Genomic DNA, 72,089 nt, shown 5'->3' on the forward strand with positions numbered 1-72,089 from the left:
TGTGTGTGTGTGTGTGTGTGTGTGTGTGTGTGTGTGTGTGTGTGTGTGTGCTCCCTGAACTCAGTGTGATTCACAGAAATATCCACTTTGTGGCACTGTGGCTTTTATATCAATAACCAGAGGCCTGGTGCAAGAAAATTTGTGCACTGGCAGGGGGGGTCCCTCAGCCTGGCCTGTCACCTCTCACAGTCTGGGAGCCCTCAGGGGATGTCCTACTGATGGCTTAGGTGTGCTCCCCAGGGGGGGGAGCGCACCTAAGCTGCAGTCTGGCCTCCCTCTGTGTGAGGATACCTGGCCAATCAGGGGAAGGTGCCGCCTCCATCACTCACCACTGCTGCCACCGCTGGCTGCCACAGCTACCTGCCCTCGGCCCTCACAGCTGCTGCAGCTTTGTCCGGAAGGACGTCTGGGAGGATGTTCGGCTGCCCGATCTAATTATATATTATGCTTTTATTATTATAGATTGAGAACCAAGGGCTACAGATGATGCTGTCTGCCAGGAAAGCCGGGGCTTTTGGAAGACCTGAACAAAAGAAAGTGGTAATTACATTTTGTTTTTAGGAGAAAGTTGGTGAAGTACTCTTTCCTTCCAAAGACATCAAATTCAAATTTCAGACAGTTAAGGATTTCAAAATTATCAAAAACCTTTACCTTGCAAAAACAACATTTTAAAATTTTGTGATAATATTTATAAAGCGTGGGATGTTGCATTATGTTGAACAAATACTTATTTCTTGCCATGGAAGTGAACTTGCTTTCAGTTCTGTCTCTGTCTTTAATATCCTCTTGTCTAATAAGGGATTGAGGACAATAAAGGTCAATATCACCAACAAAATTAACTTCTCTATGAAGAGGAAGAGTTAGGTATTATCAACCCAGAGACATATAGTATCTATTATCAAAGGTTCAGAATTTACTTATAAATCAATACTAAAATTATATATATATATATATATATATATATATATATATATATATACTTTTACATTTACAAATACTATACATACACACATTTATAAATATCTCACTGTACCCACTAGCCTCAGAAAAGCAGGGATCTTTGGCCTCTCCCTCTATGAAAATCTCTTCACAGATACTTCTTTCATATGAAAGCAATATTTAGTTAGTGCTTATATGCCAGACCTTGTGGTTGGGGGAATCACAGAAAATATGTTAGTTTAGAAGTACACCTTTGTATTTTTGCATATCTCAAAGCCATAAGTTAAAGCAACAAGACCAGATGGAACAATTAGCATGAAGGTTGGAAAGGAATCTTTGGGTTGCAACACAAGTTTTTCTAGTGAATTTGAAAGCTTGTCTCTAAGCATTTGGTAACTCCATGCACATTCACTTAGGGAGAAGAAAAATACATCATACTTTAATGAGGCCCATTCTATGAAGGCATTCTCCTCATTGGAAGGGAAAGTGACACAAACCTTCATGCAGAAGCCCACCAGCTAATATTTCCAATGGGTGTATAATTTAATGGTTAAACAATTTTTGAAGTCTGGTTGGCTTAATTTTAATCTCTGACCTGATATATTAGTTATGTAAGCTTGAGCAATTTATTCAATCTCTTTACATTTAGTTGTCTGCTTCATTTGAATAAATGAGAACAATAATAATTACTTCATGGACCTATTTGGAACATTTAAGGAGTTAATACATGGGAAGTACAGTGCCTGGCACATTGGGCATACAATGAATGTCAATGTAAAAATAGATGCTTTGAGAAAAGTCTGATTCTTTCAGTTTTCTGCCTGCAGAGGGCATCTTATATGTTTGTTAAGAGCTTGTTGCTCTGATTTTACAAGGGAAACTTAGCTTGAATAAGATTGAGACTCGGGAACGTGTACAGAAAGGAGTAGGTGTTATTTTAAAATTGGAAATGAGTATTGGACTATCCAACCAAGAGCCCCAAAGAGACACAAGAGATAAAGCTCAGAAAGGAAACTGGGTGTTAATCTAAACACCCATCTGGGCATGGCAAAGATCAAGAAGCAAGAGAATGTCAGGGGCAAAGGATGTAAGAGGCATTTCTAAAAAAGTTGTACAAATTCCTAAAGGCAGACTCTGCTGTGGGGGCATTGAAAAGTACACAGAGATTTTTTTTTTTAAGACAGAGCCCTAAAAAGAGCAATAATATGAATAATACATTTATATAGGTCACTATTTTTTTTTAACTACACACCTGAATTACCTACTTTATTTCAGATATAAATTTCTTTACTGGAACTAGTTAGTCTTATTAGAAAACCTTAGGCTAGAAGAAGGAAGACATTAATTAAAATAGTTTCACCTCTGCAGAATTATCATATTAAGTGACATTTCCCCCCCGGTAGGCTCCCCCTCTAGATTTGGAAAAAAGTAAGAAACAGCTTCTCCATGGTTCAGCGGGCAGATCTTCCCGTCAAGCCATCACGCTTTTCCAGCTAGAAAATTACAAGGTTATGGAGCACAGCTGAGTTTCTAGATATATAGTAATATTTGGGGGAAATGAATTTTCCTGCACATTCATTGTGTTTAAAAGAGCTTTCAGGCCGTGGCACAGAAAAGTCAGGTGGGTGAGTCTTACTGATCATTCCATGGGCCTCTAGGTGCTATGATTCAAGAGACAGAAAGACCCTTTAACTCTTTTACTTAATGATACATAAACCCCCTTCCTAAGTCTAGTATGGCCTCTAATCTCTACCCCGACATCAACAGATAGGTCCATCCCTTGAGTCACTCTTCGATATTTGCAGTGCTCGACATAGTGGAAATAACATGGAACTTGGATCTCTAAGGGCCTCACTGGAACTCTGGCATGAGTCAGTTATGTGAATTTAAGCCATTAGCCTCTGGGAGACTTATTTTCTTCATCTCTCAAATATGAATAATACTTATCCTGTGGATTTGTTGAGAGTATCAAATAACATTATTTTAAAGTGGTACCTAATATCTATAGCTGCTATTTGTAGCATAGGGTTTTTTTGTTTTGTTTTTTCAGCTTTTATTTCCTAGGTACAGATTGGCTGTAGCTAACCAGAGAAATGGGGGCAGGCATGTTTCTTTGCGGTGAAGGAAAGAGAAATGAGAAAGTTCACACTAGTGAATGGTGCAATCAGGCAGATCCCTTTTCCCAACACACACACTAACAACATTAATTCAACAAATATTTATTAAACATGCAACTTGTAGCAGACAAGTGAGGCACTTTGAAACAGTGGTACCATCAATTGATTGGAGATCCTGGTGAAATGAAAGGGTTTAGGAAGTCAGGATTTTAGTGGGGGTAAACTGGAAGTATTGGAAGTGGAGACCAAAGGCTTGTTTGAAATTGACACTGTAGAGGGACTGCAGATAATAATATGTAGAATAGGGTTAGCAACTTTGCTTAAAGGGTCACTGAGTAAATACTTTAAGCTTTGTAAGCCAGGATGCAAATTTAAAGATATAATGTTTCTACTTATATTACCATTTTAAACATAACCTTTTAAAACAGTAAACTCGATCCTTGGCTCATGGGTTATATAAACTAGATGGGGTGCCAGATTTGGTCCATTGGTTGTGTTCGCCAACCCTTGGTATAAAACACGATTGCGAGAGTGTATGTCTGTGATAGGATGAGGATCAGATGGATGAAACAGGGAGGGTCAAGAATCTCAGGGGCCAGGGTTTGCGGTAGTATAAAATCATTCTTTCCTAACAGGGCTTTGGGGGAGAACGGTGACATCAGTGAGATCTTGCCAGGGACATATTGTTGGCAAGAATGCCCGTTACCCCAGCCTGGTGTAATAAAATGGATTCTTACCAGCAGCCTTTTGTAAAAGAACCGCCCCCCGCCCTCCCCCATCTTATTTTGATGAAAGGGCTCATCATAGGTATTTAAAACAACATAGGAAAAAGAGGAGGCCAATGGTTTAACCACAGACTCAGCTCCTCACTAGTCAATTTAACCAGAAAACCCAAACCTGGTGTCTCCAGAAATATACATTTTGAAACATTTAAGACATGTCCTTCATGTATAGCATATATTTATCTTCTGTGTATGCTACTTTTTAGAGTGCCCAGCCAGTTTGACAGCTCCAAAGGGTCAAAGAGGCACCAAAATCTCTGTCATTGAAAGTCGGGATTTTATGTCAGAGGACAGCTGTCATTAACTTACCCAACACTGCTTTATAATTTGTTAAAAATGGGGGAAAATATTGCACTGTAGGTTTTTTTTACTTGTTCATACTACAATAAAAATACTGGTGTTTGACTAAAGGGAGACTAATGGTACAGAAATCAATGTCATTTTTATAATATTGAAAATCAACTTTAGATTCCCACCTACGAATTACCTTATATGTTAAGACTTTATTGAGCCAGACTCTGTCTAGCCTCCCAGTTCCTCAGCCGCAGTGCGAGAGGGGAGTGCATTGGCTCTCTCAGGTCCCAGGGGAATCATCACATGATTGTCTGTCAATGGCTGTGCTCACAAACCTCAAAGGGAGGATCTTCTTGGCAATTACAGGCAGGTCCCAACTAACAAACAGATTCTATTCCAAAACCTATTTATTTATTTATTTATTTATTTATTCATTCATTCATTCATTCATTCATTCATTCATTTATTTAGAGTCAGTTATTTGGAATTCAAATACATTATTCTACATGAACAATGTAATAAACGGTAGTTGGGCTTTCCCAGGGAAGCCCATGCAATTCAATGATCATACAATTCAGTAAAAGCATTGAACTTCTCAGCAGGTACCAGGACCCTTTTACCATTCCTGGGCACTTGCTGAAGATGGGCAGCTTGGTTACGTCATTCTGATTGAATGGCAGTCTGTCTAACTTGAGGTTGCTTCCCGCACTCTAAGACATTTGGAATGGCCTATTTTCTCCTCTAGAAGTTTAGATTTATATGTACACAAGATGACTATTTCTAATTTGGGAAATATCTGTATCTAGTTAATTACATCAATGTAGTAAGCATATTTGCATAATTCTGAGCACAAAGTAAGTTTATTTGGCTTGAAAAGCTCTAACTTGGCTTATTGCATAGCCAAGTTCTTAACTGCTTGTTATGCTTATAATTGGTAGATTTAAAATTGCAATAGACAATTCCACCTAAAGTGTTGTTCAGCAGCTTATGTGTCTTTATATCAGTGATGGCGAAAGTTTTGAGCTTGGCGTGTCAGCATTTTGAAAAACCCTAACTTAACTCTGGTGCGTGTCACATATAGAAATGTTATGATATTTGCAACCATAGTAAAAAAAAAAGATTTATATTTTTGATATTTATTTTATATATTTAAATGCCATTTAACAAAGAAAAATCAACCAAAAAAATGAGTTCCCGTGTCACCTATGACACGCTTGTCATAGGTTCGCCATCACTGCTTTATATCAACCATAATATGAGTAGTCACCTAATAGTATGAAAAACATAATTTTTATTCTTATCTATCATGAAGTATTATTTAGGTACTGCAGAAAGCTGAACTCGTTTATGTTTGACTCTTTTATTTTCCCATTGAAAAACAAATCAAGTTAATTCTGACACTATGTGAATTTGCACATATTTAGTTATAAGAGACAGTCCAGAAATCTTTCTTAGTTCTTATTTATAGTATCCATTCTGCAAGCTGTTCTCATTCCCATATTCCTTGCTGGCCATTAAATGCTCTGTTTCTGAATGCTCTTTCCAAAACATGTCCATTTCTCACTAAATTATTAAACAATTCCCACGGAAACTTCTTTCCTTAAGATAGAAAAAAATTAGAATTAGGCATAGTAAAGCACAGAACTCTTTGTTCCTCTTTTCCAAATGGATTATTAATATGTTCCACTTAGTATAATATTGAAATTCATCCAAAATTGTAGTTTTAGAAGGATCTTTTCCTGGAACAAAATTGTAGGATAGGCCATTTTCTATTGTTTGAAAGCTTTCTTTATTTACCAAAAATTTAAAAATCCACTGAATAAGCATTTATGTGTATGGTTTTAAGCCATTTAAATGCTACATTTCCATTACTATTTTTAAAATATATTTTTATTGATTTCAGAAAGGAAGGGAGAGGGAGAGACTGAAATATCAATGATAAGAATTATTGCTCTGCTTGCCTCCTGCACGCCCCCTACTGGATAGAGCCTGCAATCCAAGCATGTGGCCTTACTGGGAATCCAACTGTGACCTCCTGGTTCATAGATGGACACTCAACTACTGAGCAACACTAGTCACACTCCATTACTATTGATTGTTAGATAATTTATGATCTAGAGATAACAAATCAATTGTTACACTTAATATTAGCTATGTACTTAAGAATATTTTATATTAGTAAGGAGCACATACTTTGATATGAAATGACTATAATATATTTCTAAATTATTACTCAAATAATCTATAACTGCTTCAATAACATTTCAAATCTTTTTTTTGTTAACATTTTATATTCCTGCATTCTTTTTTTTTTAAATTGTTTTATTGCTTAAAGTATTACAAAGAGTATTACATATGTCTCCTTTCCCCCCCCCCCACCCCGCCCTTGACAATCCCCTGGCCTCCCCTACCCCCCAGTGTCTTATGTCCATTGGTTATGCTTATATGCCTGCACACAAGTCCTTCGGTTGATCTCTTACTCTCCCTTCCTGCCCCCCAACCCTCCCCAGTGTTCTCGCTGTAGTTTGACAGTCTGTTCAAGGCTGCTCTGCCTCTGGATCTATTTTTGTTCATAAGTTTATAATGGTCTTTATTATCCATAAATGAGTGAGATCATGTGGTATTTTTTCTTCATTGACTGGCTTATTACACTTAGCATAATGCTCTCCAGTTCCATCCATGCTGTTGCAAATGGTAACAATTCCTTCTTTTTTACTGCAGAATAGTATTCTATTGTGTAGATGTACCACGGTTTTCTAATCCATTCATCTACTGATGGGCACTTAAGCTGTTTCCAGATCTTAGCTATGGTGAATTGTGCTGCTATGAACATATGGGTGCACATATCCGTTCTGATTGGTGTTTCTAGTTTCTTGGGATATATTCCTAGAAGTGGGATCACAGGGTCAAATGGGAGTTCCATTTTTAGTTTTTTGAGGAAACTCCATACTGTCTTCCATAGTGGCTGCACCAGTCTGTGTTCCCACCAGCAGTGCACAAGTGTTCCTTTTTCTCCACATCCTCTCCAGCACTTGTCATTTGTGGATTTGTTGATGATAGCCATTCTGACAGGTGTGAGATGGTACCTCATTGTTGTTTGATTTGCATCTCTCAGATGATTAGTGACTTTGAGCATGTTTTCATATGTCTCTTGGCTTTCTGAATGTCCTCTTTTGAAAAGTGTCTATTTAGGCCCTTTGCCTAATATTTGACAAAGGAGGCAAGAACATACAATGGAGTCAAGATAGTTTTTTTATTGGATTGTTTATCTTCATTTTGTTAAGTTGTATTAGTTCCCTATAAATGTTGGAGATTAAACACTTATCGGTGATAACATTGGCAAATATGTTCTCCCATGCAGTGGGCTTTCTTGTTGTTTTGTTGATGGTTTCTTTTGCTGTGCAGAAGCTTTTTATTTTGATGTAGTCCCATTTGTTCATTTTCTCTTTAGTTTCAAGTGCCCTAGGAGCTGTATCGGTGAAGAAATTGGTTCAGCATATGTCTGAGATTTTGTTGCCTTTGGATTCTTCTAGAATTTTTATGGTTTCCCATCGTACATTTAGGTCCTTTATCCATTTTGAGTTTATTTTTGTGTATGGTGTAAGTTGGTGGTCTAGTTTCATTTTTTTTGCATGTATCTGTCCAATTTTCCCAACACCATTCATTGAAGAGACTATCTTGACTCCATTGTATGTTCTTGCCTCCTTTGTCAAATATTAATTGTGCATATTGGTTCGGGTCGATTTCTGGGCTCTCTATTCTATTCCATTGATCTATATGTCTGTTCTTGTGCCAGTACCAGGCAGTTTTGAGAACAGTGGCTTTGTAATACAGCTTGATATCTGGTATTGAGATTCCCACCTACTTTGTTCTTTCTCAGGATCGCTGCAGCTATTCGGGGTCTTTTTTTATTCCAGATGAATTTTTGGAGAGTTCGTTCTAGGTCTGTGAAATATGCCATTGGTATTTTAATGGGAAGTGTGTCAAATCTTATCTATTTCATTTTTACGTTTTACTTTCTCCCTTTTTACAATTAACATACACGTAGATCAATTTCAAAACCTTTTTTAGATTACAACATTCCTTTGGAAGACTTGAAAACTAGGTTTAGTCCCAAAATAACTTAAATATAGGTACTGGGATAATATATAGACAAAGATTAGTGAGCAAACAAAAGAGATAATTTTTTTGCTTCTAATAATGTAATTGGAGGTACTTATTATAATTAAATGTTCTGCCTCTCTGAAGCTAATATGGGAAGAAACTAATTCTCAAAGAGTTTAACAAATGTGAAATATATACTTGTATAATAGACTCTCTAGAAAATTCCTGTTTCTCAATAGTTTCTTATAAGACACACAAATACACATAATTTATAAAAGGTAAAATTGAAAAGCTTTTTTTAAAGCTTGGTTTTAATTATTAAGTTTTATAAATCTCTATTACTAGAAAGGATTATATTAGTTATCTACTGCTGTGTAAAAAATTACCTCAAAATTTAGTGGTTTAAAACAACAATATTTATTATCTCACCAGGTCTGTAGTTCAACAATCCAAGCATGGCTTAGAAAAGAAAGTCTTTTACAAGGCCATGGTCAAGGTATCAGCTCGTCTGGGGACATCTCACAGCTTTAATGGGAAGGGTCCATTTCCAAGGTCACTCATGTGGTTGTTGGCAAGATTCAGTTCCTCGCAGGCTTCTGAACAGAGATGCTCAGTTCCTCAGAGATGCCCCTCACCTTCATGTCAAGTGGACTTCTCCTTAGGACAGCTCACCATCTGAATACTGGCTTCGTAAAAGTGAGCAAATCAGAGGGCATGAGAGTACAAGAAAGACAGTAGTCACAGACTTGTATAACCTAATCTCAGAATCAACATCACTTTTTTTTGCCCTGTTCTACTACCTATCAGTGTGGGATTACACAAACAGTCGAACAGGCAGCAGGGATCATTGGGAGTGGTTGCAGAAGCTGCCTACTACAGGGGCTCTAGACATACACTAATACAAGTCTTTCTTTATACAAAGAAATGGAGACACAGGAAAATAAATTTATATGGCATCTACATTTACCATGGGCCATCAATAATAATAATAGTTAAACCTTATTGATTTCTTCATATGCTTGCATTTAGTGCTAAGTGCTTTGTACACTTCATATACTTTAATCTTCTCAGGCACTTTTTAAAAAATGTATTTTGACCCCATTTTATATTAGGAAACAAATTCTGAGAGATTCAATAATTTGTTCAAAAAATACAGTCTACTGGTGGCCAAACTAGGACTTGATTCCTGGCATCCTGACTCCAGACTCTATACTTCTATGAATAGTATTAAACTGAAAAGGTTACATGAAATAAATCTTAAGTTGCCATAAGGACATTGCCTATGTTCTTTATAGATATTTTCTTTTATAAATCATCATATGAGCTTTTAGTCTACTATTAAGGTCAAGAAAATATTTTTATACTCCCCAAAATTAATACATTTGTTTCATTTTATAGTTGCAAGGTAGATATTACCACTTTTTGCTTATTTGGCATGATTTCCAGAACAAAAAAAAAATTGATTTTTTGAGAGTGTACCTTGTTTTGTAAAACAATGCAGCCATATTTATAAAACCTTAAAAATATTTATGTTTTTCAATTTCTCAAATTTATATGTGGGTAGTATATATAAGTATAATGTAAATACCTGCAAAATATACCATAAAATTTTAATAATAGTATAAGCTATAATTAAATAAAAATAAAACTTTGAGGTAGTTAGGTATATTAAGAAGTTAGGATAGAATATTGTTTAGCCAATTTAAAGGCTATTGCAAAAAGAATCATTAGAAAATTTTCATTAGCTGAAAAAGTTAGCACCAAGCATTTTTGATGGAACATAAATTCAACTATGAAAAAAAAATTGATAGGAAAATAGAGCAAAAGAAGTATGGAAAAACACTTCTACAGGGAACAAAAGTTCTCTGCTGTTACTTTGTCCTTTATTAGATTTATTATCTTGAAAACAAGGGAATAAAATTAATTAGATAAACTTAAAACAACAAACAAACAAAAATCAATTCCCAGGAAAATGAACAGGATTTTTCCTTTTTCATCTAAACCCCATTCTCCTCATACACTCTCAAGATTTTATTCTAGGGATGTTAAGGATTTACTATTTTTAAGCTGATTTAGCTTTTCATCACTCCTACTAGAAAGAAAGTGCTTAATGCTAAATACTCCATCTTATGAATCTTCAGTGCATAACATACATAATGCCTGCCACAAAATAGGTGCTTAAGAAATGTTTCTTGAAACAATTAAAAATGAATGAGTTGGCATTTTTTGTTTATCTTTTTTTCCATGGTCATGATATTTTATTTTATCAATATTATTTAATGTATAACAGAACTCAAACCGTTTGGAAAAAATGATGGGTAAACAATTTTAATTTTTATATAGATTGTTATGAAACAAAGTGCCTCAGACTACAGACTAGCCCAGCCTCTCCCCAATCTCTGGATAACACTAGTTTCTACATGTCTTTCCTCAACTTGACTTTGCAGTAAGTGTCTTGGCATAAAGAGTTATGTCTTATTCATCATTCACTTTTCTTTACTCAGAGACTCAGCACAGTTTGACTGGCACAAGTCATAAACACAAAGTTAACTAGTTTGATTATTGAAATGAATAAAGGCTCTGAGGATTGCTGAATTTAATTCATGTTCTTAAAATTCATTTCACTTGTGCTTTATACATGTGGGGAATTATAAAATGCTAACAAGAAAAAGATCATTATTCTAATGTATAGATAAGTCCAGGTAAAAGAAAAATAATAGTTGAGCCTGGCTAAAGTGGCTCAGTTGGTTGAGCGTTGTCCTGTGCACTGAAAGGTTACTGGTTCGATTCTGGTGGATTCTGGGTCCAGGCACTTACCTGGGTTGCAGGTTCAGTCCCTGGTTGGGGCAAGGAGGGAAGACAGCTGATTAATGGTTCTCTTTCACATCAATGATTCTCTCTCTCTCTCTCTCTCTCTCTCTCTCTCTCTCTCTCTCTCTCTCCCCCTCCCTCCCTTCCCCTCTCCCTGTCCCCCTTCCTCTTTCTCTAAAATCAATAAAAGATATATATTTAAAAAATAATTGAACATTGTTAGAAAATTCTAATAGTAAAGAAAGGAAGTGATTCTTCATTTTAACATTTCTACCTCTGATGATAAACAGTTAACATTTTCTTGTGGTTTCTAACAGAATAAAATCTATATGCTAAAATACCACTACCTAGTTACATTCCTTTACACAGTTCTTTCTAAATTTTAGCATACACCAGCATCAGTTGGAAGGCTGGTTGAAAACATAGATTTCTGGGACCCATGCCCAGAGTTTCTGATTCAGTGCATCTGGGGTGAAACCTAGAATTTGCATGTCCCAGGTGCTGCTGATACTGCTGGTCCAGGGATCACACTTTGAGAACCACACATTAAGACAATTTAACAAAGGGATAATAAAATGCACGCCGCTTTGCCCTTTGCTTATTCACTCATAGCATATCTTTTAAACCCAAAACAGAGACATCCAGAGACTGAAGTAAAAGAGTTTAAAGGAAACACCAGACTATTGAGATGTAAAGCCTTGTAGGGTGTAAAGCTGGGGGGAAATTGAATAATGTACAAGACATATCTAAATACATTGCAGAATGTATATCTAAGTTTTCTTTTTCCTCTGGTCTCGTTCCTTTTGGTGCCACCGTTTTTATCAAAATCCACTTCCTCATCTCAGATTTCTGTACTGTCAAACACTGAGCATGCCTGCTTTTTCGGAGGAGGGTGTGCTTTCTTTTAAAATAAGCACAGTAATTTAAAGGATCATCAAGCAACAGCTGTAACTTCTTATTCACATAAAAGAACAGACTGATTCAATTCTGATTCCTAAAGTGTGCTTTTGGTTTTGTATTTTTCTATGATTAAGTAAGATCTGAACTTTTTCATGTGACATTCCTAGAGTTGCCCCCACCAACGTTATCTTGAAGTTTTGAAGCTTCCTGTAACTTTATGTTTTCATATGGGTAACGTATTTGATAACAGATTTGTGCCATGTGATTGAAACAAATCAAAATTTGATGAAGATACAATTTAAAGCTAGCTCACTTTAAAGATCACACAATATCATCTTTAAAAGTGTTGCTCATGTGGTTGACTACATTTGAAGAAGCTTACAGATTGTCAGGGTTTGTGAAATGAGTTTATAAAGACTATGTAAATGTGATAAAATTTGGAAGCTTGATAATATTCCCAAAAGTGGAGCTGAAAAATTAAGCTAATGTTCAACTCTACTGAGATGCCTGAGTGAAAAAATGAGAAAGAAGGAAGCCAAAATTTACATGAATAAACCTTCCTCAAGAGAAAAGATAAATGCCAAAGGGAGATTTACTCAACTACCAAATTAAGTATCAACATATTTTATATAATTAAAATGTTATTAATGCAAAAATTACTATAGCAATTATTTACACAACTATTATGTTCATTAAATGTAAAGGTAATATTTTTTTAATATATTTTATTGATTTTTTTACAGAGAGGAAGGGAGAGGGATAGAGAGTTAGAAACATCGATGAGAGAGAAACATTGATCAGCTGCCTCCTGCACACTCCCTACTGGGGATGTGCCCGCAACCAAGGTACATGCCCTTGACTGGAATCAAACCTGGGACCCTTGAGTCCGCAGGCTGAAGCTCTATCCACTGAGCCAAACCGGTTAGGGCAAAAGTAATATTTTTTGTTACATTTGGTCTACTATAGCTTGCTATAATTTTATTTTTTAAAAAATATATATTTTTATTGACTTCAGAGAAAAAGAGAGAGGGGGAGAGAGATAGAAACATCAATGATGAGAGGAAATCATTGATCAGCTGCCTCCTGCATGCCCACTACTGGGGATTGAGCCTGAAACCCAGGCATGTGCCCCGACCAGGAATTGAACCTTGACCTCCTGGTTCATAGGCTGATGCTCAATCATTGAGCCACGCTGCCTGGGAGCTTGCTATAATTTCAACAATCCTACCAGTATATAACCAACTTAATTTAAAATCTTGGTTATACTGATGAATTATAATTACTCACTTTACTTGTAGGACATTGAATGATGACATTTCAGTGCTAGCAAAATTCTCCAAAGTTTCAAAAAAAACTAACAGATAGCAAGCTAGGATTTTAGTGTAATAAAAAATATTCTATATAATAAGACTCTAATATTCAAATCAACCAAACAGCGGAATGACCGGCAGAACAATCGGTTGCTATTATGCGCACTGACCACCGTCTGGGGGCAGCTCCTGCTTCAGCATCTGCCCCCCGACAGGGAGGCAACCAGCAGTGGTGATGAGGGGGCAGAACCAGCTAGCGGGCAGCGCCAGGCTGGCAGCCAAGGTGGGTGCCAGTGGGGGCTCCCTGATTTCCCCGACCACTGGTCGCCCCACAGATAGCCCTGATCACCATCTAGGCCTAGGGACCCTATCCTATATATTGGGAACATTCTCTTAGATTTAAAAATTAAAACCTGACAAGACTACTCTAACACTGAAAAAAAAGGATACTACAGTGATGACACGCATGCACTCTGGCTTACACATTTTGTGGTCAGCCCTGATTCTGACACTTATAACTGTGTGACAAAGCCAATAACTTAACTTCTCTCTTCTTCAGTTTTTCCACCCATATGATGGGGAAAATGGTACTACTGCCTCAGAAGGATCATGTTATGTACTACATTTTATAATCAGGGCAAAAAATTGTAGCTGCCCATACAACAGCAAGATGCCTTTCACCTTTATGAAAAGTATGGTCAGTGGTGCATCACCATCCCGGATTGTGAGAGGGATGTCCGACTGCCAGTTTAGGCCTGACATCTCCCGAGGGTCCTGGATTGTGAAAGGATGCAAGTTGGGCTGAGCCCCCTCCCTGCCATGCACGAATTTCATGCACTGGGCCTCTAGTATCTCATAAATGGCAAGATTCAAATAATATTTTAATGTCTCATTTTCTCTTGTTAAAACCTTATCTTATTAGGAATATTCTGAGACATTTCATAAATGTGAGTAATTATGTATTTCTTTTAATAATGGTAGAAAGGAATAAAATACAAAACGTAGGCATATTTGCATAGAATTTTTGTGTATTAAAATCAGATAAAGAATGAGGATACCAAGTATTTATAATGTCATAAAGATGTGAATACATTTTCTGTCCTCAAATTTTAACTCTATTGATATTTAAAATTGGTTTATAGAAAACAGTCAGGATATCATTATTAAAAACACCTCTAAGGGAGAAACTAAGATGGCGGCATAGATAAACACCGGGAAATTGCTGCCTCCCACAACAATTGAAAAATCTTCTAGGAACACAAAACGGACATCATCCAGAACTACAGGAAGGCTGGCTGAGTGTAAATTCTACAACTAGAAGGAAAGAAAAGCACACTGAGAGCCAGAGGAGCTGTGGAAGTAAAGTACAGAGGTACGGGGGCTCGCGCGCGCAGAAAGGGGCTGGCACCTGAGGACGCGGCTGTCTTTTTGAACTCGGAGGGAGTCACAAGCTCCCGACGGCTCTGAAATCCAGTTCCGGGAAGTCTCTGGGGACCCAGGATTCATACGGGGAGAAACTGGACTGTCTGGCAGTGGGCGAACTTGAGGGCGGCTTTCCCTCAGAGGTGCTTGCAGCCGTTACCGGGACACTGAGACGCGCGACTCCTTAGGGCAGGGCTAAGGATCTGCCATAGCTGCTTGCTCCGCCCTTTGATTCCTTGAGACCCCGCCCCACCCAGGCTGCGGCAGAGGCTTTTGCATATGAATACCCCGGCCCTTTGCAACCTGATAATTACCTAACTGCAGCCAGGCCAGATAGACCCAGAGCTTCCAAGAGAAGGCCCAAGGCCCCACAGCGGCTTGCATTGCTTCACAGCTGAGCCTCATCAGGGCACCTCCAAACTCCAAAAAAGGAAGGGGAATCTGCAGTTCTCTTCATAGCTCCTGCTGTGTAACCTCAGGCAGAGGCTAAATTAGCACCTCCTTAGATCCAAGAGCCAGTGTACCCAGTGGTCAGAGGGGGACCATCCAGATTACAACTCCTCAGATCCATAAGGGACACACTCAGGATGCAGACTCAATGAGCACCAAAACCCCACTGAAGCAAGTCTTGCCCCAGAAGGGTGTCTCCAGCACAGAAGTTCTCCCACTGCAGACACAGCTGATTCTCACTGCCAATTGGCCTGGAGGTCAATTCCTCCCAGTGATCCTACAACAACCAAGGCATAACTACAACAAGACTGTGCACAAAGCCCACAAGGGGGGGCACCAAGAGTGTCCACCTCAGGTAACTGGGGAGGCTGAGACACTGGGCCCTACAGGACACCTAGCACACAAAGCCACTCTATCAACACAGGGAAGCAGCCAAAATGCGGAGACAAAGAAACAGGTCACAAATGGCAGAAATGGAGGAAAGCAAACGACTGGATATAGAGTTCAAGGCCACGTTTATAAGGTTTTTCAAGAATTTTATGGAAACCGCCGATAAATTTAGTGAGTTCCTCAATAAGTATAGTGAGACCCTGGAGGACATGAAAAAGGACCAACTAGAAATTAAGCATACACTGACTGAAATAAAGAATAATTTACAGAGATCCAACAGCAGACAAGAGGATCCCAAGAATCAAGTCAAAGATTTGAAATACAAAGAAACAAAAAATACCCAACCGAAAAAGAAAAAAGAAAAGAGATTCCAAAAATATGAAGATAGTGTAAGGAGCCTCTGGGACAACTTCAAGCGTACCAACATCAGAATTATAGGGGTACCAGAAGAAGAGAGAGGGCAAGATATTGAAAACCTATTTGAAGAAATAATGACAGAAAACTTCCCCTACCTGGTGAAAGAAATAGACTTACAAGTCCAGGAAGCACAGAGAACCCCAAACAAAAGGAATCCAAAGAGGACCACACCAAGACACATCATAATTAAAATGCCAAGGGCAAAAGACAAAGAGAGAATCTTAAAAGCAGCAAGAGAAAGACAGTCAGTTACCTACAAGGGAGTACCCATACGACTGTCAGCTGATTTCTCAACAGAAACCATGCAGGCCAGAAGAGAGTGGCAAGAAATATTCAAAGTGATGAATAGCAGGAACCTGCAACCAAGATTACTTTATCCAGCAAAGCTATCATTCAGAATAGAAGGTCAGATAAAGAGCTTCACGGATAAGAAAAAGCTAAAGGAGTTCATCACCACCAAACCAGCATTATATGAAATGCTGAAAGGTATTCTTTAAGAAGAGGAAGAAGAAAAAGGAACTCTTACCATTTGCCACAGCATGGATGGAACTGGAGAGCGGATAAATACCACATGATCTCACTCATTTGTGGAATATAATGAACAACATAAACTGATGAACAAGGACTGATCCAGAGATGGAGAGGCATTGATTGGACTGTCGGGCCTTGGAGGGAAGGTAGGGGAGGGTGGGGGTAAGGGGGAAAGATCAACCAAAGGACTTATATGCAAGCATATAGGCCTAACCAATGGACACGGACAACAGGGGGGTGAGGGCATGAGGGGGGGTGGGTAGAGGGTAACATGGGGACAAGGACACATATGTAATATCTTAATCAATAAAAAAAAAATAAATAAATAACACCTCTAAGAAGCCACAAAATTTATCTATTTACTTGATATATCCTCTCTTGTCTAAGGTCTGACTCCTGTACTTAATAAATCTTATTTTTACTTGCCAAGGAAGAATAGATTGTCCATTATGAATGAATCCATGAACTGGCCTGGCCTACACCCTCTTGCAATTTGGATCCCCTGGGCGGATGTCAGACTGCTGGTTTCAGCCCGATCACTGCAGGCCAGGCTGAGGGAACTCACTGGTGCACAAATCTGTGCACTGGGCCTCTAGTATGCATATAAGATCTTTGGTTAATCTCTTCTGCCTTTCCTCCTCCCCCTTCTCCCCTTCCTTTTGAGATTCTTCAGTCTGTTCCATGTTTCCATGACTGTTCATTGAGCATCTGCCCCCTGGTGGTCAGTGCAGTCATAGCTACCAGTCAAAAGGTCAAACAGTTGAATAATCGAATGATCTAATGGTTGCTTAGGCTTTTATATATATAGATTCTTGTTAATCAAAATAAATACATGGACAAGAAGTCTAGATTATTAATTTAAAATTAGGATTATAACTTATATATAGAACTTGACAATCTTGTTAGCATAAGCAAGAATTCTCTCCCTATGGGCATTGGAAGTAAAATTATAATCAAAGTTTGAGGACGAGCATGGATCAAGAGTGATTCAAATATTTAATGACATAAAGCAATGACAACTATATTCATTTCCTTAATAGCAATTACCAAACTTTTATGCCCTCTTATAAAACTATCTTCATTGAACCTCAGGTCACACAGACTTCATCCTTGTTACTGTTTGACTTCACTCAAGCTCATTCTTCACATTCTTTGAGGACTCTGGCCTCTGGTTTATAAACTTTATTGCCACCATTAATTTCTCTATCTTCCTGGACAATTTAAGAGTGTGTAGGAAAATAAACATACGCACCTTAACTTTAGACCACTGTGACTTCTCACCTTGTCTATTCCAGCATTACTAACTTGTTTCATTAACCAGGGTCACCATATTCATTAAACCTTTGAGATCTAAATATATAGCCCATTTTTTTTTAAACAATGGTGCTCTACACTTACAGGAAATTTATTCTCTTACTCTTAATCAAACTTTCACCCTAGATTTAGATCATTTACCAGAAGGTTTTCCTTAATTTATGTCATTTTTTTAATAACTAGTTTTGATCACTATGAACATGAATGTCATTTATCCTGGTTTGCTTGGTGACAGATTCAGTTATTTCTGTTTTCCCAACATTCTGCTTGGTTATTGTGTTTTTTTTTTCTCTTAAATATGTCCCAGTTTGGATGATAAATTATACTATCACCCAATTAAGAGCATATAACCTCTTTCTCCCTATTATCCTAAACAATTCTACCTCATTTTGTTCCATGTAACTGCTTTAAATGGACATAACCACATTACCTAGATGTTCCTTCACCTGGTTCACTTAGTGTGCCTGGAAAACATGACCCAGTATTGCTTATTTAAGCCAGTATACATTCCTGCTCCCCAATCACATAGGCAATCCTAATAATACCTATGGATCTTCTGAAAAATCCCTTATCCAGATCCCTCCCTTATTGCCTTAAGCAACTCTTCCAGATTTTAAACTTCCTTTCAAATTCTCTGCCCTATAAGATGCTCTTCCAACCTCGGTCCATTTGTTTCATACCTCATTAAGATAATGAAACAGATTTTTATATTGTTTTCCCTAATATTTACATATGAGTAGCCAATCATTCATTCACTTTCCAACTACTCTCTCTGACCAACTGAAGTGGTATGCCTTCTCCTCTACACAGTAAATCCCTCACATGGACTTTGGTTCCCTCCTTCCTACATCTCAAATACCTTGACCCATCAATTGAATTTTCCCATTTCTGCATTATCAGCCTTAGCTTCTATATTGTCTGTGAACACATGCATACAACAAGTCTGTATAATATTAAAATATATCAAAAACGTTTTTCCTAATTTGTGCTCCCTTTCTTTTTTTGTTGTTAAATCTTTACCGTTGAAAGTATTACATAGGTACCCCTTTTTCCCCCATTCACCCCTTCTAGTTCACTCCTGTCCCCTGCCCAGGCTTTCACCACCCTATTTTCTGTGTCCATGGGTTATGCATATACACTTTCAAGTTCTTTGGTTGCTCTCTTCCTACCCACCCACCTACTCCTGCCTCCCCTCTGAGATTTGACAGTCTGTTCCATGCTTCTATATCTCTGGATATATTTTGTTCAACAGTTTATTTTGTTCATTAGTTTTCACATATGAGTGATACTTGTCTTTCTCTGACTGGATTATTTCTCTTCCTTTGATGACTTCTTTGCCATCCTGAGACAAACTTTCAAAATAAGTAATCAGCCCTCTATCCACTTCACCACCTCCCGTTTATTTGTACCTTTGCCCACTATGTTCTGGCTTCTGCTCTCACCATTCTGTAGAAACTGCCCTCTCCAGCATGGCTTCTATATTGTTTTCTCTAAAATCCCCCATTCTTTCAATTCCTGTTTTTCTCTTATATCTCTGACTCTTATTCAGGTACTTTCACTGGCTTTTTGTTCTACTCACTTCTTGTATATCCATGTTCATCAGGGCCCAACAATGACCCTTCCCCCTTCTATTCATTGCCCCTGCATACCTCATCAAAACTCATGCTGAATGCCAGGATGCTTATTTTAATCACCTTCATACAGGTTATGAACCAACATTAGAAGCTGTATCTGTTACTCAGAGTAATAAGTTGCATCAGCAACTCATGTTTGACCTCAGTCCTTTCCAGAACATTTCTCCACCATTCAGCACTAGTCAGTACTCATTTTGTCAAAAGAGTTCATTAATAATAGTTCAGCCAAGAGTATTGGTAATTCTTTTAAGCCTGTTCCAAATTCTTTTAGCTTTAATTTTTATACTAAATACAATTTATATATACTTAATGTGACTTTATAAAGATAATAATCTTCATGAGCATGTTCAGAATCAGGAACCATTGGTGGCTTATTTAAATTTGTTGGAAGATTAATGTTACAGCTACACAACTGGTTATATGACTTGGTGTGGTGTGCACACAGTACAATATACAGAATGATGTATCATAGAACTGTACCTTTGAAACTTATATAATCTTACCATTGTAACCACAATAAATTTAATTAAAAATTTTAAAAAATGTAACTTGCCATTTCTTCTTATCCCCCCAAAACGTATCAGTAATACTTTATCATCTTATAATGTATAGTTGTCCCCCTTTATCTGATGAGAATATGCTCCAATACCCACATTGGAGGCCTGAAACCACAGGTAGTACTGAGTCCTGTATACACTGTTTTTCCCATTCACAGGTACATACATACATATACTTTATGGATTCTGTTGGCATATGTGAATTGCCAGCACCGCTACTCTTGCACATTGGGGCCATTATTAAGTAAAATAAGGGTAACTTGAACACAAGCACTGGATACTGTGACTGTTTCTCTGCTAACTAAGAAGGCCACTAAGTGACTAAGGAGAGTGTAGTGTATACATGTGAATACACAGTGGATCCACTAGACAAAGGGATGATTCACATCCATGGGACAGAGAAGGATGGAGTAGAATTTCATCAGGCTACCCAGAATGGCAAATTTTAAAACTTATAAACTGTTTATTTCTGTAATTTTACACTTACTATTTCCAGACCATGGTTGACCACCAGTAAGTGAAACCACAGAAGGTGAAACTGTGGATAAGGGGAAACTACTATAGTCAGAAATGGGCTTTAAGAAAAATGGGTCTGTATACTCTGTAATAATATATGGCATGTGGAGATGCCTTCTCCACCCCCACAGGCAGAAAGGAGCCCCTCTGAAACATTAAAATATCAAACTCATATATAATTGATCAACGTGCAGAAGTACACAAATATGTGATTTTTAAAAAATATATTTTTATTGATTTCAGAAAGGAAGAGGGAGAGATAGAAACATCAAAGATGAGAGAGAATCATTGATTAGCTGCCTCCTGCATGCCCCCTACTTGTTATCAAGTCTGCAACCAGACATGAGCCCTGACCAGTAATCAAACCTTGACCTCCTAGTTCATAGGCTGATGCTGAACCACTGAGCCACACCGGCCTGGCTGTGGAGACTTATTTTTAACATCATGTTAGCAACCATACTAAAATGGGTCAAGACATCAATGGATTCATGGAAATCTGACCTTTCTACATAAAGAAGAAATGCCATAAGTCTATCTGAATTAGTCACATTGGTTTTGTGCCTGGCACTTATCTAACACATGAAGAGAAGAAGCATATATATGCCAGGATTCATGTACCCGAGCTTGAGGGCTATAAAGTCTAAAGTATCTTGATATAGTAAATGCCTTAATATTTATCTTAGACATTAATGTGATGAGGGTAGACAGCAAAAATTAGAATAGTTATCAGAAACCTTCTCTTCACGTGCCTTGTTTCATCCTTTGCATGGCAGAGAAAGCATTTATTCTAATTTTGAGCCTCTAATAAGCTTTTCTTTTTCAAACCTTGAACTATTTTTCAAATTTTACCATAAAAAATACCTCTATTTATCTTAGCCTCTAGGCACTTGTACATCGAAAATACATAAATCACCCGAGAACTAATAAAACAACTGCAGCCCAGTAAAAACTCAAGGAAATGAAAGCATTGTTTTAAAGACAAACACAAAATCTCCATTGGACTGAAAGAAAGAAACAGAGACTGCTTGCTTTCAGCACAGATGACTTAATGCAAAGGGACCACATTGTTATGGTTACAGAAGGTTTTATCTGTCGTGAAGGAGAATAAGAATCAATATATTCTACAAGGCTTGGGAGAGCATGTCCTGTCTAGGATTTAAAATGTAGCTTGGGGACAGGAAAGTAGGAAGAAAGATAACACTAGACCTTGATAAGAGGCCCAGGAAATTCTTCACTTTAAAGTTTAATATTTTTATCAGGTGTACTGCGCTTTATTTATTTATTTTTTTTAGAATTAGGTAAAAGACCTTATTTTTTTAATGGCCTAGATTTTCTTTTCTGTCTTAAGGTCATTAATGGAAAATGAATCATCAGGAGAGAAAGGTGTAAAAGCACAGACAATCTAGACAAAAAGATACAGATATTATAAATATGCATTTCTTACAAATATGATTGTATTACCATAAATATTAGATGGGTCATCATGACCTTTATAACAATTAACATTCCTTGCCAAGATGTCAGAAAATTCCCAGATGAGTTTTCATTCTCATTGTCTCCATTGGCTCTGATTTTCTAGCTTCTTTTTAATTTTTTGTTCTGACTCATTATTCATCCTTTATCTTTAACTTAGGATTGACCCAAAAGGTGACAACATCCTCCTCTCCTATATCAGTCCCATAGCTAATACTTCAAACCACCAACACCTCTATCCTCTTAAACAAGACTGCAATAGGCATCTAAACATTAATTATCTATAATAATAAAAGAGTAATATGCTAATTAGATCAGACATCTTCTGGACATCATTCTGGATGTCCTTCCTGATGAAGCCAGGGCTGGAAAGAAGCAGCCCGGGTCCCGGGTGCTGGAGGGAAGCCAGTGCTGGCAGCTGGGGGAAGGAAGGCCTACTTTTGCATGAATTTTCCTGTATCCGGCCTCTAGTCTATATATATAAAAGGCTAAGTGACCATCTGTCAGACTGTCCGACTGACCAACTAGCTGGTACATATGACACACACTGTCAATTTAAAAATAAACGTTGACTTGCACATTCATGATACATATAAAGCTCTCTCTGCCATCAATTGCACACGATGCCAGAATGTATATGAAGGCCAACTATTGGCATAACGTACCTCTGAAACTAAAAGAAAATGGTGTCATCGACAGAATATGTCTAAAGACCAACTATTGGCACAAAAGTTGCGACCTAACATAATCGAAGCTGAAGTATTAACAGGATCTGTGGAAGGAGAGGGTATTCTGATTCTAGGAATTGATTTGTCCCCATCTGATTCTGGCCTCCCATTTAAATTGATACAAAGACAGTTTCCCATGATGCCAGCATTTGTGATGACTATTAGTAAATCACAAGGAAAAACACTAGACAGAGTAGGCATATTCCTACTTGAACCCATTTTCGGACATGGCCAGTTATATGTTGCTTTCTCTTGAGTTTGAAGAGCATGTGATGTTAAAGTTAATGTTATAAATACTTCATCACAAGGGAAATTAGTCAAGCACTCTGAAAGTGTTTTTACTCTTACTGTGGTGTTCAGGGAGATATTAGAATAAGTTTAATCAATTTATCAGTCATTGTTTTTATCAATGTTTTTATATCATGTTTTTGTTCTTTTTATATCATGTTTCTGTTGTTTTTATATCATGTTTCTGTTGTTTTTATATCATGTTTTTGTTCTTTTTATATCATGTCTTTTATATCATTACTATTTTGACATGTAATTTTTTGCAGTAACGTAATTACAGCACACATCTTTCTTCTAATTAATTTCCTTTCAATGTGCATGAATCTGTGCACCAGGCCACTAGTATTTAAATAATATAGGATCATAGGGAAAGATGGATACATACTAATCATCATAACAAAGAATAACAACAAAAAAATCACACATTACACCAGAGTAGACTAGAGAAAGACTCCTTCAAAGTCTTTTTGGCTTCTTCACCACTGGTACTACCATTTGTAATGACAGTTTCTCTTCTAGAATTAAGTGTAGATCCATAGCCCTGTTTTTATCCTCCATCTGTCTCCTTCTCTTATGGCTCCTCTAGTGGTCCCACATAATGGCCTCGGGGAATGCTAATTTCTTCTACCCAAACCTTTCCCCCATTTTGCAGATCAGTTCAACTCATTCTAGCCCCAGTTCCCTCAAATTAGCAAAATATTCTACATTTGCATATTTTAATTCCTTTAAAATATGTTTGTTTGTTTACCCAGAATGGTCTTTCTTTTCTATCTTCTTATAAAAAATTCACATACCTTAAACATTTTTAAATTATTTTTTTTCTTTTTACATATGCCATATGTTTACATTAAAAAAAAAAATCCAGGCCAGTATCTTGCATTAATTTACTTCATGCACTCTAAAACACAGGTACTAGTAATCTCATCCAGCAAGTAAGAAAGAAAGGTTAGATATATTGAAAAATGTACTTAAAGGTCTCAGAGGTAGTAAGTCCCTAGATTTGAACTCCTGTACATATGAATGCAAATGCTGGAATTATGTAAATTTATCTCACCCAGGAGGAGATTTCACCAGCCACATTGTTGGTCATGTAGAAGTAATTGCATGCTTTATTCATCAGGAAGTTTGTAGGATTGTGCACAAGAAGGCATGAACAATGGAGTTTGCATATAGAATCTAGAGGGTTAGACTGAAACAGAAAAATGAAGCAATTTAGTAGTTTTGAGAGACTGATGAATCATAACACAAATTGTTTCCCAAATGTTCTAATATGATGATGACATGATTTAAAACACAAATTCACAGCCAGGATGAAGTGGATGTGTGATTGGGTGAGGGGGTCCACCAAGGTAGACTGGAGAAATCACAGGCCTTTTGATTCTACTTATATCTATCTGTTCCAACTAGTAGTTGGAAAACTAATTCCTAAATTCTTTACAACTATGTAATACTGCTTTATATAATTTAAAGTGAAGCACGGAACTCTAATAAGTGCTGAAGAGTGCTTAAGAACCCACTCGGGGAAATTATTAACGAGTCAACGAATTTTTAAAAAGTTGATGGGATTGAAGTTTATTGACTTTTTTTTTTTCTGTATGAATATGTGTGAAGCCACAGTTGCTGTTTTCAAAACAGCTCCCTGCAAAAGATAAGAATATTGTTAAACTATTCTGTAGCCTCAAGCGTGTTGCATAGTACAGTGGGAGCAGTCAATTTTTTTGAAGTCAGACAGGCCTAGGTTTGTTAGCTCTTTCGCTTCTGGCTGGGGCGTTATAAGCAAGTTAGTGGTCCATGCCTTTGTTTCTTTAGCTGTATGCCTGCAGATGACAGTTGGTGTGTAGAGGTATTTTACTGTAGCTTTAACTTGTTTTTGTAATTACAAATGATGTTGAATGCTTTTTATGTGCTTTTTGCTCATATCCTACATATTCTTTAGTTAAGTGCCTGTACAAATTTTTGTCCGATTTTTTAAATGAGGGTTTTGTTTACTGGTATTACTAATATAGATATTTATATATTGACATATTCTAGATACATATCCTTTATCAGATATATGGCTTGCAAATATTTTCTCATATTGCTGTCTTTTTATTTTCTCAATATTCATGTTTAAAGAGTATACATTTTTAAATTTTTATGAACTCCAATTTGTCAACTTGTTCTAATATAGCTTGTGCAACATCTTTCTCAGTCATTTCTATTAGTACCTGTAGTATGGACCAATATGATATTCTGTAAAGCAGAGGTTCTCAACCTGTGGGTCGCGACCCCTTTGGGGGTCAAACAACCCTTTCACAGGGGTCGCCTATATACATCCTGCATATCAGATATTTACATTATGATTCATAACAGTAGCAAAATTACAGTTATGAAGTAGCAACGAAAATAATTTTATGGTTGGGGGTCACCACAACATGAGGAACTGTATTAAAGGGTCACGGCATTAGGAAGGTTGAGAACCACTGCTAAAGTGTCCAGATGTTTCAGGTCCCCAGGGACCATTTTATGACAAAAGGTAGGAAAGTTTATATAGTCAGACCACAGATATTCATTGTAGTGCATCCAACTTCATATAAAATGTCTCTAGACCTACTGTGTGATAGAAATATTGAAGAATGTTTCTGTCAGACCAATGGTCACATAACATGTTGCTGGGATGTTAATTTGATATAGTAAAATACTATATGTAGCGTAGCATCTGCCATTGTGTTGCTACAAGAGAGTTCAGGAGAATATGAGGATTCAAGGCTTTAAAGTTTATAATATCTCAGGATGCCATTCCTTTCCTGCAAGGTCTTGACATTGGTGTAAGACCTTCTTGACTTAAAATTTGACCTCTTTCAGGGCTCTGCTACTTACGATTGCCCTCTGGGCTGATCATCAGCTTTTCTGCCTTCCTCCTGTAAGAATTAACTACTTATATGCTCCAAGGCCCTCTTGCTTTCATCCTTTGGAGTTAGTTGGTTTTTAATCACTCCTATTTATTGAGCTTATTTGAGTGACATTGGTTAATATAATTATATAGGTTTCAGTAGTGCAATTTTATAATACATCTTCTGTATATTGTATTGTCTGTCCACCACCCCAAGTTAAGTCTCCTTACATCGCCATTTATCTCCCCTTATTAATAAATCCCAATTTTTAATTTTCTTGCTCTATATCATTAATTGGCTCTAGAAGATCCACTCAATTATCTAATTATCATATTATTACTTATCTTAAACTTCCCAAATGCCTGACATACACCCTCTTGGTATACTATCCCAATTCACCGTAGTAAAAGTGTTAATAAATGCACTATTACCACTTAACAGGTGTACCAGTGTTCCATTTACCACCAGTGACAGGACTATCCCTGCCCATAGAGTTCTGAAATCTAATTTTAGAATCAATTTTCTTGGATCACCCTTTGCACTATCTTAAATTGTGTCTAGGAATCAGAAATGGAGACAGAGACCTGCATGTAGGAATTAGGAGGGGGTTGATTTTGGAAATAACACTGATGGGAAACAGGAAAAAGGAAGACTGGGCAGAGAAAGAAATTTAGCTATATTAACAACAACAACAAAGGTCACAGCCCATCCCTTGGGGAGCTCTGACCTTTGAATCAGGTATTTATTAATTCACTTAAAATAATAATAAGGCTGTTAGTATATGTTAAAATAATCTAGCATATTATTTCTTAATATCTTAGTTTCATAAGACTAGTGAGAAGAGTGACATTGTTTATTTTTTGTAAATTTTCTTAAATTTCTGGTTCAATAGAGAGAGAAGCAGGATTCAATCTGTTGCCATACGAAATGTCATGCAATTTCTGGAAATTTCCACCATAAAGTCATGAAAAAATGTGAACAGGCAAGTAATATCCCAGTATTCCTATAAAAATATATTAGGTTTTGGAGGCACTTTGGAGTCCAAGGACCATGCTTTGAGAACCACTGCATTAGACCATGCTCTGAAAATGAATGCAGTTGTTATTCTTTAAAAGCAAGACCCCATTAATCTATTTCTTTTGATCCTTGCAGCTAGTTGGGTTAATGGACCTGTGGAAGTCATTAGGGATGTTTCCAAATATTCTGACCCTCTTCTCCATCTAACATGGGTAGAATAGAATTACTATGCCCTCGTTGAAGTTAAGTCTAGATATACAATTTTCTTTAGCTAATAAAATTCAGTTTGAGTAGTTATGTTGCTTTCTGGGGAAGCTTAGGAGACCGTATGACATTTGCTACATTCTATATTTCCTTCCTTGAGTATTGACAATAAGCAGAATCCACGTGATGATGCACATTGGAAGTGGTGTAGTGTGAACAAAAATAAAAAACCTCTTATAGTAAGTCACTAGAATTGTATACATGTTTGCTATGGTAGAATACCTATTCTACAGTAACTAATGTCGTGTGTGTGTGTGTGTGTGTGTGTGTGTGTGTGTGTGTGTGTTATTTTATTTCTATCTGACCCCAATACCTACAAGTAAGTATAAACATTATTCCCAATATTTAGATTAGGGCCCGGTAGAACTTGAACCTAGGCCTAATAAGGCTGTGGGTGTGGCACTGTCAACTTTAACATGTGCAGTAGTTACTAAAGTAATGCTTCAATTCCTATTAAGCTTCCCATTTCTTAGACATGACTTATTTGGAAAGTTGCAGAAGGTTGGGGATGGGTGTTGGTTAGAAAAGGAATTCACATTCTACATACATGTATGTAATGCCATGTAATACCTTCAAATTCTAGCCTCACTTCTAACACTAGACTTTTTTTCCCTCCCTTCCAAGAGAAGAAGGGAGAGGGACAGAGAGTTAGAAACATCGATGAGAGAGAAACATCAATCATCTGCCTCCTGCACACCCCCCACTGGGGATGTGCCTGCAACCAAGGTACATGCCCTCGACCAGAATCGAACCTGGGACCTTTCAGTCTGCAGGCTGATGCTCTGTCTATTGAGCCAAACCAGTTATGGCATAACACTAGACTTTTAGCAACTGCCCAGAGAGGAAAACTGGGCAATTTACTAATGTTTGAATAGTTTGTCATCTTTTAAATAGGTATATGTTATATGTGATTGCATTTGAATAGACAAAGAGATGCTAGGGTTTTCAGCACATTAAAGACAAAAAATGCAGAAGAAGGCAACCTTATAAGAAATTGTAAGATAAATTGCAAAATATTTTAACAATTTGGGACTATAAATCAATGGTAGTAGATGGCAAATCTTCCCCTCTTTCTGTGAAAGCTTAAATATACAATAGAACCTAGTGATATATAAATTGTGTCTGCTCCAGGAGAGTAGAGGAGAAGGGAGGAGAAGAAAAGAAAGGAGAGGAGAAAAGAGGGGAGGAGAGAAGAGGAGTGAGAGAGATGCAGCGGTTTAACCTTTTTTATAGTCTTACTAGAGGCCTGATATACAAAATTCATGCAAAGGCTCAGCCCTCATAGCCATGGGGGCTTGCCTCGGCCCTCACAGCCATGGCTTTGTCCAGAAGCTTGTTCAGCAGACTGGTCTAATTAGAATATTATGCTTTTATTATTATAGACTAGAGCCCCATTGCACGAAGATTCATGCAATAGGCCTTCCTTCCCCTGGCTGCCGGCACTGGTTTTCCTCCGGTACCCAGGACCCAGGCCTTTGGTCCGGCCGCAGCTGCAAGGCTTGGCTTCTCCGCTGCGGCCACAGCGAGGCTTGGCTTCTCTGCTCAGGACTCAGCAGTGAGGCTTGACTTCTCTGCTCCAGCTGCAGTGGAGAATCCAAGCCTCTTCAGTCTTCAGTTGTCTTCAGTCTTCAGTTGTCTTCAGTCTTCACTCTTGCCTGCATATGCAAATTAACCGCCATTTTTGTTGGGTGAATTTGCATACTCATCCTGATTGGCTGGTGGACATAGCAGAGTGACACCAATTTGCATGTTTCTCTTTTATTAGTGTAGATGGTTGAGTTTCCAAAGACGAATACAGTAAAGAACCAGGTACCTACATCCTGACATGATATACTAGGCTGGTCAGGTCTTGATAAAAGATTGTGAAGTTGACTTAGCATTAACCCACCAGAGACTTCAAGTCTATATAAGAGAAGACAAAGTATTAGTTGGGCAGCTGAAGAGCTTAAGAGTGGTACTATTTTTGGAGGAATATATTTTTAGGCTCAGTTTTCAAACTTTTACATAACTGGTGAGGAAATAATTGTCCCTTACTTCAGGAATCCATGGGAGCTACCTGGAGAATTTATTTCTTGAAGTGTGAGGGACTGATGTCTGACACATTGCAAAAAATCTCAGGTCTAGTGCCAGTGGTCAGCAAACCACCCTGAGACAGCAGAGTAAAGCTGGTTGTTTGCAAAAGCCTTCACTTTCATTGTAAAAGGCAGAGTGAGGTTTCATGTATATACAACAGGAGTATGATGCATTCCCTGAGAAAGCAGCAGGACCAGGGCCCTTTGAGGAGAATTCTGCCAAAGAGGACAGTAGAAGGGACAGGTGAGTTCACCACTTCAGAAACTAAGCGACACAGAGAGAAATTGTAAGGAGTCAGAGGAAGAATGGCTTAATTAAAAAAACTGCAAATGAGAGCAACCCAGGAATGGTAGCAACCCAGAAAGAGAGATGAGAGTCACACAAGAAATGTCCCTTCCCCCAATATGGGAAGAATCAAAACCCTGAGATCTCCACACCCAGAAGAAACCACCGCAGGAGCTAATACAGCAGCTAGTGATGGAGAAAGAATGGAAAGGAAAAGAGAAACAGGTTCATAGCACCCACTCCACTCACAAAAACACACAAAACTAAAGAGCATGAGAGTTGGAGGACAGAGAAAATCTTAAATTGAAGAAATGCCTGCAGGTTTGATGCTACACTAGATGGTACACTCTTTAATACATCTAGAAGGAGATCATTTATTTGCTTCTTTAAAATGATAAAATACTGAGATTTCATCCAGCAACAGGGAAAAATAGATGTGGAAGGAGGGTTTGCAGAGTGAATAAAAAGACATATGTCTTAATAACCCCATAGAAATGTTTCATTTGAAAACTAGTAAACTTAATTTTATTCCAGGCTAAGAATGAATATCAGCCTTTTTTCTTTTTCTTTTTTTAACTAGATCATCATTGACAAAAAGTTCAGATTTCCCTTCATAGAATCTACCAGAATATTTTTTTGTCTTTTTCCATGTACTTCGAACGAAAAAGAAAATGAATAAATGCACTTCAGATTTATTAACTTCTAAGTTCATAAACATTTCTGATAGCTAAATTTAAAATTTTTATATCAATAGTACTCTGTGCTAAAATATCATATTTTAGAATCATTTTTAGAAGCTTTCAATGTTTAAAATGTCAACTTTGGCCAGGTTTTCCTTATTTGAAAAAAAAAAATCCAGTTTAAATTTTTCTATTTCCCACTCTAGGATAGCAGATTTTTATGCTACTGCTCTGCGTCATATATTTTGAGCCTTTAATCACCTGGGCTGCTTTTTTAATATTCTATAATTGTATCATTCATTTAGTCAGAGTAAGGGAGAGAAACCTAATAGTAAATTATAAAAGAATGCAATGAATGGAAATCAGCCCTTAATAGAAAGAAGCTTGATCTTTTTCTGCATCATTTGATGCAGCATTCTAAAATTTAGGCAATAATCCAGGATAAAAGCAATTCAACCTGTACATAGGCCCAAGGAACATTTTCTTTTCTCCAAATACTGCCCTTTCCAAAAATGCCATTTCAATGTTCTTTCTCATTTAGGTTTTCTGTGGACAATTTCAATTAGCAAAGGGAATTAGTGAGGATACAAGAGAAGTCATACTGTGGGTTGTTTTTTTTTTTTTTTTTTTTCACCTTCATTGGTGCTAATAAATCCTATTTGTGCCAATGAGCTTAAAAAATCTCTGTAATTAGCTTTCTATTTTACTTTGAATGTTTTAGTGCAGATTGTTAGCTAATCAAGCTGAGAAATTGAAATAGAATGTACACAAATTTTTTTGTGGGTAATACTATGAACAATCAGGGCAGATTACACTGTACCTGCTTACTGCTATAATAAAATAAGCAGTGATATCAGCATTGCATCCATTTAGGTGTAATTGTACAAATTGCTAACTCATCAGATGAGAAACACAGTACTTAAAAGACCAATGTTCTTTCTCTATGCTATTACCTTTGTTTATTTAGCTATATGTGTAAAGGATTTTAAGGCTTGAACAGAAAGAATAAAGATGTATTTTTTTTTTAAATTTTGAAATAGAAAACTGATTTGCTTCTTCTTTTTTTGAAATAATAGCCCTTGGGAACTTCTTTAAATTGCAAATTTGTGCAAATGCAGACTATTCACTGAAAAAATACAAATCTTTTTTCTTTTTTTTCAAGTCACAAGAAGTTATTAGCTCAAAGGATTTTGAGATGCTTTACACAAATTTTACAAGTCTGGCAGAAAGACATGTAAATTTTTCAAGAAGTAAGGTTGAAAATTTATGAGCACAAGAGAAAATGACATGTTTTTACCTCTCTGTAACTTTATCTCAGGTTTTCTAAACCCTAGTGTGGGTTCGACAATACATAATTTCTCTTTTACAGTGGAAATGTCTACTAGAGGGAAGCTTTAATGAATAGAAGAAAGAGCACACATTTGGATTTCATGTCCTTAGAATAATTCAGACTTATTTTTTCTGTGAACTCATTTTTGATGTAGTCCTAACATGTCTTCCAAGGTATTAAAAATATCCAGTGTGTGCATATGTTTGTGTATGTACACAACTGTGCCTATGTGTGTGTATACATCTAGAGCTGATGGTAATGCTACAAATTCCCACTAATGCCTGCTTCCCCCCAAACTAAATAAAGAGTTAAGTCTGTAGGGTTTTTTGGAATTCATACATTCCATAGTTTAGCACCAATTATAGTCTACCATTGAGCCTGGTGCTTCCTTTATGCAGCTTGCATTCTACTCATCTGCCTCTGCCTAGTATAATTTCTCCAAAAGACCTCTGGTTTCTCCATAACAGGTCAGTTTGCTCTTAGTCCAAAAGTGCATAGTTGATAAAAGAATTACACTTATATTCTATGCTGCCTCCTTGTACTTATTGTATTTTCTATAACTCTGAACTAATTCACATAAAATTAGCTTTCCTTTTTCTAATTGGGAAAAAATTGTGTGGCAATGGTGTTACTATACACTAACAAGAATGAATTACAGGAGTGTGGAAGTGTCTATAAGTTTCTCTAGTCATTTTAATACTCAAACTATTAAAATAACTTGCCAGCCCCACCAACATGGCTCAATGGTTGAGCGTCGATGTATGAACCAGGAGGTCACAGTTTGATTCCCAGTCAGGGCACATTCCAGGGTTGCAGGCGTGATCTCTAGTTGGGGGCATGCAGGAGATAGCCAATTGTCACTGATCTCTCTCTCTCTCTCTTCTTTCCTCTCTGAAATCAATAAAAATATATTAAAATAACTTGTCCAAAACATGGTACTGGATTCAAAACTACAAACCAGCTAACTGGCTCTTATCATCTTTCCATTGAGTAGAATGCATATGAGAATAAAGAGTAGACATGAATTTAAGTTGAGAGTTTGGTTTAATTCACAGCTTCATCAAATGTGACATTAATTAAGTCAGTGTGATATAAGTCATTTCACTTTTTTTTAATCCAAAATCATAATCCATGAATTGGGGGTACCAGCAAAATCAATTTGTGACTGTAAGTTTAATGTAGTATATAATTATTATTGCATATTTATAATATGCAAATGTTTTTTCTCATTGTAATAAGAGAGATTGATTATGATTCTTGAGTAATTAGGATCAGATTTTTTACTGATGGCATTGCCTTCCAGTGACTGGAGTGGGATGTCTATAACCTTTCTTATCATTTTGAACTGATCTTGGTTTGGTTTCTTTTAAAAGACTTAATTTTTTTGAGTAGTTTTAGTCTCTCAGTAAAATTGAGTGGAAGAAACAGAGATTTCCCATATGCTCCCTGCAGACATGAATAGCCTCCATTTTCAACATCCCTCCAGAATGGTACATTTGTTATAATTGATGAACTTACTTTGATACATCATTATCAACCCGCATCCCTGGTTTATATTAGGGTTAACTTTTTTGTTGTATATTCCATGGGTTTGGACAAAAGTATAATGACATGCATCCATCATTATAGACTCATACAGAGTATTTACACTTATTCAAAAGCTTCTATGCTTCAACTAATCACCCTGCCTTTATCCCGAATCCATGGACACAGACAATAGGGGTGGGGGGAGGGATGGGCAAGAAGAGGTCAATGGAAGAAAAAGGGGGCATATATAATACTTTCAACAATAAAGGTTTTTAAAAATATATATCCCTTACCCCTGGAAACCACTAATCCTTTTTCCATATCCATAGTTTAAAGTTTTGTAGAAGGTTTTGTAGTAGCCTTTCCAGATTGGCTTCTTTCCCTTGGTAATATGCATTTAAATTTTCATCGTGTCTTTTTATGACTTAATAGCTCATTTTCCAGTGCTGAATAATATTCCATTTCTGGATATACCACAGTTGATTTATTCATTCACCTACTGGTTACTTCTGAACTTGGCAATTATGAATAAAGCTGCTACAAATATTTGTCTACAGGCTTTTGTGTGAATATAAGTGTTTACCTCTTTTGGGTAGATACCAGAGAGAGTAATTTCTGGATCATATCGTAAGAGTATGTTTAGTTTTATAAAACTGCTAAACTGTCTTCCAAGTCACTGTACCATTGTGCATTTCCACCAGCAGTAAATCAGAATTTCTGTTGTCTCATGGCCTCCCCAGCATTTGGTGCTATCAGTGTTCTGAAGTTTGGCCTTGCGAATTAGTGTGTAATGGTATCTTACCATTTAAATGTGGTTTGTTTTGACACAATAATAAACACACTTTTGCCTTAGCCATAAGCATTTTTACTCTCCAAATATTATAAATAGAAATAGATTTTAAGGATGCAAGTGTAATTTTTTTTTTCTTTCCTGGCATTGTAATTTCAGACTCGTTCTAATTAGCATATATTAATTGCCACTTCTTTTGCATTAGATCAGAGTCACAGCTTTTGAATTGAAAGAGTTCTCCATACAGCCAGAGTCAGCATGTAAAACTGAGTTATGCTTCAGTTCCTACGTTCTTGAGCACAGCTTCAGTGAATGAAAATATTGAACAAACATGCAAAATTTAAGCTGCCCTGCCTCATTTAATGATGAAAAGATATAGATAACACAAGAATGCTTACAACAATAAAAGTACAGTTATAATATCAAATGGTAGCTTTTATGTTCTTAAACGTCTTTAATATTTTTTACAAAGTTTAATGCTTGTAAAATGTTTGCTGAAATAATTTGGTAAAAGTGATGAAAATTAGTTGGAGATATAGCACATCTCAGTTAAGATGTAAATCAATATTATGTAATTTGGTTAGGTCGATCAACCTTAAGAAGTTAAACATCAAAACTACATTCAACTGGAGATGTTCAGGACAATATCTAAGTGTTTCTGAAGAAGGATATGCTTCTAAAAACAACTTACTCAAGGGGATAATGACAGAAAATTGCTTCGCATTCTCAAGCAAATTTACAAAAATAATAACAAACTAAAAACCATAAGAATAAAATGGGCTGAGATTAAAGACGGGCATATGATAAGAAAGGATTTAAGAAAACAAAATAGCTAAGAGCTAAATCTATATTGGAGGTAGAAAAAAAAAGAGACTTGATTTTGAAAAATCAAATAAGTAATTAAGAACATCTCCAAAAATGTAATTAAGAAGAATGCAATCACGAGAGCAGTGTGAGAAATGATTAAGTATATATGGTGCAATTAAAAAATATATTTTAAGAGTTAAATTTACCTAAGGAAGAAACAAAGTAATATGGCAGAAATAATAATCATCCACATAATTGAAATGCAAATGAAGAAAAGACTAAGGAAAATATTCATAGACTTGCACAAGAATTTTTAATGTGTGAATGTCAAACATAATATAAACAAAACTAAATGTCATATGTGTGACATATAAGTGTCAAAGAAAAAATAGTTTGAATATGCAATGAGTTCTTGATGCCCCATTGGTTGAATTTTAAAAACACTGAAATAGAGATCAATTATTATATGTATGCAATTTGAAACATACATATACACAATAGTCATTGTGTGTATGAAAAAATAACAATATTATAAATTAATTAAGATGTTAAAATTATTGACATTTTTATTACAATTTTTTTACATTTTTTTACAACAAAAACTGAATAAATTTATAGTTCAAAAAGAACCCCAAACAAACAGATATTTTTATTTTTAAATAATGAACCATTAACTGCCTTATAGTTAAACATGAAGAATTTACTTTAGCAAAGTTATATATGTAAAGCAATTTTCTTTAAAAGGTAATCTACTTACTCTTATTGCTATTCATTTGTAGTTTATTAGTAGTTAGGTTTGCTTGCCTGTATAAAGGGCCTTTCTGAGGAATGTGTGTTTTTCCAAAGAGTTTTAGCAAAAAGATTTCTCACTCACAATGCTCACCAGGCCTGGAAACATCCCCTCACTTATGTGAACATGACCTTCCCTAACCTTTTCCCTCCTTCATTTTCACTGTTCTCTTTTCTTGTCACTTTATATTCTTACTCCAAACTCTCTTAATCAATCAAATTCAGAAGAAACAAAAAAGAAAAACAAACACAAAAAAAGAGAAAAAAAAAGAAAAAAGAGAGAAAGAAAGAAATATTAAGATGGTTTTCATCCAAAGTACATATTTTGATGTAGCCCAGACATCTGAAAACTGAAGGTCTCCATTAAGTGAAGCTCCAGGCAGGCGCCAGTCAAAATGTGTTCATGCTTGATCTTAGCAATAGCTCACAGGGCAATAGAGACTCCACTGAAAACAAAGGCTTTTCTGAAATACATATGTAACCTTGAAGTGCTAGAAGCAGTCTGTGAAAACGATCTCCACATTTTCTCCATCTCTATTTCAAAAACACCACAGCCACGTTGTTATCCTTGGGAGAGAAAGACCAAAGACATTATACAGAATTGCTGATTAACGGGAGGCCCAAGGAGAGACCCAGGATAGGTGCTGGAGACACCACAGGCAGCTAAATAAAGAGCCGCCGAACCAATGGCATTTCTGCAGGACTGATTCATGCCTTGAAATACTCTTGAACTTGATTATTAAAGTCACTCTCCCTCCGAAATTTTGTCAAAGCATCTTCGCTATACCTGGGTCGTCTGTGAATTTTGATGAGCACCAAAGAAAATTGATATAAGTGACACAGGAAGAAAGCTGTTGAATTTTGCCCACTTCACGCTTTTTACATTTTTTTTTCTACCGGTGTTTTTTAAAAGAACCTATAAGCATTGTGAGAAACATTTGTCTTAAGGTTCTGGTTTGTTACCCTCTTTTTCCAATTTTCCTGAGCATTTATTCAAATGATAAAGCCTCTGTTCTATATTTCCCTCATTTTTATTATGTGTTGCCTGGTGATGATATTACTTTTTCCAGCTTAAATAACTTATCTCTTCAGCTCAGGACGTAGAAACTAGATCTTATGTAATTTTTGTGTCCCCAGAAAAGCCCAGTTGGGTATTTGGCACACAGAGTGGAAACAGTTGCTGATTGTTTGATTAATTGTTTGATTAAGAAGATAAGACATATTGATATGCTACCCAAGAGTGTGTTATCACTGGCATACCCTAATGTATGGGGGAAATTACTTAGATTATTCAAGATCAATATGCATTTTTCCTTTGTGTATGGACCATCCAGTCTATAAATTCTTTTGCTTATTTAGCTTTCCTCTGACAACCATACTAATGACATATCACCAAGAGAGCAGTTTAAGTAACATAAATTTTAATGAGCTAATGAACTAAATACTGCTTTCATGGGACTGTCTTTACATAAGTTTTGTCTCAGGTCATTTTGTAACATTGTAGGCACACTTTTATTCTAAAATCTTCCAAGTTATTTCAAGTTTATATTCAAACACTATCAGGAAGAATTAAAAGTCATGAAATGGTACCAAGACTAGAGGTAGTACTTAGAGCATAAAACTGTGATGTTTAAATAAAAATAATTTGTTACATCCAAAAGGAAGTGGGGAAGCCAGACTATGACATTTTGATAACATACTGTAAAAGGAGATTGATTACCCACTCATGTAATAGTGCCCCTACACCCAACGTTCTCACTTGCTTTTTTATCCATGAATGGCTAGACGGCCTCATTTATGTATACCTATAAATATTTATTGGACTTCCACGAGGTACCTGGTATGTAGATAAATATTCATACAGCATGGATGTGCCTTATCCTTTCTCTAATAAATTTGGAAAGAAGCTTAGTTAATGTGAATTTTAGAATTACTGCAATGTTAACCAATTTGTACATTTTTTTTTACTTTTTAATTTACCTTTATTGTTGAAAGTATTACAGAATTCCTCTTTTTTCCCATTGTCCCCCTCCACCCTGCATCCACCCCTTCCCTCTGAGATTCAACAGGCCTTCACAGCACTATTGGCTATGTCCATGGATTATGTATACATGCATATAAGTTTTTTTTTAATTCCTTCCCACCCCTCCATCCCCCTTCCCTCTGAGATTCAACAGTCTGTACCATGCTTCTATGTCTTTGGATCTATTTTGCTCATCACTTTATTTTGTTCATTAGATTCCACATATAAATGTGATCATGTGATACTTGTTTTTCTCTTGGCTTATTTCGCTTAGCATAATACTCTCCAGGCCCCTCAATGCTGTCTCAAAGGGTAAGAGATTCTTCTTTTTTACAGCTGTGTAGTTTTCCATGGTGTAAAGGTACCACAGATTTTTGTATCTACTCATCTACTGATGGGCATTTGGGTTGTTTCCAAATTTTAGCCACTGTAAATAGCTCTGCTATGAACATAGGAGTGTATATATTCTTTCTGATTGGTGTTTCAGGTTTCTTAGGATATTTTCCTATAAGTGGATCACTAGATCAAATGGCAGTTACATTTCTAATTTTTTAAGAAAACTATATATTGTTTACCATAGTGTCTGCACCAGTTTGCATTCCCTACAGCAGTGTACTAGGGTTCTCTTTTCTCCACATCCTTGCCACACTTGTCATTTGTTGATTTCTTGATGGTAGCCATTTTAATTTACATTTCTCTTATGGCTAGTGACTTTGAGCATTTTTCCATATGTCTCTTGGCCATCTGTATGTCCTCTTTGGAGAAATGTCTATTTAGGTCCTTTGCCCATTTTTAATTTCATTGTTTGTCTTCCTTTTAAGTTGTATGAGTTTTTTATATATTTTAGAAATTAACCAATTATCAGATGTATCATTGTCAAATATGTTCTCCCATACAGTGGGCTCCATTTTCATTTTGTTGATGGTTTCTTTTGCTGTGCCTTTTCAATTCCATACCCAGTTCATTTGGTCCAGTGTAGTGCAGTGTATGCAGTTTAAATTAAATGGCAAGGAAAAGCAGCAAATATTTAGGAAAATATCTACCTACCTCCTTTAGATAGACAGATAATATGAAGAATCCCTCAAGTATCGGTACTTTTTAATAAACCAACTAAATATAGAGTTTTTAAAAAATAAATCATACAGAAATGGCATAATTCTGCCCCCACCCAGAGTATGGGAAAATATAAAAGCATCACACATAATGAAAGACCCTTGAAAAAACAGCTTTTTGCTTAGATCACATTAGCATTTAGTCTTGTCCCAGGCATTCTACAAGATAATTGAATTGTTTAATTTGCAGCTGCATTGTTTTAGTAGTTCCTTCCATCACTCATTATTGAATGATACTAAACTCCCATAAGAGTAATTTAAAGTTTAAAGGAAAAGTCTATCTTTGCTTTACATTGAGCTGAGCCAAGATGCTTTCTAATGAGTAAACAGTATAGTACTTTAATCAGTGTTGTTATACACCTGAAAACTGCTATGTAAACACCTCTATGCTCTGCTACATATGTCACTTTCATTTTCTAAAGTAATTTTAATTAGATTGACATTCCAGAAACTATAGACCATTTTCTTTAAGATGCATGAACTAGACATTAGCATTAGTTCTCCCTGAGTGCCAGAGAGTCTACATGATTAGGATGAACATAATGCACACTGAGAAAGCAGAATCAAAGAAATAAGAGGAGCTGATACAGTTCTGATTACTGTGGGAAGGTTTTAGTGATTGTGCCAAAGTAAAATATGGAAAGCAGCTTTTCATTTGCAGACTATTCATTAGGTGGAAGAGACTTTTCCCTCTCTTTAGGAAATTCTATTAGTAGGATACTGTATCATAACCAAACTGAATAAACACAGTTTTATTTTCAGTATCTTATACCAAACCAGGATTATGGTATTTTAAATGTTTATTATAAATTCAGAGAAGACTGGTGACAGTGCTAAAACCATGCCTACTGATTAGTATTCATTAGGAATGAAGAATGATTGATAATATGATTAAGCAAACAATTACTATGTTTTAACAATAGCTGGCAGTAGCATTGTCAAAGATTATATTTTGCTATGTTAACTATTTCTCTTTACCATGATCAATTTACTTTAAGAACTGATACCTTGCAAATGGTTTTAATACTGTATTTTTTCTTGTTTTAAAATTTTTTCACAGGATTTTAAATGGATAAAAATAGCAATATGCCCAGAAGCTTCTAAGGGCAGATGAAATGAAAATAACAGGTCTGCCATTCAATTAAATAAAACATAAAGCTCAGAAAATTAATAGATCATTCAACTTTTTCATTTGAAAAGTGCATTGGAATCACATTCATTAAATTTTGACTGTAAGAATTTATTCAAAGAGTACCTTTCTGAAAAATTATATGGCTGTTGGTTGCATGTCCACATCTCTTCCACCAGTGTAATTTACATTGATTAAAATTGGGTGTATTTTATGCTTTATGCTGCTGAGTTTTTATGGTTTCAGAGCCAAAGTCCAATTTTCTTGGAAATATAATTTTAGGTCAAATGCAGGTTAAATATGGACTATAATTACTTCTCATCTCCCTTCCCCTGCCTTCCGGGGGTGGTCATGTGTTGTTTTTGGTTGTTTTTTTGTGTTCTTTTTTTTTGGGGGGGGGGCGGGGGGGGGCAGTACAAATTCCATTCAGTAAACCAGGTCACATAAGGAACAGCCATTTGAATGAGTCAGTCAAATTTCCTCTCCCAAAGGTATGGCCACTTATTCTGAAGTAGCAGCTACCACCACGTAGGTAAGTATGGGAGGGTGAAATGTACATGCAAACTAGTCTTCACGGGTTTAGGGCTTTATGTTTGGTTCATGGATAAACCTCTTACCTACAAGCACAACACAATCCCTTAAGTTGTATTGAATATATTGTGGTTGGTTCAATTTCTTAAATTAAACAAAGATATCTTTAAAATTAGTAAATAGCTTAGTGTCACATTCACTCATTTCCTACACTCTCAAATTTTCTTTATGTATTAATTTAGAATAATAGCACTGCAAATCCTGACACTATGGATTGAGGCTCTAAATACTATTTTGTTTTGTTTTATATTTTTTTTCTGTTCAGTGGTATTGAAGAAGAATTTCAGACTTTAGATTGAAGAGATTTGGGTATGAATTCTACCTATTTAAATTATTTGTAATTTTTGTCAATAACCTTACTGAGCCTCAGTTACTTTAGGCTTTAAAATTGGAATAATAGTGCCAATGTTATGCAGTTTTGAAAAGGAAAATCTATTGAGCCTCTGATGTCCCACGCTCTTCAGTAAATGGTAAATATTTTAAAAAAGGTCTTAGGGGTTGGGGGGCTGAGTTGGGAGGATTGAGGGATTGAGCAAGAAAGAACAAAGAAGAAAATTCATGGACATGGACATCAGTATGGTGATTGCCAGTGGTGGAGAGGTAAGGGGAAGGGAAAGAGAGCATGGGGGGATATTTGGTGATGGAAGAGGAGTTGACTTAGGGTGGTGAATACACAATATAGTGTACAGATAATGAGTTGTGTAATTGTGCACCTGAAATCTGTATAATTCTGTTAAGCAATATTACCTGAATAAATTCAATAAAAAGGGGAAAATATCTCTATGTAGTAAATTTAATTGTCTGTGTTAAGGAAACATCATAATTTTAAGTTCTCAAAACATTTCCTTACACAGGTACTTCCAAGCATCAATAAGCCCTGAAATGTATAGTATAACTATAAGTAATTTCAGATGCGTATATTCTACAAATATATATATACTGTATACAGAATTTCAGCACCAGAATAGACAACAAAACAGAGATAGAAACTTGAGCCCCAAACGCAAGGGATCAATATACCTGAACCCTGGAGGGGCCCTTATCATGAAGGTGGATGAGAACATGAAGGGTGAAGAAGAGCTCTTCCTATATTTGACCCCAGCCTCTGCACATTCGCACATGACACTCATGGAAAGGTCAGAAGAGGAAGGCAGGGCAGGGGTTGGGCAGAGCACAGTATTTATCCCCATCCACACTGCACTTGCTTTCCCAAAGAGCTCAAGATGGAAATAGACCCAATGTGACAAAGACTAGACTAGACCAGTTGAACTCCTTGCCCTTGGGAGAATGAACATGAGGCTGGAGAGCAGGTGCTGTGGTTGACATAATTCACAAACAAATTTAATCTTTTATAATAAAAAAAAGCAGGAAAAACATTGTGAGCATAATTTAAATATATTTGAAATACAATTTGTAAACAAAATAGCAATACTTGGGGCATGGAGGCCAGCTGTAATCTTATTTTTTGTTGTTTTGTTATTGTCTCTGGATGTTAATGTGTTACTGAGATTCTGTTTCATAATCTCTCTTATAATCTCAAATTTTAGTTTTCACTAAACAAATTGGAGAATCATGGCTCTCCCCCCACCCCCACCTAATTTACCTCTTTCTACAAATTTACCTCTTTCTACAAATTTTTAAACTTAGTAGACCATCACTACAAGCTTGCAAATGTATTTCATTTGTGTAAATGAAGTCTTCGCTACCATAGTAACTTATTGATTATTGAATCTTATTGAATCGCAATAACCTTATTGAATCGCAATAACCTTATTGAATCACATTGCTTGTATTTCCAGAGCATTATTCACCCCAATACTTTTACCTTTCAAATATTTCCTGTTTTCATAATTATGGAGACTGATAATAATTTAAGACATACTTGAGGCTTGCAATTCCAGCTATGAGCCTATGCTTCACTGAGCTTGTCCATCCATGATGACTTGTCTTTCTATACTTCATACATTTGAACTTGGCTTGCTTTTAGTTTTGGATTTTCCTGAGCTGCTAACAAGAGAAACCCTAATTCCTTTGACCTCTACATGTGTTTTATTTTATCTTTAATTTACCTGGTTTGGCTCAGTGGGTAGAGTGTCATCCTGTGGACCAAAGGGCCCCAAGTTCCATTTTGGTGAAGGGTAGGTACCTCAGTTGCAGGTTCCTCCCCGACCTGCACCCTGGTTGGGACTTCTGCAGGAGGCAACCAATCGATGTGTTTCTCTCACATCGATACTTCTCTCTGTCTTTCCCTCTCTCTTCCACTCTCTCTAAAAATCAATGGAAAAATATCCTCAGGTGAGGATTTAATTAAAGCATTGTTCAATATTATCCTAGTTCTGGGCAAGAAATAAGTGTTCAGTAGCTTATTAATAGACTGGTTCATTTCTTGCTGAGTTATCTATTTTTCTCCTCAGTAGTGGTCTTTATAAATTTCTATTGACAAATTGTTGACCCTTTTACTTCATTCTGTTCTTTTAAGAACAAAGGCTTGAATATTTTTATTGTATAAATAAGAAAGAATGAGCTATAATAGCTCGAAGTTAGTATTTGGATTTCAAAGGGAAAACTATGATAAATGGAAATTTAACTGTGCAACTTGTCTTTGGGGGACTTTACTCATTTGAGTGTTTTTGGTACAGTTTGTGGAGAAGTAGAACATTACTATTCATCATAGCAGCATGCATATAAACCAAAAAATAATTCCAGAAGTCAGAAATATGAAAAGGGTTATATATAATAATGGAACATACATATGAATATAATTTTCCAATCTGCTCCAGAAATCCTCTTAGATTAGAAGTGTCCTTGAGAAAATACTTTAGGAACAGACTGTTAGACTTTATAAGAATAAATGTCAGCAGAAACACAGGCAACCAGCATCATTTAAATTTAATCATGTGATCTGAGATGGAGAAGAGGGGCTTTTTTTGTGTGGGGTATAAAAAGGAAAGGGAAGGAGGTATGAAGCCAAAGATACTCTACATGGGTGTGCTTATGTCAAATGCAGAGTCAAAATAAAAGGCAGTGGTTGTATGACTATGAGATGTTTTAAAAATGAGCTTACCCATTGTTTAATTTAAAATTGTATGCATCACTTTAATATAAATATCTACTTTATTATTCCATTTTGCCTATGCAATTTTCACTATAATTTATTAGACTCTATTTATAGATTTTATGTAAGTAAGAGTTTGAGATTTATTTCTGAGTCAGTGGCATATAGACTAACAGTTGATCCCTGAAGAAAACACAGATCCAGAGGTAATTATGAGAATGTAAGATCCAAGGATAACTAACAGAACTTCTGCAGAGGACTTCAAAGTTCTACAGGGTGTATTCAATCATATTAAAGTGGGAAGATAGATTCTAGTTAGCATCTGGTTTCCACCCACCTGGGGCCAAGTTGTGACTTTACATACAGAGAGTATTTCCAAGTTTTACTCATTGATGAGAATTTTAATTTTCATTTATTTCTCTATGTCAGTCATTTGTGCTCCATGAACTTCAAATAATGAGGACGACTATTATATCTACTTACCCACTATGCAATCATGAGATGCAAATTTTATTAAATCAGAGTTATTTTTCTTATATCTAATATTCCTAAAAAATTCATACAAAATCCAAATTAAGGTCAATTTGTGTAGTCTTTTGACAACTGGCCATGGTAGGAAAAACTGTTGGCTTTGCATCAATAATTACTTAATTAATGTTTGATTTCTCATGTGGATTATCCATTCTATTACATTGTTTATCTATTTCTGTATAACAAATTAACAAAATGTAGTAGCTGAAAACAACAAGTATGTATTATCTCAGAGTCTCTGTGAATCAGGACTTTAACTCTGGTTAAAAGTCTCTCATGATGTTATGTTCCAGCTTTTAGGCAAGGCTAAAAGTTCATCTAAAGATTCAATTGGTAAAAGATCTTCCAAATTCAATGATGTGATTGTTTGAAGGATTCAGTTCCTAAGAAGCTATTCAGTTAGGGGCCTCAGTTCCTCACTGGCTGGTTCCCAAACAGGAGCTGGCTTTTTTTCAGAATAAGCCAGTGAGAGGGCAAGAGAGGGTACATAAGACAAAAGCCATATTCTTTTGGTAACAATATCACAGTAATAATATTCCATCATTTTTACTGTATCTTATTCTGTAGAAGGGGTCACTAAGTTCAGCCCATACAGAAGGAAAGGGCACTGCACAGTCATTGCACACCAGGTGGGGTCATGAATGGCCATATTACATGCTGCCTATATATTCAGAAAAATAGGAAGCATGTTTGTATTGCATACGATATAACTTCAAAGATTAGCATTTAGTAGGAGATCAAAAACTCATTAAAATAAAATTTAACTGAATTGAATTTGATTTACCATAGTAGCAGAACATTATTTTCAAATAGGTCCAAGAAGATGAAAATAGCTAGTGTCTCATGATTCAACATTTGGGAGCTACGCAATTCTTTAATTCACACCAAAGTACAAATAATTGATATAAGGATCTATGCTGCAAACTTTGTATTAATTTAGTATTAATACAAATAGTGTTTTATATTTGATAAGATGCTAGAATATTAGATGGTTATAAATTTTAAAGTATAATATGTTTAAAAGAAATTATATACACACTTATGTATGGCAGGAAGAAAATTTGGTCTATGAAAGATATCACTAAAACATTTATTTTGAACCCTGACATCTACTCAATCAAACTAATTTTCACTTTAGTTAATACTTGCTCTCCTATGTATTAAATTGGTATGTAAAACAAAGTACCCTCTATTTATGGTTCAATTTGAGGAAAAGGGAATCTACTATATTGTGAATAAAAAGATACCAGCTAGAATATAGCCTTTATTATTTATGTTTTTAGGTCCAAAATATGATGATATTCCCAGGTCAGAGCAGGCAGTGAGGGACTGGGATAGAGTAACAAGGTAAGATGTAGAAGTACTTGTTTCTGTTGTTGTTATTTCTCTCTCTCAAATTTAGATACAGAGCATCAAATAAAAACAGATATGACACCCCTTGAAAGGGTGGGGACATTCGGCCTGCAGGCTGTAAAAGGCCTGTGAAATCATGTGGTCTGGCCCTGCCAAGGCATTAGGTGTGAATTAAATGTTTGGCCAAATATAGCAGGCTAATTTTTAAGTTGATAATTTTGTATGGCCCACAAATGATATTCCAAATATTCAAATGGCCCTTGGCTGAAAAAAGGTTCCCTAGTCGTGAGAGGAAGGTTTAACAAGCAATGTATTACAATCAAATTAAACTCTTAAAGAAACTTTTCATACTTTGGCTATTATGCCAAATGCGTTATGTTTTTATTGTTTGCGGCTTTAAGTGAATGGCAAACTCAGAACTCCAGCCCAGGAAACTTAGCACCTTTAAATAATTAAGCAAATAAACAAATAGGGTAAAAATGGAATAGGATAAAATTAGGACTCAGTTCAGTTAAGAATGCTATTTAGGCTCAAAAGAAGGGGCAGCTAATTCAGTCTGCAGACACTCCATGACACAGGAGAAATATGACATTATTGCTGAAGGTTAAGGAAGATGTAGGCATAAGAATAATGAGCAACTAACAATTTGAGCCAAGAGATTGTCAGTAAAAGCCATGTGATTTGCAAGCAGTAACAATTAGATAAATATAACAGAGCTGATGACGCACATGATTAGTTGCAAGAGATGAAATAGTTGAAATTATGGGGAAATTATAGTTGAAATTGTTAATTTACAGATTTCATTATAAAGAAAATAGAGAATTCAATGAAGTATATGCTGAGTAATTTTAATAAGTTTGTATACAGCTCTGTTCTTAATATTAAAAATGTCATACTGTTTACAGCACATAGCAGCTAACCACAGTGTGATAGAAAATATTAAATATAGTTGTAGAATCATAGAAGACAGAATTAATTTGATTCTACTTTCCTGAGGTGATAGATCAAAGTAGACAGTATATCAAGTGGAATTTAATATTGATACACATGTTTTAAAATCTCATACTTTTTTTCAGATTATCTGAAACTCATATTTAACTCATGTTGGAAAATTTTACTAATGACTCTATAATATACATAAGCACATGAGAATTAATTCACAATTAAATCCTATTTTTAGCCTTACCATGTGTTAAGTGATAGGGAAGAAAAAGATAAATTAGAAACAATCACTGTTCCTAAATAGCTTTCAGTTTTACTCTTTGGGTGCATACATAACTATGAAACACACTAAATTGTGGTCAGAGCCTTGGAGAGACTCAAAGCACTATGGTGATTCAAATGATTAAAACAAACCTACTCTAGATTCATGAAAAAAGTACCCTTTACAATTATAGGGAGAACAAAATGGTGGAGTAGGCAGGTCTCAGTGGTCCCCAGTTCTGGGGGGTCCATGGCAGATCTTATTCACAAATTATTATGTTTGTGTTTCTAGAGATTACCTGAAGGACCAAGGCAAGATGCTTGTCTCTCTTTCACCTACTTTAGAACTCATTCAGGGTAGACAAACAACAGAAATTACTTGAAAATGTTAAGTCAAATGAAAAACTTGCAGTCAGTCATCTGTGGCAAAAGATTGCAGTTGAGCTATACAATAGACTGTATACAGCCTGAGAGAAGTAACCGAGGAGAGAGTTTCTTTGGAAAAATGTGGCATTAAAAGTATATTCGAGGAAATGGGAGGCCATGCATATGCACACGACAGAATGCACAATCAGAAAAGACCTGGAAGAACTCTAAATGTTTACAACTGGCTGAACTCTCGGTTTAAGGAAAGCAGGAGATGAACGCTAAAGCAGAAATATAAACCACCTGGCCAAGTGTTAAAGCAGAATCTCATTCACATAGTCAATTGTCAAAGGCTGGGGGAGGCATATTTTGTTTTCTTTTGTTCCTGGCATTCAAGGGATTCTCTGTCAAAACACTAGCTGAAACACAAACTAAAGGAACAGAGAATTCATTCAAAACATACTCCAAGAACGATAGTTTTTGCAAAAATTGTTTGAAAAAAGAAACACCAAAAAAAAAAAATAACAAAAACAACATAAGCTACAGCCTACAATAATCAACAATAGCAAACACTGGGGAATAAAGAGCATTTCATTGCCAGATTTATCACATTACAATATTCAAATATTTTGTTATCAAAATAAAATCACAAAGCATATAAAGAACCAATTCTTTAAAGACATCTCTGCTAAAATACACACAATAAGAAATAATCTGGATAGGTTTACATCTATTGCAAAATAGAATCAATAATTAATAACTTTCCCAAAAATAAAGTACTATGCCCAGATGGGTTCACCAGTGAGTTCTACCACACTTTTAAGGAAGAAATTATATCAATTCTCTGCAATTTCAAATGAGAGAAGCAAAAGCACACTCCCTAACTCATTGTAGGAGGCCTAATATCAAAACCAGACAAAAACATTACAAGAATAATAATAAAAAAACCTACATACCAATATCTCTCATGAACATATATGCACAAATTCTCAACAAAATATTAACAAATCAAATATAACAATGGATAAAAAAAAATTATACACTATGACCAAATGGGATTTAGCCCATGTTTGCAACACTGGTTCAACATTCAAAAATCAATTAATGTAATCCATCACATTAAAAAGTTGAAAGATAAATCTATATGATCCTACCAATAGGTGCAGAAAAAGCATTTGACAAAATCCAACTCCCATTTGTGATAAAAATTAGAAATAGAGAACTTTTTCAACTTAAGAAAATCTAGATAAAAATCTTACAGATAACATAATATTTAATAGTAAGAAATTTAAAACTTATCTCCTAAGAACAGAAACAAAGAGAGTTTCCTTTCTCACCACTGCTTTTCAACATCAAACTGGAAGTCCTATCTAATTCAGTATTACAATCAAGAAAATAAAAGGTACACAGATAGGGAAGAAAGTCATAAAATTGTTTTGCTCACAGATGACATGAACTTCTATATAGAAAATCCAAAAAATTCAACAGCAACAATGACAAAAAACATGCCTGGAACCAATAAGCAATTATAGCTAGGCTGCAATGTATAACTTAATATATAAAAGTCAATTGCGCCGAGACCGGTTTGGCTCGGTGGATAGAGCGTCGGCCTGCGGACTGGGGGGTCCCGGGTTCGATTCCAGTCGGGGGCGTGTGCCTGGGTTGCGGGCACGTCCCCGGTGAGAGATGTGCAGGAGGCGGCTGATCGATGTTTCTCTCTCATCGATGTTTCTGACTCTCTGTCTCTCTCCCTTCTTCTCTGTAAAAAATCAATGAAATATATTTAAAAAAAAAAAAATTAAAAAAAAAAAAGTCAATTGCTTTCCAGGAATGAAAGGTGGAATTTGAAATTAAAAAGCACAATGCCATTTACATTTGCACTAAGAAAATATCTAAAAATTGTACACAAAAATAAATTAAAAGGAAACATAAAAGAAAATAACAAAAATCAACAGAACACAAAACAATGTAGTAATGAAGGAAATCAGGACAAATACATATGCTATATAGAAAACAACAAGATGGCAAGAAGTACTTCTTATAAAGTAATTACTTTAAATTTAGATATGTAAAACTCTTCAAGCAAAACACCCATTGGTAGAATGGATAAAAATAATAGCCCAACTATATAGTATATCTCAAATTATTTTTATATACAAAACACATATACATTGAAAATAAAAACATGGAAAAAGAAATTTCAAAAACATAGTAATCAAAAGAAATCTGAGGTGGCTATACTAATGTCAGACAAGATAGATTTTAAGTCAAAAATTGTTATAACACAAAGGATGTTAAAAAAAAAAGGTGAAGTCATAAAAAAATATAACAATTATAAATGTATACAGACTACACAACAGACATCCCAAATACTTTCGTGATAAAAACACTCAAACTAGCAATGCAATGCAAAACCCCAGTGATGTACGAATTTCACTTACTAGGATGCATATAAAAAATAAAAAAGAATAAGTCCCGATGAGGAGGTAGAAAATTTGAACCCTTGTATATTGCTAATGAAAATGCAAAATGTTTCAACAGCTGTAAGAAAAAGTTGGCAGTCCTCCAAATTTTAAATGTAAAATTACCATATAGCACAACAATTCTACTCCTAAATATATATAATTGGGAACAAGTATATGTCCTTGTGTGTTTATTGAACCACAATTCACAATATCCAAAATGTGAAGATAACTCAAATGTCCATCAAAAAATATATAAACAAATTGTTGTATATGCATAAAATAAAATATCATCCAACTATAAAAGAAATGAAGTACTGAGACATGTTGCAATATGGATGAACCTCTAAAACATTATCCTATGTGAAAGACACATAAAAGGTCACATATGGTATGATACAATTAATATAAAATATCCAGAGTAGATAAATGCATACAGATAGACTGCAGATCACCAAGAGGTGCCAGGGACTAGGAGGAGGGAATGGGTAGAAATTGCTAATTGATTGGAGGTTTTACCTGGGAGTGAAGGAGATGTCATGGAACCAGATAAGAGTGGTGGTTGCACAACATTGTGAATGCACTAAGTGTTATTGACTTGTTCACTTTAAAATCATTAATTTTATGTTATGTGAATTTCAACATATTAAATAATTATTCTATCATAGGGAAAGTATATAAAAATCTTTATAAAGTTAAAAATGATAAAGCTCAATCTCCCTACTTTAATAAAATCCTATATAATAAAGATGTAATATGCAAATGGTCATTACGCCGTGAAGCGTAACAACCAACCCCATTAGGACCAGATCCTCAGGAAGGTGGGGCAGAGGGCAACGAGCTACAAGTGAGCTGCAGAGAGCTACAGGAACGGGCAGGGCAGCAAGCTATGCGGGGGAGAGGGGGTGGGGGGGTGGGGGGGACGGCGGGGGGAGCTACAGGGGAGGGCGGCAGGGAGCTGCTGGATTCGTGCGCAGGGCTACTAGTATTATAACAGAAATCTTCATATTAAAGAAAATATCAGTATAAATTTTATATCCACTGGTTCTAACAAAGTACACGGAAATGGAATAAAACCTCCTTTACTTATGACTTATGGAGTTTCTAAGCTGTGAGACTGGCATGTGTTATAATTAATACAGAGATTTTTCAGAATGTGCACATCTCAACAGTTAAAAATGTATATGTAGCATGGCGCCTACGAGATGTTCTTTTCAGGTGAAGCAGGCTGAGGAGAAGAGCTTCAGAGGTGGATGTACCTGGATACTCAGTCTGCCATCTCCATACATCTGCAGAGTGGGAGAGAGTCAGTTTCATTATGAATGGTATGCCCTTTTGTTCTTGCTTTTAAAAAATGTTTTAAATTAAATTTATCGGGATGACATTGGTTAATAGGATCATATAGGTTTCAAGTGTACATTTTTATGATACACGATCTGTATTGCTCTGACAGGTAACAATACCTTTCTGGCTCTTATGAGTGGATCTGGGTACCAAATGGAGTAGTTCTATTATACTCTGTAGCCCTCTGCTGCAGTGAATTAGTTATAGTGGATTGGAGTCCATTGATGCCTACACTTTTGCGCTCACAGTTAATTGTTGCTTAGAAATAACTGTATTGGTATTTCTTTGTTTCTCATGAAAAGGGAGAAATGGAGGTTTGTCTGATTCCTTTCAATGTGAACCCAGTGAGATTCCTTGGATTGGGAGGGAATTATGTTAGAGCAGTCCCTTCCTAATTTCAGAATGGGACTTGGAGACTAAGTTGATCATAAAATAATTAAATCAGCGTGAGGTAATCTCTGTACTTGAAAGCTTTGGCAAAGCAGTGGGACGGTGCTAAATGATCTGTCAGGCAACTCGTTTAAACTATGTCTCAAGGAGAGGAGAAGTATTTAGTATAAAATAGATTTTGAAAGGTCAGAGAATGAAAGGGCTTGACAAAATTTCACTAAAAAGAAAATTAGGAGAAATAGTACCAGTTCAAAATGAAATTTGTACACAGGAACCTGATTATGCAGGAGCAGATTATTCAATTTCGTAAGTTAGCCTGTTTCTCTCCTTACTACTCTAGGACTGTTCAAATCACTGCTTGTCAGTGTTTGAATACCAGTATGTGGGAACATATGTAAGTGATTAATAGACAACTGACTTGATGCCCTGTGCAAATTGCAATGGTTTTCCAGTCCTATGCAGAGGCGAGAGGCAGGACTCTTGAACAAAGAAAATCATTGTTCTATTGACCATGGAAATAAACAGCAACCGTACAGATAGATGTTACCATCCACATCCAGTTTGGCCCTTTATCACACTAGGTCCAATGGCTACAGGTAGGGAAGGGCTATGAGCCTCTTTACCAATAACCTTCTTGCCAAGATTTATGTTTCAATTAAAATAACTGAAATTTGAAAATGCTGATCTTCTTAAATTCCTTCTAAAGATCAGATGTCATAGATGGAAAACAGTCTAGTCATTTATTCTACTATATGTAATATTGGAAAGAAAAATAGTACCATAATGATTATTGGTAGGGTAACCATAAAGTTTATTGTTTAATTTCCAAAATTTGACAGTGAAGGGAAGCATTAGTAATTGTCAGGATAACTGGAGTAAAGTGGGCCAGCCAGAGCAAAATTTGATGCATGGTCATCATAGTTATAGGTAAAGAAAAATCAGATTGATGAGAATAAAGGGCTCCTCATTGTAGCTTGTAATGTAATATATAGGTGTGTCAATGAATAAATAATCATATAAAAATAATCATACCTATCTAATTACAACATGTATTTCCCAGATATTGGGAACTAAAAGAAAATAACCTAAGATAATTCATTAAAATAATTCAAATAATCACAAATTCTGTAGATATTAAGCAATATATCAATACATTAACTAAAGATAAATAAAACAAAGCATCCATGTAAGGCAATGAACACAATGATAATGATCATGAGACAATAGATTTAACTAAATAAAAATACAAAAAAAAACAACAGAAATACAAATCAGTAAGCAATATAGACATCTTTAATAGTAAATTGAAATGAAGATGAGGGTTGTATTTGCTAAAACTGAGGGTTATTTCAATATTGATTTAATTCAACTACAAATTTATTTATAAGCCAGTCTTCATGCCTGTTTATAGGGAAAGGGAAAGCTAATAGAAATGGTTTAATAAAGCTATTTATTAGGAAGTTGAGTTCAAACTTAAAATGTCTCTCTTTAGATTAGAATAAAAACATCAATTTATTTTTAAGGTGGTCAAAATGTGTCCATCATAAAATTTCTAGATCTAAGCAAAGCATAAACATCAATCATATATACATTTTAAATTAACAAAATCTAAATAAGCAAACCAAAATAGCATAAAGGTAAAAAAAAAAAAAAGACAAAGACTAAGAAAATACACATAGTTCCAAATGGATTAAACTTTAAGGCTTTATAATATGTAATTTTGTTGAAGACTGTGTTAATGGCTCACAAACATTGTACTGCATAATTGTTTCAATGGAATTAGACTTTTAAACAAGATGATATATATAAAAAGATGATGTAAATTACAAACAGTTCTTTTATTTCCAGCTTTAGAGAGAGTTTTATTTATAAGGCACTTTCAATATAGCATATGTAAATTCTTTCTAACCTAAATAGACATAGCATCAGAAGATTCCTGTTTTAAAGCCACAATAATGTAATCTAAAATAAAAAATATATATATAATAATCTTAAAGATGGCTGGTCTTACATAGAATAATGTGCTACAGTAAATTCTATTATAGCAAGCTATTTTAATTTAAAATTTAGAATTGATTTCATATTTGAAAACAAGTACCAATAGAGAATTCATAGTCTTTGAGAAGCAGTGTGTTGCTCACCATAGACAAGATTTGATGTGGGAAAACTCGCCAAGTCTTAGTGGAGGAGTGTGGCCTAATTTCTAATTCTAATCTTCTTTGGAGCCCGAGTCCACTGAGTGAAAAGAAATGCCTTGTATTGCCTTTGAAATCTGTGTCTTCTTTTACAAAAGAGATACATGATGTATCAGTCTGAATTTATATAGGAGACAACCTACACAGTAATCTAAAAGGGGTGTAAAGAATAATTAAGTAAATGAGAGGAGATGATTAAAATATAAAGATAGTTCAAAAAGTCAAACTAGGGCTAAGGGAGCATACCTGAGAGAGAACCATTTTAAAAGGAAAGCTTCCTATTCCCAAGTCTGGGTGTTGGACCTCCCTGGAGAAGGCGTGTTTGTTTGGCTGCATGAGCAGAGACGCTTGTTGGGTGGCATGAACCAGAGTTGGTCTACCATAGCCAGTCAAGCAGGAAATAACCGTGTAAGGTAAAAGCAAGCCAAGGCTGGCAGGCACATGAACTGAGGCTCTGTTGTGCATGCAAGGACTGGAGTTAGATGTGACTGCTTTGGAAGCACTTTGGGAAGGTGGTCCCAGAATCCAAGTTCGGACAGTCTATGGTTGTTGAGGGACTTTGGGCATGCAGTTGGGACAGGTCACCACTAGATGTCTCCACATACCTGCACCTCTAAATGACTTGCTGAGGAATAAAAAACAGAACACAGGACACACCACAATGAGAAACACCCTTCTTTCCTACTATATTCTTCTGGAACACTATGTAGATAATGCTGTTATTCATTGTAAAGGAGAAAGGCTTAAGAGTTCAGTTATATGCCAGATACTAAAAGGTGAATTTTGAGAGGCAGTAAGTCAATAATTGGTATATATTGACAGATCAACCTATATTGCTCTCAGTCCAAATCATTGTGGTTAATTCTATCAATGTTCTGAAGGTTCTAGATCAATATCTTAATCCTAATAATTGCGAGTTTATATCCGGAGACCTGCTGTACAGGAACCCAACACTGTACTTTACATTTAAAATAATAATAATTGGGTAAATTTTATGATATGTTTTTAACACAATAATAACAATTTCATTAGTTAGAAAAAACACTGAACAAACTATGTAGAAAACTACAAAAGATAGCTAAAATAAATACAAGTAGACATTAAGAAATAAAGGAGGTATAATTTGACACATGTAGTTCAAACCCATGCTCAAGGGTCAACTGTATTTGTATTTAAATATTAAATGCATATTTAAAACTTAGAAGTGATACAAATAAAATGCATATCTGCAAAAACTAGTTGTCAGAGTAGAGCAATGGGAGTAGAGCATTGTACTATTATTTATTTTTATAATTTTTAAGTTTGAATGTTGTCAGAATGAAGGGGTCTATTTTTTTGCCTGTGCACATCAAAGTCCTATGAGACCCAAACAGGAGCTTGTAGCAAAGACGGTAAGGGTTTTTTTTTTGTTTTTTTTTTCAGTAAATAGCTCACCCTGATGGGAGACAGGTGAGCTAATGCTCAAAGACCTGGCTCTCAGATGGCTTCTAGGGGAAAACCATTAATCACGGTGACTAAGGAAGTTAGGGGCAGGATCATGGTCATGGTCTCTACTGATTGGTCAGTGCTAGAGTAGGGGGTCAGCGCATCTGGTCCTGATGTCAGCCATGGTCTCGATTTGTCTGGTTTCACTGCTTTTCTGGGCCTGGAGCTGAAACACAACTGAGCCTCGATGTTATCTCTAGTTTGACTGAAATTCCATCTCTGAGATGGACAGATTGGAGGCTTTGTTCCTAAGATTATTTAATGAAGATCAGAGCACAAATGTTCTTAGGGCTTAAAGATTAAGGGAGTGGACTTGCAAGGGAGAAGGAGGCAGGTGAGTCAGGGTGCTGGATGAGGCCAGTTTGAATCAAAAGGAAAGAAAGGAAAAAAGATCATACTAAAGAAATGAAGTTTCTACACCATTATATTAAGACATTTAAATATATTATTAAAATGAAATTAGAATAATAATTAAATTCTAGAATTCTAGAGATGCTAGTTGTATTTCTGCAGGAATACTAGTTATAGAGAAGCATGGTTGTGCTATTGTGATTTATAAGAAATATATATATTTCTCATATATATTTGTTCTTTGCCCATAGTTCCTGGCTCACAGATTCCAAAACACTTAGAATATCCTAAGTGCTCAGAGTGATAAAACGTGTCTTTTTTATGCTAATGAGTGACTTTTGAAAAGCACCTAAAGGTGAGGGCTGATAGCCAGTGGAGCCAACCAAGTGAACAGAGGGTTGAAAATTTCAGTCCCTTCCACCCACCCCCACCTCAGGGGGACTGCAGAAGGCCTGGATGTTGAATTGATCACCAATGGCCAATGATTAAATTGATCATAACTATGTAATGACACCTCCATAAAAACCCAGGAGGACAGAGTTCAAAGAATTCCCTGTTTGGGGAACATGTGAAAATGCCTGGATTTCGAATTACCTGGAGAGGGTATGGGAGCTCTGTACCCTTTCCCCATGCCTTGTCCTGTGCTTCTCTTTCATCTTGCTATTCCTGAGTTATATCCTTTTATAATAAACTAGTGACCTAGTAAGTGAAATGTTTCTCGAAGTTCTGTGAACAGTTTTAGCTAATTAATCAAACCCAAGGATGGAGGGGGTCTTGGGAACATTTCATTTATCACCAGTTCATTTGAAGTAACAGGTAACAGCCTGGGCTTGTGACTGGCATCTGAAAGGAGCGGCAATCTCGTAGGACTAAGCCCTTAACCTGTGTGATCTGGTGCTATCTCCAGGTAGATAGTGTCAGAATTGAGTTGAATTCTCAGACAATCTGCTAGTATCTGAGAATTAATTGCTTGTTGGTGTGGGGAAGTACGCGAGCACACACACACACACACACACACACACACACGATCCAGGAACCCAATTTACAGGAAATTAAGCAATATTCTAAGCTATAAAAGATGCTTATTCAAATTTAGGGGGAAACACATTACTTAGGACTTTGTTTATTTCAGTAGAATAAGAATTATATGTAAGAAATGTGCACTCCTGATTCAGTTGGAGAAAATACAATTTGGGAATAACATTATCTCAGTCAGTTAAACAGGAAGGGTACACAATTTCAAATTTGGTTAGAGGAACTGAAATAGAAAAGCTTCATCTCAGTGTCTTAAGAAACCTGCTTCAGTGGGGGAGATGACTCTTTCAGAATTAGTTGACAAAAACAAAACAGAACAACAATAATAGGAAAAACAAAGAAGGAACAGGAACAATTGTACTGTGCAAGCATGTCAAAACAAACAAATAATTTGTGTCAGAAGTAAGTTCTCAATCTCTGTTTTGGAAGTTAATTTGCAGTCAAACCAGTCTTCTGCATTTTGTCTGCAAATGGAACTAGGCTTCTGTGTTGTTTTCAGTTATTTCCCTTGGAAAGTAGAGATCCCTGCCCCTAGGCCCCACCCTGCTGAATCTGAAGCTCTGGGGATGAAGGTCAGCAATCTGTATTTTCCCATGCAAGTTCTCCAAGTAATTCTGATGCACACTAAATCTCAAGAGTCATTGCTTTTCTATTTTCCTTTCTATCTAAAAGCACCTGTGTTGTTTTTTATCTTTCCCTTCAATATTTACAACTCACTTTGAGAAAACATTGTCCTTCACATGTCCATTCAAATCTCATTTAGCTCTCTTTTTTAAAACTTCTTCTACCTGCCTCCACAATCCATTTTTTTAAAACCCCCAACTAGGCTTACTAATATTTATGCTTTTTTCTTTCTATTTATGCTAGTGGACATTTAAAAATTTGTGTATATGTGTACAAATATATGCTAGTATATATATATGTATATATACATACATATGTATATGCATATACTAGTATATGTGTGTTTGTGTGTGAAAAAATGTACACACACATATATACATATATATGTATATGATATGTATATATATATATGTATATATATATATCCTAATAAAATATGCTAGTTTATGTGAAAATGTCCCAGTTGGCTCTCAAGGTAATTATTTATGTTGGGGTTTTTTCAACATGAAACTGTTAGATGTGGCAAAATGAATTTCATGGTAGACTTATTTTAAAAAATATGTACATATTTTAATATGAAATACATAAATATTAACACATATAACTATTTTGAAAAAATCAAACAATAGAGGAAGTTTTATGGGAGAAAAAATATATTAAATGAATTTCACTGTCAGAGAAAAATACTGTCAATGTATTATTGGCAAACAGTTTCATTCATCCAGCATTACAGAAATTACCACATTTATTATGTTAAAAGAATGGTACCATATTATGTTTCAATCTTTTGAATCTTAATGACTTTTCCAATTAGTTTTAAGGTCTTGTTCTTTTTATTATTATTTATTGATTACATTTTGCTTATCTGTGCTCTCTAAATAAAGGTATGGAATAACTTTGTCTTTGTTCATTATGCATAGAAATAAATACATGTGAAACATATATGTAGATTTTTATTGTTGTTTTTACATAAACTGTATTATGAAAATATCTCTAGAATAAATATTTTTACCATAAAAATTGATTGGGATATTTCTTTAAATAAAATGGCACAGATTTAACTCAGTATTATTATTTTTTTAAATATATTTTTGTTGATTTCAGAGAGGAAGGGAGTGGGAGAGAGAGATAGAAACATCAATGATGAGAGAGAATCATTGATTGGCTGCCTCCTATACGCCCCACACTGGGGATCAAGCCCACAACCTGGGCATATACCCTGACTGGGAATTGAACCATGACCTCTCGGTTCATAGGTCAGTGCTCAACCACTGAGACACACTGGCTGGGCTAACTCATTATTTTTATTGCTGCTACATATATTTGCAAGCACAGCCTATCTCAAATATTCAGATGGTTTCTAAACTAATAAGTACAATACTTAAATATTAATGCCTTTGTCCTATGATACATATTCTCAACTTGGAAATGTTGAATGGAACCCTTATACGTTTTACTAGAAGTTTTAAGAGATAATAACTTAATGGCTTTCCCAAAATGTAAAAAAGTAGGTTTATAATAATATATGGGTGCCTTCATTTACCACATTTCTAATAAAAACAGGAATTTCTGATCTGATTTTTGACAATGTGATGAGTGAGAAGTGATATTTCATAATTACTTTCATTGTATTTTGTCTAACTTTGCAGATGATTGAGCATAGTTTCATTGATTATTAGCACTTTCTTCTTTAACTTACCTTTTCACATTTTTCCTCATTTAAAATGTTTTTCTCTTATTATTTTTTAGAAATTCTCTATTACAGACTTTATAATTTTGTCATATAGTGTGGTAACATTGGTTAATAACATTATAAATTTCAGGTGTACAGCATAATTCTATACCTGTGTGCTACCTCCAAAGTCTGATTTTTTTCTGTTTCTGTTATTGGTGGGGTGTCCTCCATGTCCCCAGCTATTGCTGGTGAAGGTAAATTCTTGGGGTGCCACAGGAATAAGAGTTTCCTGAGGCCCCCACAGGAGGATGAGGTATCATAGAAAGTTCTATTGGTGATGTAACCTTAAGGGAGTTCCCTTCCAAGGTCCCCTCTCCCTCGATTCCACCATGGAAAAGTCCCAATTTGCCTTCAGCAGAGCTAGGATTAAAGCCACTGCCCAGGGTTTCTGCTCCATGTCAATGCCCAGTCCAGTCCAGCATCTGGCTAAGTTAGCATATGTTCTCAGCTGCAGTCAATTGTTTGTGGGGCCCACGTGGCCATGGGCCATGTCCCTTCTAGGGCCACATAGCTATGCGGGGAGCATGGGTGAGTGCAAGGAAGCAGGAGAAAAGCAAGAAGAACAAGAGAGGGAGAGGATCTTTGAGTTTTATGTATTCACAAATTGTCATGGGCTTGCCTTACAGTCCACCCTTCTAGCCAATGATCTTTGTTCCCAAGTTAGATTGACAGACAAGCACCTTCCCTACATCACTGCCCATATGCTCCTCTTTCCCTTTGTTGGACCCTTTCCCCCAGTGATTTGCAGGGAATGGATCAGTGAAACTGTAGCTTTCTGGTGAAGTTGCCCAGATGACCTTGCTTATAATATGTAACCTTCCCTTTAACAACTAGCTAGTTATGACAATAACATTAATATATTACTCCCTTTCCCCAATTTACCCTCCGCTACCTAATCCCTGCTTAGGAAACCACTACTTTATTGTCTGTATCTATGAGTTTGTTGGAAGAATTTAAAAGAAAAAAAAAAAGGTGGGGGGGTTTCCCAACTAGATAAAAAACATATTTTAAAGTACCATTAATTAAATGAATGAAACACTGCTTTAAAATGAGAAAATATATCAATGAAGATAGAAGTCCAAAACTATATTTTGCCAAATTATGTTATGCCAAATTTTATTGGATATTGTCATTCATTTATGTATACATTTGAACTTTAGTATTATTTTACTTCCTCACTCTGGAACACCCATTAAAATTTTATTAAACTTATATATTAATTTGGAAAGTGTTGCAATCCAAGAAAATGTCATGTCTTTTAATTTGTTGAGATCTAACTTTATAATATTAATACATGATTTTTGGACTGGAACACACGGTGTTCCCCAGATTCTTTGTCCCTCAGAATCCAAGAATGAATTCACAGACTGAAGATGGTATAACAAAGGTGGGGATTTATTGAAGAACAAGTACAGACTCCAACGTGGGAAAGGGAAAGAATCTCACAGCAAGACTCCCATATGGGGAGGGGGAAGAGTCTCACTGACTCCCTATTTCCATGGTTTATAAAGGCTGCAAGTCCCCCTGTCTGGATATCCCTTCTGACTGGTCAATATTCCCTTTTGAATTCATTACTATAGTAACTCCCAAGGCCCTCCTACTTCATTGTCCTCCTATTCCTTTGGGCTTTCTTCCTCCTTTATTTTGTAAATATAGACCTTTTGGCTACTCCCAGTTTCCTTGTCTTATGTAAATATAACTGTTAACTTTCCCTTGTGTTATGGAAATGTAACTTCTCCCAGTCTGTAGCACTGTGTGTGTTTTTTTTGTTTCCATAGGCCTCCAATTCTAAAAATTCCCTAAACCTGCCTATATTCCCCTGAAATTCCTATTTCAATATTCAAAGTATTTTATGGTTATCATTCAAGTCTTTTACTTTTCTTATTAAATTTATCTTAAGTATTTTTTAGGTACTATGACATGGAATCCTAAATAATAAGAGAGGAATATGCTAATTAGCCATTATACCCTGAGGCATAACAACCAATCAGGTCACGACCAGATCATGGATCAGCAGGAAGGTGGGCCAGCAAGGTACAAGCAGGCTATGGAGAGCTACAGGAGGGGGCAGGGCAGAAAGCTGTGAGAGGGGTGGGGGTAGGAGGGCAGGGGGAGCTACAGGAGGGCTGCAGTGACCTACTGGCTACAAGCTGGCAGCAGGGAGATACAGGATGGGGCAGGAGAGCAAGATATGAGGAGGGGTCAGGGGGAGCTACAGGAGGGTGGGGCAGCAGGGGGGGAGAGCTACAGGAGGGCGGCAGTGACCTACTGACACACAGATGCGTGCACAGGGCTACTAGTCTATCCTATCTAATAATAGAGAAACATGGTAATTAGCTGTAACTTTGATATCCTTCCCATTGGCTAATCAGCGAGATATGCAAATTAACTGCCAGCCAAGATGGCAGCCGGAAGCCAGGCAGCTGAAACGAACATGAGGCTTGCTTGCTCCAGTGACGGAGGAAGCCAACGTTCTCTGCCTGCCGCAGCCCAGCTCTGAACTCCAGATGCAACAAAGTTGCAATTATAGAAGCTAAACAAACCCAGAAACCTGCTTTCAGCCGGCAGCAGCCTCAGAGCTTAGAGCAGCCAGTGATGGCAACAGAGTTTCAATTATAGAATCTAAACAAACCCAAGTACCTGCTTTCAGCTGGCAACAGCCTCAGAGCTAAAACCAGCTCTCAGCTCCAGTGACAGCCATAGAAGATAAATAAATCCCAGAATAAAAAAGAAAAAGAAAAAAAGGAGAGGCTGGGAGCTTCAGTCGCCCACCAGCCAGAAAACAGTCCTCAGCCCCTCACCCAGACTGGCCAGGCACCCCAGTGGGGACCCCCACCCTGAAGGGGGTTGTGACCAGCTGCAAACAGCCATCATTCCATCATCCAGGCTGGCCAGGCACCCCAGGGGGACCCCCACCCTGATCCGGGACACCCTTCAGGGTAAACCAGCTGGCCCCTACCCGTGCATGAGGCCTCTATCCTATATAGTAAAAGGGTAATATGCAAACTGACCCTAACAGCAGAAGGACTGGCAATGACTGGTCACTATGACACACACTGACCACCAGGGGGCAGATGCTCAATGCAGAAGCTGCCCTCTGGTGTTCAGGGCACTCTCACATGGGAGGAGCTCTGCTTAGCCACAAGCCAGGCTGATGGCTGCCAGTATAGTGGTGGTGGTGGGAGCCTCTCCTACCTCCTCAGCAGTGCTAAGGATGTCCGACTGCAGCTTAGGCCTGCTCCCCGCTGGCAAGTGGACATCCCCTGAGGGCTGCCGGTCTGCCGGGCTGCCAGAGGGATATCTGTTTGCCAATCCCCCGGGGAGTAGGCCTAAGCCAGCAGGTGGTCATCCCCTGAGGGGTCCCAGACTTTGAGAGGGCACAGGCTGGGCTGAGGGACCCCCCTGCTCCCCCGAGTGCACAAATTTTTGTGCACCCAGCCTCTAGTATATATATAAAAGTCTAAGCAACCAGCCAACCAGCTGACAAGCTGGTAGCTATGACACACACTGACCACCAAGGGGCAGACACTCATCACAGGAGCTGTGGAGTGATAGCAACTTTGCAGAGTGTCCTTGGGACCCCTTGAGGAATGTTGGAGAGCTGGTTTCGGCCCGATCCCCGTAGGCCAGACTGAGGGACCCCAACTGCAGGAGGGATCCTGCTCACTCCACAGATGTCCTTTGAACCATGGAGCCAACCCAGGTGCAGCTGGCTGGGGAGGGACCAGGAGAGGTTGGCTCCAGGGCGTGTCCAGCTCAACTTGCCCAGTCCCACGCTGCCAGCCACCTTCTAATTAATTTCCTTTCAATGTACACGAATCCGTGCACTGGGCCTCTAGTATAATATAATATCACAGTCCCATTGTTAAGCATTTTTGAAAAATAAGTGGTGGATATTTTAAATTATATTTATCTTCTGCTTAGCCATTTTAACAAATTTCCTTCTAATCAATTTCCCTTTGTTAACAATATAAATAATAATATATTTGTTTAAATTTTCCAACATATTTCTTTCTTGAATTAACAAACAAACAAACAAACAAACAAAAACCTGTGTTACAAGGGGTGGGTGTGTGTGGGGTGGGAAGAGATTAAACAAATAATTTATATGAATATATGCATAGCCGTGGATACAGACAATAGTATGGTGAAGGCCTGGGGGGCAGGGCGGGGTGAAGGGGATCAATGAGGAAAAAAGGAAGACATCTGTAACACTTTCAATAATAAAGATAAATTTATATATATATATACTAGAGGCCCGGTGCACAAACATTTGTGCACTCGGGGGGGTGGGGGGGGTCCCTCATCCCAGCCTGTGCCCTCTTGCAGTCTGGGACCCCTCGGGAGATAACGACCTGCTGGCTTAGGCCTGCTCCCGGGTGGCAGAGGGCAGGCCCAATCCCTAGGTGCAGCCCCTGGTCGGGCTCAGAGCAGGGCCGATTGGGGAATTGGGGCGCCGCCCCGTCATGCACAGAGCAGGGCGGATTGGGAGGTTGTGATGCCACCCTCAGTCACGCTCAGGGTAGGGCCAATTGGGGGGTTGGGGCACCGCCCCCTGTCACACTCAAGGCAGGGTCGATGGGGAGGTTGCAGCACCACCCCCTGTCATGCACAGAGCAGGGCCAATCAGGGGGTTGGGGTGCTGCCCCTTGTCACGCACAGAGCAGGGTGGATCAGGGGGTTGGGGCGCCGCGACTGTCACACTCAGGGCAGGCCGATGGGGAGGTTATGGCTGTACCCCATCACACACAGAGCAGGGCCCGTGGTGTGGGGGGGTTGGGGCGCTGCACCCTGTCACACACAGAACCGCAGGGCGATCAGGAGGTTGCGAAGACCCCCCATCAGGCACAGAGCAGGGCCGATCAGGGGTTTGGGGCGCCTTCCCCTGTCAAGAACAGAGCAGGGTGGATAGGGAGGTTGTGGCCCCGCCCCCTGTCACACACAGAGCTGCAGGGCGATCAGGGGTTTTGGGCACTGCCCCCTGTCATGCTGATCCCGGTGCCGGTGCCAGGAGACCTCACGGCTCTGCTGATCCCGGTGCTGGGAGGCATATTACCCTTTTACTATATAGAATAGAGGCCTGGTGCATGGGTGGGGGCTGGCTGGTTTGCCCTGAAGGGTGTCCTGGATCAGGGTGGGGGTCCCCACTGGGGTGCCTGGCCAGCCTGGATGAGGGGATGATGGCTGTTTGCAGCTGGTCACACACCCTTCAGGGTGGGGGTCCCCACTGGGGTGCCTGGCCAGTCTGGGTGAGGGGCTGAGGGCTGTTTTCAGGCTGGGACTGAAGCTCCCAACTGCTCCTTTTTTTCTTTTTTTTTTTTTTTTATTCTGAGCCAGCTTTAGCTCTGAGGCTCCAGCTCTTAGGCCTCCGCTCCTGAAAGCAGGTATCTGGTTTGTTTTGGTTCTACAATCGAAACTCTGTATCAACTCCAGGTCTGAGATCCCGGCTAGCTGAAAGCTGGTTTCTGGGGTTTTGTTTAGCTTCTATTTTTGTAACTATGTTTCAAACTACCAGCTCAGAGGCAGGCAAGGCAGGCAGGGAACGTTGCAGTCCTCCGTCACTGAAGCAAGCAAGCCTCATGTTAGTTTCAAGCTGCCTTTCTGCCGGCTGCCATCTTGGCTGGCAGTTAATTTGCATATCTCCCTGATTAGCCAATGGGAAGGGTAGCGGTCGTACCCCAATTACCATGTTTCTCTTTTATTAGATAGGATATATATATATATTCACATATATACACCCACACAAAAACTATTAAATGAAAAGGTAATGGAAGACAACACATTCTTGCTCTTGATATTTTAATGGAAATGGCTTTACTATTTTGCAATTTTAAAATGATATATAGTCTTGTCCTTTCTTAATAGTTACCTTGTATTAATTTTTGTTTCATTTATATTTCTTTAAGCTGACATTGACATAACCATATCGTTAACTTCTTTAATTAGTTGATAGAATGAATTATAATGAAGGGCCATAATTAATTTTCTAGAACATTCTCTGTTTAATAATTTTTGATATTTTGATATTTAAAATTTTCTCGAAAGTTCAAAACTTCTTATTTTCATATTTAATAATTAAATCCTTGTATGCCTTTCTTGTCAGTATTATCTTTATCAGAAGCAATTTATGTTAAATTTATAAACTTAATTGGGAGTATTCATTTTCTTTCATCTGGATTAATTTACATTAAATTGCAAAGTATCTTGCCAAAAAATATAGTTAAATGTTTATTGCTATACAAGCTTTATAGTGCTCTGTGTTTCATTTTCTTTTTATTAAATCAATTTTTCTATTTTATATTTAGCTATATATTTATGTTGAATGGCCTTTTAAGATTTGTTGCTATAGTTTTATGTTTAATTTATTGCTATGATTATTGTACATTTTTATATATCTTACTGAGTTTTTTTTAAGTCCTAATCTTATATAGTTGCTCATCTTTATTTAAAATATTTCATCCTAAGGAATTTATCTGTTTCACTGGTATTAAAAAAACTACATTTATATTGTTTCTACATTAAAACGTTTAAACTTCCAGCTTTTAATTTTATTGTTTTTATTCCTATTTTCCTGATTAATCTGTTTCTCATTTATTTATTGCTGGGGTCCAGCCCCAGCAGGTCCAGGGGTTCCCAAAGGTGTAGACGGAGTCGGCGAAGAAGGAAGGACTCGGAGACAGCGTTCAGTTGATCAGCAGCCTAGCCAGGATCTCTAGCCAGGATCTCCAGCCAAGTTCTGGTCTGGATCTCCAGCGAAGTTCTGCTTCAGATCTCCAGCCAGGTTCTGTGTCCATGTTCTCTTGCTAGTTTCTCCAGCCAGGTTCAGTTACCAGGTTCTCCAGCCAGGTTCAGTCACCAGGTTCTAGTCAGGTTCTCTTGCCAATTTCTGTAGTCAGGTTCAGTCCAGGATCTTTTGCCATGTTCTCTCCAGCGAAGTTCTTCTGTCTGTAGGTTCTGTGTAGGTTCTGTCTTGTTAGTTCTGTGTTCTAAGCTCTGTATTCTAAGTTCTGTCTCTAGTTCTGAGGCCAGTTTCTGTCCAGGATCTTTTGCCATGTTCTCTCCAGCGAAGTTCTTCTGTCTCTAGAGAACGTTCTGTGTAGGTTCTGTGCCTAGGTTCTGTCTATCTTGGTTCCGTATTCTAAGTTCTGTGTCTTACTGTCTTATTACATCTGTATTTATACCAGTTGATTCAATCCTATCAATCTCTATTACAAAGGTTAGGGCGTTTCTTATCTCCATTCCAGGGAGTAAAGATTATGTAGCTTAAGCATGATTGTTCGTAGTTAAAGTGATTAATTACCCACCTGGCACTAGTTAAGAGGTTTTATTCCCTCCCTAACTTCAGGGGAAAATCCCTACCTGGGGAAACAACCTTTCTCAGAGACCTTGGTTAAAACACATAGTGCCAAGAAGGTGAGCAAACATATTAAGAACAGTATGCCATATATGCCAGGTCCTTTGAAACAGCAAGGATGGACCGGCTCCCGGCAATTTATTTATTTTTTCTATAATGGATCATGTCTCCTTTACTTTCCATTTTTAAATTTGCAGTATCAAAGGCAATCAAGATATTTAAAAATATATTTACCTTTGCTCACCTGGTTTTTATTTAGAAGTGTGAAGGAGAAAACCAAAGGCCCCAAATAGCATCACTTGTGTTAAAAACCAAGAACACCAAACCTAGATTTAGTACCTAATCTAATTGCAGGTTCAAACTCTTCCAGAATCATAACATTTTTGGTCAACACCAATGAGGTAATCTATCATGTGGGCCTACTCCATTCCCCCTCCTCTATAGAAAGAAGAGGCAATCTGCATGATAAAATCCCTCCCTTTCTCTACTCCCCACACCCCCCAAAAAAGAATAAAGTAAGAAGTCCATGTCCAAAAACAATTTTTTTTTTTTGTTTTTTTTGTTAATGGCTCCCTTTCCCCATCCTTTTGATAAAAACCTTCAATTTTGTACAACCCCTCTGAGGTCCCTTCTAGTTGCTAGATGGGATGCTGCTCAATTCATGAACTACTCAGTGAAGCCAATTAGATCTTCACATTTACTCAGTTAAATTTTGTTTTTCAATACATTGTTCTACTTTTCATTGCTACCTAAATAGGTAGTAATTTTAATTTAGATTTTATCTTTGATAAATATATTTAGTAATGTTTTATAATTATGACAAAATATACTTTAATCTTATTTTCATTGTTGAAAAAAATATATTTTTTGTTTATAGTCATGCAGCTGTGAACTTTTCTAAATATTATATTTGTTGTTGTTTTTTTGCTGTTAACATCTAGCTAAAACCTCAAATTTTATAAAGATTCCATGAACAGAAAGGAAGAGAGAATATTCTTTATTTTCAGGAGATTTTTTTTAACCCTCACCTGGGGATATGTTTATCGATTTTGGAGAAACAGGAAAGGAGAGGGAGAAAAAGAGAGAATGAGAGAGAGAGAGAGAGAGAGAGACATAGACGTGAGAAACATTTATTGGTTGCCTCATGCACATGTTGCAGCAAGGGATCAAACCACAGCTAGGGATGTGTCCTGACCGGGAGTCAGACCCACGACCTTCTTTGGTGTACGAGACAATGCTCCATCCGACCGGGCCAGTGGATGTTTTAACATGCATATACACAGATAGATGCCACTTGTATTTAAGTATCCTGATTGTATAATTATATCAGTTTAAAATCATTTCTCAGAAATAGTCCAACAGCACTATGTTCAAGTTCATGTAATTTTTGTTGTTAACAGAGGCAATAGCAATTTTTTTTTTCCTGCAAAAAGCTTTATTGTTTTCATTCGGTGGAATGCATGGGAGAGGGCCCCAGGGTGGTTAAATGAATGGCTAGTAGTTTCGGGAAGAGGCTCAGGCAAAAGCCAGACACCAGAGGGATGCAGCGGAGCACCCCCAAGGCCTCTGGGCTCCAAAGGCTCCTAGTCTTGCTTGAGGGTAAGCCTTTCGAAAACATACTCGCAGCCCAGGCTGGGGGCGGGCCAGTCTGCGGGGTGAGCCAGGTGCTGCCCATCTTCTTGATGAGTTTCACCTGCTCACCCAGGACGTGGTTCTCCCGGAAGTCAGAGCTGAGGGTCTGCGCTGAGCTGGTGGAACCCAGGGCCTGCAGCTCCAAAAGGGCCTGGCTCAGGCTCCTCTCCAGGGCCTGGCGGCTGCCACGGCGTCCTGAGTTTTGCCCACTCATCTCGGGAAGGTTTCTGCACGCCCTGGAAGAGAATGCAGCGGCCACGCTGGTTTGGCGTCGGTAAGAGCTGCTCAGCCCTCGGCTTCTTCTCCGCCACCTCCGGGAAGACGAGGCCCAGGCCCTCCAGCGCCACTTCATCGTGGAGAGGTAGGTGTACAGGCCACAGGGGCACGTTTGTGGCAGCCTCCACGTCAGTGGAATAATTCTGACGAATTTGGGAATTTATTGATCGGCAATAAACGAGTTCAGGTGGAACAAAAGTGTTGGCTGGTCTTCAGAGGCTGAGGGTGGCTGAGGTGGCTCCGAAGGTGGTGACTGGAAAAGACGGTGGAGGGTGGGCAGAGGCTGGAAGGAGGGGTGTTCCTGGCTGTTCCGTCCAAACACTGTTGAAACAAGAGACAGATGCGGGACTGCAGAGGGTACTGTGCGCAATAGCCGTTTTTACTTGTCTCCCAGAATTCTATATGTCCCCTTCAAACCTGTTTTATAGTGCTGTGATATTCTGATTTATAAGAATGACCAAAATATATTTCTCCTATATATTTGGTCTTTATTCACAGTTCCTGGCTCACAACTCCCCAAACCTTTAGAATTTCCTGAGTGATAGCAGCAACAAAAGCACCTTTTTTTCCCCTCTTTAAATTGATTTCTTATTTCAACTTTCCACTTCAGAGTCATAAAGTTGAACTGTTGTCTTGTTTTTCCATAACATCCACTTCCGCCAGAACTGTGCTTATGTTAATGAAGGCGACTTTTGGAAAGAATAGAAGAATGGGGGCTGGTTGTCAGCAGAACCAGCTGGGAATAGGGGCTTGAGACTTTCAGTCCTGCTCCTTGATTTCGGGGGGGGGGGGGGGGGGGGGAGCTAGAGGTTGAATTAATCACCAGTAGCCAATGAGTTAATAAAGCATGTCTATATAATGAAGCCTCCATAATCCCCCAAAAGGAGGAGGTTGGGAGAGCTTCTGAGTTGGGAAACTGGAAAGCTTCCTCATGCCAAAACACCAAGCCCCAAGCTCCAGGTAGAGGGACACTCCTTTGCTCCAGAACTCAGTGAGAGTTCTCTAAGGGTCTTCAAGATACAAACTGAAAAGAAGTTAGAAAGTTTTGTTTGAATGACAGACTAGTGTTCAGAATATAATATTTGCTTCCTTCCAGATGTAGAAGCTGAGCTATGAAGTTTTGCTTTTCCTTGTAGGGGTGGGGGTTGGGTGTAGAGGAAGATACAGATGATAATCCTCTTCACTTTCCAAAATATGATAGCTCAATCTCTTAGTCACAGTTTAGATAATCAGATTGTACATATGTTGAGTTATCAAGAGCAGCAGTTATATTTTAGTCAATGATTGAAGATAACATTTTATTTTGAAAATGAAAAACATTTAATTTAGAAGATGAATATGTCATAGAGGTTGAAGATCAACAAACCAGAGATCTGATAGGTGCACACAAAATGGTTTTCTAAATATGTGCCCCATGCTAAAAAAGGCCTGTCTGTATAGTTGCCTGCTAACCAGGAGGAGAAAGGCAATGCAACTCAAAATTATGGCTTTAATCCCTTAAATACATAAAGAATCTAGGCTGGATACTAATTTATCATTGAGGAAAAGAGCAATTGTTCCAACGCATTATTCAAACATATTTGAGCATCAGTTGGTATACTTGTGCTTGACTATTTATATATATTAGAGGACCAATGCACGGAATTCATGCAAGGAGCTCGGTCCTCGCAGCCACAGTGGCTTGCCTCAGCCCTTGCAGCCCTGGCTTCTTTGGGAAGGTTGTCCAGAAGGACGTCTGGAAGGCCGTTTGACTGTCCAGACTAATTAGCATATTATGCTTTTATTATTATAGATATGATGTGTGCATGTAAAGCAGGGGTCCTCAAACTATGGCCCGTGGGCCACATGCAAATACAAATACTGTATTTGTTCCCGTTTTGCTTTTTTACTTCAAAATAAGATATGTGCAGTGTGCATAGGAATTTGTTCATAGTTTTTTTTTTTTTTTAAACTATAGTCCGGCCCTCCAACAGTCTGAGGGACAGTGAACTGGCCCCCTGTTTAAAAAGTTTGAGGACCCCTGATAAAGTATGTATGTGTGTGTGTAAACCGGTAATAGCACATTGTGCATCCTAAGATTTTGAGTTTCTTAATATTTATTTGTACATGATTTTTTTGCATTTATTTGTTAAATTTTGGTATTATGCAGACCTTTACATATGTTTTGGAGCAGGGTTCTCAACCTTGGCACTTAGACATTTTAGACTACATAAATCTTTGTCATGGGGATGAAGCTTTTCTGTGAAGTATAAGATATTTAGCAGCATCCCTGGCCTCTAACCATAGATACCAGTAGTAGCCAACCTCTAATTGTGACAGCTAAATATTTCTTTAGACATTGCCAAATGTTCCATGGGGGGCAAAATGCCCCCATTTAAGAACCACTGCTTAGAGGAGATGAGCCAATAAAAGAAACTCGCAGATACTCTGAATCAGCATACACAGATTTTTTTTTGTAGATATACAATATAATTTCAATTTTATAGATTGCTACATTTTAAAAATATGTTATTTCTTATATGGCCAGAATAAAATCTGAGAAGTTTGATGATTTATTTAATAAAATCTATATAAAAATAAGGTCAGCTCTGGCTGGGTAGTGCTGTTGGTTAGAGTGTCATCCCCATACACCGCATACAAGAGTCAGCTAATGAATGCATAAATGAGTGGTACAACAAAAAACAATCTCTCTCTCTCTCTCTCTCTCTCTCTCTCTCTCTCTCTCTCTCTCTCATCTCTCTCTCTCCCTCTCCCCTTCCTCCTCTCTTCTCCCTCTCTTAGTCTCTCTCCCTAAAATCAATAAAGAATTAACAAAATAAAGTCAATGTTATTACTATATTCTTCTACTTTGAAAATTCTACTTCAATTCATGGGAAGTCTGTAATGACTGTGCCATTATCAGTTATTAATTGTCTGCAAAGAAGGATGTAACAATAAACTCCACACTTTGTACTAAAATTTTAAAGGCTAGAGACATCTGCATCTAACATAAAATTACTTCTATACACAAAGGAAATATTAATAAAGAACATGAACTTAAAAATGTTTTTAAATAAACACTTGTCTAATTTTGAAAACCTTTTGGAATCATTTAGTGCTTTGATACTTTATGCATTAATTCTTGATAAAACATTTCACTGCATTGTTTAGGAATTTCAAGGACATCTTGAAAGGGAATTAAATTTTTAAGTAGCATTACAACTTGTTCTTATATTTACATTTATCTTGAAAGAAGGTAATTTACTTTTGGGGGGTGAAGGAAACTATACATCACACTAATGTACACTCAGTTTAAAACTTGCCCTTCATGCTGTGACTGGACATTGCCAAGCTTAGCTTGTGGTACTTTTATCTGCTGGAGAGGAAGTTGAATTAAACCTGCTCCATATTTGTCTCTGCTTAGAGCATATTTTCTGTTTTACATTTATGTGGGAGCAGCAAAACAAAAAATCATCTGCTAAAAAGAATAACCTTCGTAATAATCACTTCCAAAATCTGCTGAACTGATCCTCATATGTCTACCCAGATGGCAACGTGGTGAAATGGAACCAAGAACACCTTGAGGCAGTTGTTGTTAATCTCTGGAAGATTTCAACATGGAAGCATACCTGCCCTAAGTATGCATTGATCGTACAAGTTTGAAAGAAGTTTCTAATATATCAATTGAAAAGTAGGATAGTACATTTTTTGCGTGTTTACTCTTCTGTTCCAACAAAAGTATAGATTTTTTTTTTTTGGTATGGGAATACCAATGTGCAACACGGCCTTGCTCGAGAACTACATTATCAACATTTACTGCAACTTTTCCCTGAGCTGCTTCTGACTTTTCAAATTCCTATAAATTCTGTTTTAATGCGTTTAACTACTAAATCTGTGTTGGAAAATAGGTATGCCAGGAAGAGACTGGAACTTTATAGGATAATCAAGAAGACAAACTTCACTTCCGTTTGTGAAGAAGTGAGTAATAATTAAAAGAAGCAAGTCCCCAAGAACCCTTCAATGTTTAAAAACAAGGTGATGAGTGTGTTTTTAATACAGATGGTAACAATTGGAAGTTACTCCCTGGATAACTTTCTGGGCAAAGCTATTACATAGCTTCAAGTACAACCAATTAAAATGTGGGAAAAGAACCAAAACAATATAATCTATCTTGTGAAAGTAGTCACTGGGAATTTGTATTTTTTAAAAAAAAGGACTTTTTATTAAAATAGTCTTCCTTAAGAAATGTTTGTGTTTGTTATCACTATTATCATGTGGCATGCCACATTTAAGTTAGAAGAGAATCTTTACACACACACACACACACACGTACATACACACATACACATATATTTGGAGGGAGAGAAATTAGGGAGAGGGAAAGAGAGAATCAATTCTTTTTTCCCCCAATTTTATTTTGCATTGGTTTCAGTTGTACAGCTTAGTGGTTAG

Source organism: Myotis myotis, unplaced genomic scaffold (genome assembly GCF_014108235.1).
Source record: "Myotis myotis isolate mMyoMyo1 unplaced genomic scaffold, mMyoMyo1.p scaffold_m19_p_7, whole genome shotgun sequence".
NCBI classification, from domain to species: Eukaryota; Metazoa; Chordata; class Mammalia; order Chiroptera; family Vespertilionidae; genus Myotis; species Myotis myotis.